The sequence below is a fragment of the Hibiscus syriacus genome, unplaced genomic scaffold (assembly GCF_006381635.1).
Source record: "Hibiscus syriacus cultivar Baekdansim isolate YM2019G1 unplaced genomic scaffold, ASM638163v2 tig00112289_pilon, whole genome shotgun sequence".
NCBI classification, from domain to species: Eukaryota; Viridiplantae; Streptophyta; class Magnoliopsida; order Malvales; family Malvaceae; genus Hibiscus; species Hibiscus syriacus.
The window spans coordinates 37497-109585 of record NW_024063295.1 but is presented as its reverse complement, the minus strand read 5'-3'; the positions used below and the strand labels follow the sequence as shown (position 1 = coordinate 109585).

The 72089-nt window shown below is 33.4% G+C and overlaps 4 protein-coding genes and 2 pseudogenes across 4 annotated transcripts; 4 read left to right on the top strand and 2 right to left on the bottom strand.

Moving 5' to 3' along the window:
* Nucleotides 1-1593, top strand: part of LOC120177518 — a 4714-nt pseudogene extending 3121 nt beyond the window's left edge.
* A 7333-nt stretch (nt 1594-8926) lies between these two features.
* On the top strand, nt 8927-9758 carry LOC120177411 (secreted RxLR effector protein 161-like). Its single transcript, XM_039183571.1, has 2 exons — nt 8927-8941; nt 9108-9758. Exons 1-2 carry the CDS (start codon nt 8927-8929, stop codon nt 9756-9758), a joined length of 666 nt encoding a protein of 221 aa, XP_039039502.1.
* Nucleotides 9759-28083: 18325 nt separating this feature from the next.
* LOC120177516 (protein NRT1/ PTR FAMILY 5.9-like) lies at nt 28084-31294 on the top strand. Its single transcript, XM_039183643.1, is given in 5 exon segments — nt 28084-28430; nt 28503-28720; nt 29786-30218; nt 30221-30299; nt 30388-31294. Coding segments are annotated over 5 exon segments (1629 nt in total). The 5' UTR covers nt 28084-28375; the 3' UTR covers nt 31232-31294.
* A 732-nt stretch (nt 31295-32026) lies between these two features.
* On the top strand, nt 32027-35926 carry LOC120177491 (ferredoxin-thioredoxin reductase catalytic chain, chloroplastic-like). The gene is made up of 6 exons (XM_039183620.1): nt 32027-32287; nt 32585-32697; nt 33599-33648; nt 33777-33848; nt 34897-34957; nt 35851-35926. The coding sequence occupies exons 1-6, from the start codon at nt 32191-32193 to the stop codon at nt 35893-35895; spliced, it is 438 nt and encodes a 145-aa protein (XP_039039551.1). The 5' UTR covers nt 32027-32190; the 3' UTR covers nt 35896-35926.
* Nucleotides 35927-36898: 972 nt separating this feature from the next.
* On the bottom strand, nt 36899-37659 carry LOC120177409 (gibberellin-regulated protein 14-like). The gene is made up of 4 exons (XM_039183570.1): nt 37603-37659; nt 37497-37529; nt 37227-37419; nt 36899-37122 (listed from the first exon to the last, which is right to left on the bottom strand). The coding sequence occupies exons 1-4, from the start codon at nt 37657-37659 to the stop codon at nt 36938-36940; spliced, it is 468 nt and encodes a 155-aa protein (XP_039039501.1). The 3' UTR covers nt 36899-36937.
* Nucleotides 37660-42887: 5228 nt separating this feature from the next.
* Nucleotides 42888-45407, bottom strand: LOC120177450 (annotated as a pseudogene).
* Nucleotides 45408-72089: the final 26682 nt, after the last annotated feature.

The window sequence follows — 72089 nt, the reverse complement described above, 5'->3', positions numbered from 1 at the left end:
TTTGTTGGATGTGAAAAAGCTAAACCAGCAAAACTCAAGCTCTTCTCGAACTCGAGTTCAATACAGTGCCCTACACCATATACTTGCTCAGAAGTAGAAGGAGATGTGGTCGAAATTGAGAATCCGCATCAAACTCTCACCTTTGAGGTCAACCGTGGTTTGTTGCAAAAGGTAATCCAAAATAGTGGTCCCCAAAATGCGGTGGCTGAAGAGATAAGCGTTTACTCGAGTACTGGAGGTGCATACTTATTTCTACCCGAAGGTGAAGCTGTGCCTATAATTCGGTCTGGTGGGCATATGGTCATCTCTGAGGGTCCCTTGATGCAGGAGGTGTATTCTTATCCAATGACTGAACGGGAGAAAACTCCGATCTCCCATAGTACTCGTATTTATAATGGAGGCAATACGATACAAGAGTTTCTGGTTGAGAAGGAATATCATGTTGAGCTTCTTGGCAAGGATTTTACGGACAAAGAGTTAATTGTTCGGTATAAGACGGATATCAATAACAAAAGAATTTTCTACTCTGACTTGAATGGCTTTCAGATGAGTCGAAGAGAAACATATGATAAGATCCCTTTGCAGGGGAATTACTACCCCATGCCCTCTCTCGCTTTCATGCAAGGGTCAAATGGCCGGCGGTTTTCTGTCCATTCTCGGCAGTCACTCGGTGCTGCAAGCCTTAAACAGGGTTGGCTAGAGATTATGCTTGATCGTCGTTTGGCAAAAGATGATGGGCGTGGCCTTGGGCAAGGAGTGATGGACAATCGTGTTATGAATGTTGTTTTCCATATCCTGCTTGAATCCAACATTTCTTCGACTTCAAATCCCGTTTCCAACCCGCAACCTCTGAGTCCATCTCTTCTCTCACATTGCGTTAGTGCTCAATTGAATCATCCCTTGCAGGCATTCATTGCCAAGAAGCCACAAGACATTTCTGTGCAGACACATTGGAGTCCCTTTTCTCCATTAACCACTTCCTTACCTTGCGACTTGCATATTGTGAGTTTGAAAGTCCCTCGACCGGCAAAATATTCTCAACAGCAGCTTGGAGATCCCAGGTTCGTTTTAATGTTGCATAGAAGAAATTGGGATCCTTCATACTGCCCGAAGGCCAGATCTCAGTGCACCAGCATGGCCGATGCACCTGTAAATCTTTTCAACCTGTTCAAGGATCTTGAAGTGCTGAAAGCTAAACCAACTTCCTTAAATCTTCTACACGACGACACTGAGATGCTAGGGTATGCAGAGCAGTTTAGTGACGTTGCTCACAAAGGTCATGTAATTATTCCTCCCATGGAAATACAAACATACAAGTTAGAATTGAGACCACTCCAGCAAACACCAATGGCTGGTTTAAATCGTATGCTGCTATCTCATGTGATATCCGACGAAGTCAAGAACATCAAAGATGCCGCGTAAAGTAAATAATTGTCCAAGGTATGTAACTTAGGAATGAGTGATGTAGTAAAAATGGAAAGAGATTACCGTCATCTAATTCCCATAGGAAATGCTAGGATATATTTTGTTTCATGTACAATTAGTATGTTGTAAGCTTAACACCGAGAAATCTATTTTACTATATTCTTCTTAGAAACTGGGATTTGTGGTCTATGATTTGACCATAAGCAACTTCAAATTTTGCTTGTATTATCTTCTGTTATGAAGATTGTTTCTCTGAGTGAGATTTTAGCATATAAAAGTTGCAGTAAAAGTTGCAGAGAAAGGCTTTTTTTCAAGCTTCTAAACATGTTTCCACTTGCGTATATACTATTCTTTTTTCACAACTGATACCTAAACTATTAAGCTATTTTATGTTTTGATGCCTCTTACTTCAAATGCTACTCAACAATGATGTGGTCTAGATATAAATTTTATATAAATTAAAAATTATATAAACTACAAAAAAATAAAAAATCAGATGTTTCTAAAAAACATTTAAAATTTCAATATTCGAAAACATATTTATATATGAATTTATGAAAATAAGAAATAACTACTTTTATATATTTAAAAAATCAAATTTACAATTAGGATATGAAAATAGGTATTCGTTTAGGTTTGAAGTTAGGTCATGTCATGTCAAATCGGATATGGGTTATGTTAGGTAAATTCAATGGTTCGACTCAAGTTAGGTTGGGTCCGGATTGACTTGGGTTCGAGTCATTGTCGGGTTGATTTTAAATCAGACTCAGTTCGGGTACAGGTCGGATTAATTTTAAGTTCAGTCAATATCAATTTAGATCAAAACGGTTTGGGCCTGAATCAATTAAATATTATGTTAGTTTAAGATCGGGTAAAATTTGAGTCGGATCTCATTAAAGTCGGGTCATATCATTGACAGATAAAATTTAAGTAGTAAAATATCAATTTGGGTGCAGTTCAAGTGGATATTACCAGGTACATATGGACTTTAGGTTGGGTCATTTTTAGATTAATTATTTTTCATCTTTCACGACTTCTAATTATAATTATATTGTATAGGCTTAAAAACACTATTGCCCCTTAAAGTATATTATTTGTACCGAGTTAACCCTTAAAGTATTTTTCGGGACTTTTTGCCCCCTGAAGTTTATATCGTTACATCGTTTACCCCAAATCGTTAACTCCGTTAAAAACATGGGTAAATTATACATTTAGTCAATACTATTCACACAGTTCCGTTTTGATCACCCAACTAATGTTTTTTTCAAAATCATCATTGAATTGTCTTCTTCACTAGTTTCAGCGGTTCTTGCTCGATTCAGTGTTGATTGTGGAGTTGCAGAGCTTCGATCTTGTTCATGGTTGGCCTTGTTGAAAATCAAAGTCAAAATTCATGGCTAGTAAATTCAAGTTGGATGCAGATTTTGTTGAAATTGGCAAGGGAAAATTACCAAATTTAGTCATTGTACTTTAAGGTATTTATAAGATTAGTCCTTAAGCTTCAACTATAAATACCCTAATCCATTTAGCTTCAAAATCATCCCAAAATCATTCTAGCTTTCTCCCAACACTAGAGAATTTAGAGAGTTTTCTTTAGAGTTGTTTTCTCCTTTTTATTAAGAGAGAATTGTCATTGTTTCTCCTTGTTAGATCGAGAGAAGTTGTAATTCATATTTTCTCATAGTGAATTTTTTCTACATTTGCCCGTGGTTTTTTACCCGATATTATTTAGGGGTTTTCCACGTAAAATTTGTGTCTTCTTTATCTTCATTTTTATTTTTCCAAAATATCAGTTGCGATTTTGCTCTATCCGATAGTCGTATTCCGCAACAATTGGTGTCTCCTTTTTATTAAGAGAGAATCGTCATTGTTTCTCCTTGTAAGATCGAGAGAAGTTGTAATTCATATTTTCTCATAGTGAATTTTTTCTACATTTACCCGTGGTTTTTTACCTTATATTATTTAGGGGTTTTCCACGTAAAATTTGTGTCTTCTTTATCTTCATTTTTATTTTCTCAAATTATCAGTTGCGATTTTGCTCTATCCGATAGTCGTATTCCGCAACAATTGGTATCAGAGCCAGATTTGAGTCTGTAATATCTACTTATTGTCTTTGTGGTTGCTACCAAAAGGTGAATCCTCCAACATAAGAAAGTAAGAATGTATTACTCATTCTTTGAAGGTTCCAGAAAACTATTTACGATAGTGAAATAGTGGGAGCTATCCGTAATAGAAGCTATGAAAACAAAATTTGATATTGAAAAGTTCAATGAGAGAAATTTCTCATTGTGAAAATTGAAGATGAATGCCATCCTAAGGAAAGACGGTTGTCTAGCGGCTATCAATGAAAGGTCGGTAGATTTCACATATGACAACAAATAAAACGAGATAGACAAGAATGATATGACAAACTTTCATATAGCATTAGCAGATGAAGTATTGTCAAGCATTGAGGAGGAGAAGACAACTAAGGAGATATGTGATCATCTCACCAAACTGTACGAGGCCACATAGTTGCACAATAAAATTTTCCTTAAAAGGAAATTGTACACTCTCCGGATGTCAGAATCTACTTCAGTGATGGAGCACTTAAACACACTGAACACTTTATTTTCTCAGCTTACATCCTTAAGCTGTACAATATGAGAACAAGAACGTGTTGAACTTCTACTTCAAAGTCTACCATATTCGTATGATCAACTTATCATCAACTTGACAAACAATAATATCACTAGTCTAGTTTTCGATGACGTTGCAGCTGCTGTTCTACAAGAAGAAAATCGACCCAATAGCAAGAAAGACAGACAAGTCACAAACATGGTAGATCAAAGTCGAGAAACAAAAAGAATTTAAAGTTCTACAACTGTGGAAAAAAGGGTCACTTGAAGAAGGATTGTTGGAGTCTAGGTAAAAACTCCAATCCACAAGTCAATACTGCAAACACTTCAGATGATGGAGATGTTCTATGTTGTGAAGCGTCAACCACCGTGGAAGGTAGAAAAAGATTTGCAGATATATGGCTCATTGATTCGGGAGCAACATATCACAAGACCTCAAGAAGAGAATGGTTTCATCATTATGAACCTGTCTCAGGAGGATCTGTGTATAGTTGCAATGATCATACCTTAGAGATTGTTGGCGTTGGAACCATCAAATTGAATATGTATGATGGAATAATTAAAATTGTTCGAGATGTGCGATACGTGAAAGACCTGAAGAAAAATTTATTATTCTATGGATTGTTGGATAATAATACGAGAAAGATTGAAACACAGAAAGTAATTATGAAGGTGTTCCATGGAGCGCTTGTGGTGATGAAAGGCGAAAATATAGCAACAAACTTGTATATGCTGAAGGGAGAGACTTTGCTAGAAGCAGAAGCCTCTGTTGCCTCATGTAGTTCATATTCTGCAATGCTATGTCATTAGAAACTTAGACACATGTCAGAACAAGGAATGAAAGTCCTTGTGGAGCAAAAGTTACTTCTAGGCTTAACAAATGTATCACTTACTTTGTGTGAGCATTGTATAACAAGTAAGCAACACCGGTTAAAATTTAACACGTCAAATTCTAGAGGCAAAAGTGTTCTAGAATTGGTTCATTCTAACGTATGGCAAGCAACAGTTACATCCCAAGGTATCACTTACTTTGTCTCATTTATTGATGACTACTCCAGAAGATGTTGGGTGTACCCTATTAAGAAGAAGTCATATTTGTTTTCAACTTTAAAAAAAAACTTGTGAAACTTGATTCTAGAAATAAGATCAAGTGTTTCAGAACAGATAATGGAGAAGAATACCCAAGATTTGATGACTTTTGCATGAAAGAAGGCATCAAAAGACAGTTTACAGTGGCGAACACTCCTCAACAAAATAGAGTGGCAGAGCGGATGGACAAAACCTTGTTTGAAAGAACAAGAGCAATATTGAGGGTTGTAGGCCTAGAAAAATCATTTTGGACAGAAGCAGTTAATACCACTTGTTATTTGGTGAATCAGGCTCCATTAACTGTAATACAGCTAAACACACCAATGGAGATGTGGACTGGTAAACCAGCTGATTATTCAAACCTCCATGTATTTGGAAGTATTGTGTACGTGATGTACAACTCCCAAGAAATTTCAAAGTTTGATCCAAAATCCAAGAAATGCAAATTCTTGGGGTATGCTGATGGTGTAAAGGGGTATCGCTTGTGGGATCACATTACCCGTAAAGTGATCATTAGCAGGGATGTTATCTTTGTAGAAGATAAACTACAAAGAAAAGAAGACGATGATAGAGCTGAAAAGTCAGAGACTACACAGATACATGTGAAAAATGAGTTTGAACAAGGAGATTCTTCTGAAGCAGAACCAGCACATGATGAACAAGAACCATAGAGTTCTAAAGCTCCAACAACTCGTCAATCAGATCGTGTGAAAAGACGTCCCAATTGGCACTCAGATTGTGTTATAGAAGGAAATATTGCATACGTGAGCCATCAACATTCCAGGAGGCAATAAACAACTCAGATACTTCACTATGGATGATGGCGATGCAAGAAGAAATTAAAGTACATGGGACCTTGTTCCACTACCACAAGGAAGGAAGCCAATTAGTAACAAATGGGTCTTTAAAATCAAGCGAAATGGTAAAGATTAAGTGGAGAGGTATCGTGCAAGATTGGTGGTAAAAGGATATGCTAAAAAAGAAGGTATTGATTTCAATGAAATCTTTTCTCCTGTGGTTCGACTAACAACAGTTCGAGTAGTCTTGGCAATGTGTGCTACATTGAACTTACATCTAGAGCAGTTAGATGTTAAAACAACTTTCTTCATGGAAATCTTGAAGAATAGATTTATATGCTCCAGCCTGAAGGTTTTGAAGAAGAAGAAAAGAAGAACTTGGTTTGCAGGTTGAACAAATCTCTGTACGGTCTAAAGCAGGCGCCGAGATGTTGGTATAAGAGATTTGATTCATTCATTATGTGCCTTGGATACAACAGACTTAATACAGACCCTTGTGCTTATTTCAAGAGGTTTGGTGATAACGATTTTGTTATATTGATGTTGTATGTGGATGACATGTTGGTTGCAGGACCCAAAAAAGATCATATTTAAGAATTGAAGGCACAACTGGCTAGGGAATTTGAAATGAATAACTTGGGATCAGCAAATTCTCCGAGACAGAAGTAATAGGAATATTTGGCTTTCACAAAAAAATTATTTGAAGAAGATCTTGTCAATATTCAGCATGCAAGATTGTAAGCCAGTTTCTACCCATCTTCCTATTAACTTCAAATTATCCTCTAGTATGAGTCCTAGCAGTGAAGAAGAGAGGATGAAGATGTCTCGAGTGCCGTATGCATCGGCAGTGGGAAGTTTAATGTTCGCTATGATATGCACAAGACCAGACATTGCACAAGCAGTGGGAGTTGTTAGTTGATACATGGCGAATCCAGGCAAAGAGCATTGGGATACAGTAAAGAGGATCCTGAGAAACATCAATGGGACCTCAAATGTTACATTATGTTACGGATGATCAAACTTACTAATAAATGGGTATGTAGATTCTGATTATGTAGGGGATTTGGATAAAAGAAAATCTACTACAGAATATGTGTTCAAAGTTGATGGTGGAGCTGTAAGTTGGGTTTCAAAATTGTAGTCAGTTGTGGCTACATCCACAACAGAGGCAGAATATGTAGCAGCTACACAACCCAGTAAAGAAGCAATTTGGTTGAAGATGTTATTGGAGGAGCTTGGGCACAATCAAGAGTATGTCTCTCTATTTTGTGACAGTCAAAGCGCCTTGCATCTAGCAAGGAATCCAACATTTCATTCAAGGACAAAGCATATAAGATTTCAATACCATTTCATTCGTGAAAAGGTGGAAGAGTGGACGATAGATATGCAAAAAATCCATACCAAAGACAACATAGCAGATTTCATGATGAAGGCGGTCAATACTGATAAATTTACTTGGTGTCGATCCTCTTTTGGCCTATTAGAAACGTAAGCAATATGAAGGTACAAGGTAGAAAGAATGGTGTGAATATATAATTATTCCAATCAAATCTTCAAGTGAAGATTGTTGAAAATCAAAGTCAAAATTCACGGCTAGTAAATTCAAGTTGGTTGTAGATTTTGTTGAAATTGGCTAGTGAATTCGGTGGTCTAAGTTGGTTAAGATTTTGTTGAAATTGGCAAGGTAAAATTACCAAATTTAGTCCATGTATTTTAGGGTATTTACAAAATTAGTCCTTAAGCTTCAACTATAAATACCCTAACCCATTTAGCTTCAAAATCATCCCAAAATCATTATAGCTTTCTTCTAATACTAGAGAATTTAGAGAGTTTTATTGAGAGTTGTTTTCTCCTTTTTATCAAGAGAGAATTGTCATTCTTTCTCCTTGTTAGATCGAGAGAAGTTGTAATTCATATTTTCTCATAGTGAAATTATTCTACCTAGGGCTGTAAATAAGACGAGACAAATCGCGAGCTATTCAAGATCGACTCGATCAAGGCTCGATAAATACTCGGATCTAATGGACTCAACTCGAGCTCGACTCGAGTTCTTAACGAGCTGAAACGAGCTACTCGATATTCGACTCGAAAAGGTCGTGAGCAGCTTGAAAATATAATATATTAAGATTTTATTTAAAAAAAATAAATTAATAATAATATTAATATTTATGTATTGATTTTTTTTATAAAAAAACAATAAGATTTCATGTATTTAAGGTTCATGTTCGAGTTTGAGTTTGAGGCTTCAATCGAGTTAAATTTAAGAATTTTTTTTTTCATTTCGAGCCTTTTCGAGCTGCTCACGAGCTTCAGTTCAGGATTTCTAGTTCGATTTGAGCTTAAAAATTTTAAGCTTGCGAGTTTTTCGAGTCGAGTCGAGCTCCATTTCAGAGTTTTCGAGTCGAGTCGAGTCGAGCTCAGCAATACTCGAGCTCGACTCGGCTCGTTTACACCCCTACTTCTACCTTTGCCCGTGGTTTTTACCCTATATTATTTAGGGGTTTTCCACGTAAAAGTTGTGTCTTCTTTATCTTCATTTTTTATTTTATCAAATTATCAGTTACGATTTTGCTCTATCCGATAGTCGTATTCCGTAATAGGCCTAAGCTGGTCTACGATAGTAAAAGTTAGACCATTTTGAATTGAATATGAAAAGTTTGCATGCGGCGGAGTTGTTATCCACCTTCCCAACTCGTAATGACAAAGCGCTGAGACATTGTGCAAAAATCAATATTATGTTATCAGGTTCTTTTGTAAATTAACTTTTCATTTTCTGAAGTACACAGCCACATAGCTATAGTGACTTTGAAACTCGATTTCAGTCCAATGAGAAAGAGTTATACCTTAAAACCAAGTGTGTTCTTGAGGAAACTTGTGCTTAATTCAGAATTACTATATTCATATCTCTTTTTATTGCAAACGACACTGATGCACCTCCAATGGTGCCAATAAAGCATATCAAAGCCGTAAGAGAGAGCTCTACTAGGTATAACTTCAATGACTGAAACCAAAGTATATTCTTGATCTGTTACAAAAGAGTGGTTTTGCAGTAGTTAAGGAACTTCCTACTCCCATGATAACACATTGTAAGCTTTCTACTACTAATGGATCGCCCATTGATGAGGTGGCTCACTATAGAAGTATTGTTGGTGCTCTCTAATATGTGGTTATTAATCAGCCAGATATTGCATATGCAGTTAATCGCGTCTGTCAATTTATGCAAAGCCCTAAAGATAAACATTTTCAGCCAGTTAAGAGGATTCTGATGTATTTGCAGGGCATTTCGGATTATGGTTTACAGTTCTCGTCTTTTTTTGAACTGTCCTTGGTTGGCTTTACTGATGCAATTTGGGGTGTTGATATTGATGACAGACGATCCACGTCAGAGTATTGCATTTACTTTGGTGGCAATCTTGTTTCGTGGAGTTCTCGTAAACAACAGGTGATTGCTCGTTCTACTGTTGAAGCAGAATATCGCAGTGTTGCTTCGGCTGCCTCAGAAGTCATATGGCTTGCATTTTTACGCAAAGAGTTACAGTGTTCATTTCATGGAAAACCTACTCTTTGGTGTGACAATACGAACACTGTTGTTGTGTGTTCCAATCCAGTTATTCATTCGAAGTTCAAATATGTTGAATTGGATTTATTTTTTGTTCGAGAAATGGTAGCAGCTGGTCGGTTGCAAGTTCATGAGGTTCCAGCGTACGAGCAAGTTGTTGATGTTTTTACTAAGCCGTTGTCTGCTCCGATGTTCATTCGTCACCGGAAGAAGCTGTTATTTTCTCGGATTCGTAAGGAAGGATTAGCTTTGTTGACTAGCTTTTCCTAGACAAATACAGCTGAGGAACAATATATGAATGATGGTGAAGTTGAAGATGTGGATTGCATGGAGAATGTTAAGAGGTGAAGCTGTAGATATGGAAAGTTTGATTACATGAGGAATGTTAGCGTATTATAAATATGAATAGCATGGAGAATGTTAGTGTAAAGAATGGGATTGGTTTCAGCTGAATAGTTATGAGTTGGTTAGAGGTTGTTATGAGTTAGTTGAGAGTAGAGTTTGTTAGTCAGTTGTTGCTATGTTGCTATAAATAAGCTAGTTTGTTTTCACTCATGTACACATGGATTTCTCATAATAAGATGCAAAGTATTCTTTTATTTTCTCTCTTGTTTCTACTATACTTAGTAGTAGAGCTTATATCTTAACAACTTTGAGAGTCTTGGCAGTTTTGGAGTTTTAACCGCGTGAAAAATGGGGAAGATGCATTATATTCCCGACGTCTTCCTACGAGAACTATAACAATTACACTAGACCAAAAAATAATTCCAGTGAAATCCTATACGAGCCAATATTTTTTTCACAACCCCACACAAGAATTTCAGCACAACAATTTTATAGGTTATTGAAGAAATGGAATGTAAATTATTATTGATCTGTGAAATGTAGAAAACCGTACGATATAATATCTTAAAATTTTTAAATATAAAAATGAAATATGAACTATTTATTTATATAAATGAGACTATCCATAACTATTTATACACAATAAATAATTTTTTTAAGCAATTAGATATAATAATTAGTAATTAAAACGGAACAAAAATTTAAGTTCAGTGATGATTTAAAAAAAGTAGTTGAATGAACAAAACAACACCGCAAGAATAATTAAGTGATTAATATGTAATTTACCATTAGTTTTTTAAAAGAGTCTATGGTTTGAGACAATAAGGTAACGATTTAAATTTCAGGGGATAAATGTCCCGAAAAATATTTTAGGGGACAACTCAATATAATAACATACTTTAAGAGACAACAAAGTATTTAAGCTTATTGTATAATACATGTGTATATATATATAGTATAATATTTGTTATAGTCTTACAGTCGTATATTATATGCATATGGTTATTGTTTTATAAACCTAGTCAACAGGTTATAGCTATAGCTATGTAATTGAGAATATATAAAAAGAGACATTATAATAATTATCTCTAAAATATATAGAAAACATATTAAAAATTATTAATTAAGATTAAATTGAACAATCATAAAATTATAAATTTAAATTTAAATAAATTAAATAACACACATAAATCAAACTAAAATAGTTATAAAATATAAAATACAAATTAATATCAAATTAGACTAAATTTCATTCATTTGGAAAACTAAAAGGGACGAAAACGACTGCAGTTGAGAAGCAAAGAATACGAGAAGATTTGTTTGGATAGTTCATTTATTGGTCCTCCTACCGACGAATTTCATAAACTAGACTAGAGATTCTACAATCCAAATTAAAGAAGGAACCAAAGGGAAAAACCAACAAGATAACTATATAAAAATACAGAGAAAATGCTTTCTTTTATTGCTAAGAAGTAAAGAATGGATTTCATTATTTTTCCTCTGTCCAACGAGATAGGATGTGCTTCTGTTTATAGACGAGTCTCCTAACATCAAATGGTCTAAATTATTTATATCGACGATCTATATTAAAAGCATATCTACCCAAACCTCCTATTAAAAGAAATTAAATCAATATAATCAATACATTCCATGGATAGGAGATTACATAGGATATAAAAGAAATCAAAAGGAAATACTTTGATTAACATTAAACTCATTATCTTCTTACCATTTGAATTAAATTGACCGAACAAAAATAGATGTCTACATATTAGTTCGAGATACTTTCACTAATGCTTAAAACAATTAATCTCGTTATTGTTCTTCTCGCATTTTAAATCCAAAAACATCTCTCTATTTTTTAAAAAGAATATTTTCGCATCAGTAAAGAATGTTCGTAATCCCATACTAAGAAGGAAAATACCTTTGGAAGGGTATTTAAAGGGCGTAACAGTCGTCTGTTACTGTTTTTAGGCGTGAATTATGCCTGAATTTAAGTTTACGAAGCCTTTGTAAATTATCATAACAAACGAATATTGCTTTATAAAATTTTCTGTATCATCTAAATTATTTGAAAGCTTTCCACTACCGCGGCACAGTTGCTTATTTCCTTGTTTATTCGATTTTATTATTATACATTTTATGCTAACATTTTCATTTTGCAGTATTTGTTTCACCAACATAATCAAACAAAATTCAGATCGTAAACTCTAACAAAGAAAATAAAAGAAGAAAACAACAAGGTTAGGGAAGAATAAGAGGGCAATACGAAATGAAGCAGAAAGTGGGGGGTTTTGATCCATATCTTTCACTTCCATTGACCATTTGCTTTATCTTTTGGTGGTATAGCCATAAAAGCAAAGTGATATCCCTCTCATTAAACCACTTAATATTTTCCAAGAAAACCCAAAAGAAAAAAGTGAGATTGTTCATCTTTTTATAGAGATATCTGCATGATTCTTTTAATGGTGGATTTGCTTCATTTTCCAGTGGAGAATCTCGTCAGCTACCACCCAATGTTTACGTTTTCTTTTAAGAGTGTCTGCTTCTGTTTACGTCCAGTGCTTCGAAAGATATTTGTACATAAACCTTAAGTACATCATATTAAGTAGAGAAGTTTTCTTTTTAAATTAAAAAAATCACGTATCTAAACAACGTGGGGTTTGAAAATCTTCGCAAATTATTATTTTTTATTAATTCATACATTATTTAGATACGTGAGTTTTTAAGTATTTAAATATAACTTTTTAAACATACATTTATTGAATGGTGGAATATAGGTTAATACATGTGTGTCGTTGCCGCCAACGTCGCCCAAATCTTACTCGTGCAATTACACGTTTTTGATATACACCGCACGTGTTTGTTCCTTTTAGACAAAATACGTATAATTTTTTTTCAAAAGTTTAGCCTCTATTTTTATTTTTATTTTATTTCAACCGAACAAGTGTTTGTGTTGCTGCCACGTAGGCAGAAAACACATTCTACGCACTTTGAAAGATGCTTTCCACATAGCATGTCTTTCTCTTACATGACAGAAAAAGGAACTGATACGGGAAATGATATGAAATAAACATTATATAAAAAATTATTTATTATTATTTTATTAAACTAAATGTGATTACAAAGTAGTATTTGTTTCAAGTAATCCCAATCATTGGACAAGGAACGTTCAATAACCCTTGCAGTTGTTAGTGCTAGAACCCGTGACATCTAGGAATAACAACGATTCCTTTTAAAAATTTATTTTTAAGTGATGTATTTGTGGAAAAAAGCCAAGTAAAAGTGTCATGTGTTAATTTATAATCGTTAATTTAATTATGGTTTGATTCAAATTTATTAGTACTCCTCTCACTTTCCGTATGATTGGTTATGGGATTCAGACATTAGATGGTTGTGAGTGCATACCTTTGGATGTGTCTTGTAGTATTCTCAACGTAACGCATAGATTAGAAACTTAGAGACGCAAGCATGTTTTTGGTCAGTTTTAGGACAAAGCTGATGTTTTGTAAAGGTAACCCACAATCAACGAACAAGGACACAACAAACATACCATAAGCTTTCTTAGCGATTATAACAACAGAAACACACCCAATGAAATAAAACAAAACAAAGCATTCACTAATAATTGAACAAGAGGTTCATACGATTATATTTCTGATTTTGACAGGGAACGGGTTCAGCATCGAATGACGAGGGGCAAGTTTTTTCCTTACAGAAAAAAGTTTCACTAATTTTAAAATTGAAAGATCTTAAAGAGTAATTAAACCAAAAAATAAAAAGTCAAATTTTCAGTTTTAAAACTAAAAGGGTCCTAAAATATAATTAAACCAATAAATCTATGAGAGACAATGAGTTAACTTTAATGATTTTAAAAATTTTAGTGACCTAAAATCAATTAAACCGTCAAAGATTGAGGGGTTGAGGGCAATTGCCCCTCGCACCTGCCATGTAGTTCTGTCCTGGATTTTGGGTTTTAAGTGAATCCTTGATTCTCGAATCAAATCATTATCAAATTTAAAAACAAATAAAAGATTCGGGAATGTCTGAGGAAAGGCGGGTTAATATACGGCTAATATACAGCATTACCGGATACATTAAAATGTATTTAATAAATTCGGTTTAGCGGTACCTATTATGTTGACAACTAATAATGTTTTAGGTAGAAAATATGAAAAACTATTAAAAAATTTGGTAACCGGTAAACTTTGGTTATCGGTAAGTATCTATCCTTTTTATAAAAGTGTTCATACTTTTAACATATCAAGTAAATTTTACCGGTTTTGTCATAATGAATTTGGTTTTGTCATATTTTTACCTGTTATATTGTAAATTATCTATCCTTTTTATAAAAGTGTCCATACTTATTTCACTGTGAAAATATATTTATTATTATCTTTAGTTAATATTGTTAAATTTAAAATCTAAATAATATTTTATAAAATATCAAAACAATCAAATAATTTTTTGTATAAATGAAATTATTAAATTAATATTGTAGGTGGAAAACATGAAACACTATTAAAAAAATTGAAACATAAATTACATAACTTTCAAAAAATATATCTTTTTTATAAAAGTGTCCATACTTATTTCACTGTTGAAAACATATATTATTATTTTGGTTAATATTGTTAAATTTAAATTCTAAATAATATTTTATAAAATATCAAAACTATCAAATAATTTTTTGTGTAAATGAAATTATTAAATTAATATTGTAGGTGGAAAACATGAAACACTATTAAAAAAATTGAAACATAAATTACATAACTTTCAAAAAGTATATATCATTTTTATAAAAGTGTCCATACTTATTTCACTGTTGAAACATATTTATTATTATATTTGGTTAATATTGTTAAATTTAAATTCTAAATAATATTTTATAAAATATCAAAACAATCAAATAATATTTTGTGTAAATTAAATTATTAAATTAATATGTAGGTGGAAAACATGAAACACTATTAAATAAATTGAAACATAAATTACATAACTTTAAAAAAATATATCATTTTTATAAAAGTGTCCATACTTATAAAAGTAGGTCTAAGTCATGAAGAAATATTAAAAAAATGTGCTACCGGTTCGTGTCGATCCAAATTAAAAATATGTCGATCCAAAACGATATAACAGGTAAAACTATGACAAAACCGGTATAGAAATGATAAAACCGGTCAAGCGCTACCGGATACATTTAAAGTGTCGGTACTTTAATATAAGGATCGACACTTCGTGAATTTAAAAGAGAAGCAGTTTTAAATCCTATAAAGTGTCGATACTTTTAAAAAATGTATCGATCCAAAACGATATACCAAGTAAAAATATGATAAAACCGGTAACAAAATGATAAAACCGGTAAAACGTTACCGGATATATTAAAAGTGTCGATACTTTATATAAGGATCGACACTTTGTGAATTTAAAAGAGAAGCAGTTATAGCGCCTATAATGTGTCGATACTTTAAAAAAAATATCGATCCACAACGATACAGGTAAAAATATGATAAAACCGGTATCAAAATGATAAAACCGGTAAAATGATACCGGATATATTTAAAGTGTCGATACTTTCGTAAGTACGTGTAATAAATTATCGACACTTTCAAAGAAATAGGTAATTATCCTTTCGAAAGTATCGACACCTGACATAAAAGTATCAACACTTTTGTATTTGTATCGATTAAATATAAATAACATATCCGATGAAAATATAAAGGCCATAGCTAAATATCCTCTGAAAAAAGATAGAACGGACGAGTTTTTGAAATCGAAGCGTAATTGTTGCTGCATTTCAGAAGGCGTTTCTAAAGCGAAGTTTGTTTGTTGCTGCAGTCGAATCGAAAAGTATGTTGTCGAAACCCTAATTTTTTATTATTACAGTAATCGCGATAGGGTTTTTTATGTGTTGTTTGGGGTTTTGGAGTAAGGAAGCATTTGGGACCGATTGCAGGTAGAAATAGATATTCAAGGAAAAATATAAATGTCGATACTTTTATTAAATATTATAGGTAGAAAATGATATTATAGGTTGTATAAATGTGCCGACACATTTTGGTGTGGCCATTCAAATTCTTTTGAAGAAACCGTTTTACCACAAGAGTAGTTATCTATATTGTATATTGAATAAAGTGTATGTAACAAATAATTTGATTTGCGTAAACTGATATATGAAGGAAAAATGGAGTCAATGGGTTGGAAAATTGTTGGTGGAGCAAATGACTTTGAAATTGAGGCCGAGACTCGAAAGCAACCAAATGGTGGATATATGTACTTCTAGTAAGTATCAATGTCCTTTTGTTATTATTGTTGAAATGGTAATTGGATTAAAGTATCGATAAACTTTAAATTGATTACAAATTTTAAATGTTAACAGTATGGCCGAATGCAAAAGGATGAAGGGAGATGGCACACAGAGCGGTTCGGTATGTAAAATGAAATTGACATTGAGTAGTATTAGTATTTAGTGTTAATGTATTGATTAAGAAACGTTTATGTTTAATATTAGGTGAAAAAAGATGTGAGGTCCAAATGGAATTCAATGAGTGATGCTGAAAAGGAACCTTACATCACACAGTCAAGGAATGATAGTAAAGAATACAAAGAACGGAGGAAAGCACATGAAAATAAGGTATACATTAAACTTGTAAATACGTTGATACAAAATATATAAGAACTATAACATTATATATTGTTAAAAAATGTAGGAAGTGTTGACAAGATGCAACATTAAAAGGGTGAATTTATAAATTAAACACCTTAAGGAGAAGGGTCAGTTGAATGTGCTGGGAGAAATAGGTTTTGGATCGTTGATCGGAGTAAGGGATCGACCTATTCGGAGGGAATTGTGTCGATCCTTGATGGCACAATTTGACGTCAGTCAATGTATGGCTAAGTATGGTGATTATTCATTCCCTCTGGGGGTATCGACTGCTGCAGCCGTCTTGGGGGTACAAAACAAAGGCAAAAGTGTTATAGAAGTCTGTAGGAGTAAGAACTGGAAAGCACTTGCCTCCAAATATGGTTTGAATCATAAGGTGACATATGCTGAAGTTGAAGAGGATATCAAAAGTGGATCTTACTGGGGGGATGAGCTGAAGGCCCGAGTTCTATTGTACCTTGTCGGGATATTTCTTTGTCCAACGGGTGATACGTCAACGAACAAGGAATATATGAAGCTCATTTGCGATGAAGGCTTGAAGGGTGAATTCAATTGGGCTGAATATATCCATTCGAGATTGATTGAATCAATAATCACCTTTAAAAAGGGCAGCCAGAGATACCTCAAAGGGTGCATAACAATCTTAGAGGTAAATGAGTTGAATCACTTTTTTGTGTTTTTATATAAAAATATAAATTTTATTATAAATGCAGGTTGCACTGTTCGATTTTTGGTCGGGCTGTGAGGCAGTGCCGGCTTATGAAAGAACCGGAGTGGCACGCATCTGTGCATGGGGGAAGGAAGAGGTGGTTAGAGTGATGGTGAAGTTGAAGTTGGATAGAGGGAAGAAGCAAGAAATGGTAATAAATGTAATTAAATAATATTAAGAATATAATCAATGTCTTAATATTGTAATTTAATTTTGAAGGTTATTGGCAAGGATGTAGAGGAGGCAGTGGAGGCAGAGGAGAAGAAATGAGGGATGGTTGTATTAGGGGATGACGGTGAGTGGGACGACGGTGAGGGAAAACATAGTAACTTCGACATTTTGATGTCTGAATTGGCTGATATCAAAAAAAACCAATTTGAAATCATGCAAAGACAATCAAGAGTCGAAGAGAAACTTGATCGAGTCGTAGAGAAACTCGAGAGAGTCGAAGATACACTTGAGAGGCATAAGGGGGTAGTGGAAGGAAAAATAGATGGAGTGGTGAAAGAAGTAGAGGTGTTGAGGGGTGAAGTGGTGAAAGAAGTTGGGGTGTTAAGGGGTGATATTAAGATGGTGACGGGAGAAAAAATAGAGGGAGTGGTGAAGGAGGTTGTGGATTTGAGGAGTGAACTTACGGGGGTGAAGGGGGTGGTTGATAAATACTCGGATGAAGGAGCTCAATTGAAGGGTGAAATAAAAAGATGAAGAGCTATGTAGAAAAAAAGTACGATGAACTGAAAAAATATGAAGAAGAAAAGAGGGAGGAGGAAGAAGAAGAGATGGAAGAAATGAGGCGGAAGGAAGTCGATGTCATTTATACACCGGAGAGTGTTATAGTAGCAGTTTTGGATTCGGAATGTCCTGCACCCCAGAAGAAGAAGCAGAAGGTAAGTTTAATAAAAGAATACTTAATTTGATTTTTATTATGTTGTTGTGACAAAAATTTGTATGCAAATTGTAGGTTGAAAAAGCGGATATTCCAAGCGGAATTGATGACATCGAAGCTGCAATTTGTGATTATTTATGGAATAGCGAGTTAGAATCGGGGTAAGTGAAATATATTGTTTTGTGAGTGATATTTAAATATTTCATGACAACATATTAATCCTAATGATTCATACAGATATTCTGTAATCTCAATGGGAAATCAATTCGCTACTGTATACGACGTTGCAACGTTGAAGCCTACGGAATGGGTTGGCGGTATGGTAAGTAGAAAGTAGAAAATGTTAAAACTTATTGAATATGTTCTGATTGTGTAATTAATTTTGTTAGGTTATCGATTTGCTCGCCTGGACCATATGCTACGATTCTCAAAAGTCACTCCGGAGGATTGGCTACCTTCCATACCTCTTAGTGGTGAGTTAATTAAATATTGAAAAGTAGTGTTATAGACGATAAATTAATAATGTTTGTTGCGTAATTACAGCAACAAGCGTTGGATGCCAACAACAAAGAAAGTGTTGAGAGTATTTCTACCTTCTGGGGTGTCATATTGGATAACTATGTGAAATTCACCGACTGTGAGAAGGTAAGACACCATACCAATTGCAAATGATGTTTTCGGATATAGAATGTTGAATTTTGTCAAATTGGGTGTGAAATTTTTTGCAGATCATGATCACAATAAACTACCATAATTCACATTGGTATCTGTTGTTGGATATGGTAGATCTGTTGTAATAATAATGATAGTATGTTTACAACTGAAGCAGCTAAACAGAGAGTGAAGGATGCTAAGAGTTGGTATGTATGTATGTATGAAAGGACATTATGTAAATTATAATGCATAATTTTTTTGGTGCATAACTTCTTCTATTTTAATGCAGATTAAAATATTAGATTCTTATAATAAGAAACGCATTTGGGTTGAGTCCTGTGGATCTCTAGGAAAGTATCCCTTGAAAAATTTCAAATTTGTAGAGCATAAGAAGAATAAGCAATTGAATGGGTATGAGATGTTATCACAAATAGAAAGCTTAATTTATGCAGTATTCATCATAATTGACATGTGTGGTTTTCAAATTTTGTAACAGATATGATTGCAGCATGTATGTGATGATGTGGATGGAATCGATCGATTCTACAGGGGCAACTGGTGATTTTGTAAGTGGATAGAAAAAATCGTTTGTGGTAAAATTGTTAAAAGTCGTAGATTGAATGCTGTAGTTGACAATACTTAACGTTCTGACAATTTGAAAACAGGTTGTTGGAGACTGGGATCGATCGCGAATATTAAACGATCTCGTAAGCCACAATCAAAATGAACGAAGACAGGAGATAACAAAATGCAATATTACATAAGAATAACAAAGGATGCAATGATGTAAATGTAGGGTTAATTTGTATAAGATTTATAATTTTGTATACGATTTATATTTTTGTATGTGAATATAATTATGATGAGAAAAAGTTAGCAGTATGTTGTTGTACATGTTTCTTATACACATTAAGGGTCATGTTGATACTTTGAAGTAAAAGGCAAATTTACAATATGGCCAACAGGGTGCACCCATAAAGTGTCGATCCATATAAAAAGTGTCAATCCCAAAAACATCGAAAACCAAAAGTATAATGTAATATGTAATTTTTCAATCTAACCGGTACAAGTCTACCGGTTTTATGAAAAAATATGTCTAAATAATGTGTCGACACTAATATAGTTTGTATCGATGTTTCTTTTCTAGAATGAATGGAAAACAGGGTGCACCCATAAAGTGTCGATCCATATATAAAAAGTGTCGATCCCAAAATCATCGAACCCAAAGTATAATGTAATATGTAATTTTCAATCTAACCGGTACAATTATACCGGTTTTATGAGATAATATGTATAAATAATGTGTCGACACTAATATAGTTTGTGTCGATATTTTTTTCCAGAATGAATGGAAAACAGGGTGCACCCATAAAGTGTCGATCCATATATAAAAAGTGTCGATCCCAAAATCATCGAACCCAAAAGTATAATGTAATATGTAATTTTTCAATCTAACCGGTACAATTATACATGTTTTATGAGATAATATGTATAAATAATGTGTCGACACTAATATAGTTTGTGTCGATATTTTTTCCAGAATGAATGGAAAACAGACCCATAAAGTGTCGATCCATATATAAAAAGTGTCGATCCCAAAATCATCGAACCCAAAAGTATAATGTAATATGTAATTTTTCAATCTAACCGGTACAATTACACCGGTTTTATGAGATAATATGTATAAATAATGTGTCGACACTAAGTTTGTGTCGATATTTTTTTCCAGAATGAATGGAAAACAGGGTGCACCCATAAAGTGTCGATCCATATATAAAAAGTGTCGATCCCAAAATCATCGAACCCAAAAGTATAATGTAATATGTAATTTTTCAATCTAACCGGTACAATTATACCGGTTTTATGAGATAATATGTATAAATAATGTGTCGACACTAATATAGTTTGTGTCGATACTAATTTAAATATCAAGTGTTTTTCCACCGTTTACGATATAGTACTCTTAATCGAGAAACCCTAAACATAAAGGCAAGCAGTCAGATCTTCCTCTTTCTTTTACCGTTATCATAAGTGACGATCAGATATTCAGGTAAATTTATCGATATTTTATGGGTTTGATTGATTTCTATATTGGAGTTTTTATCCTGAATGTGTTTGTGTTCCATTGTAATAGGGGTAGCATCCAACCAAAATGGCTCCAAAACGTCAGCGTCAGAAGCGAGGTCTTTCTCAAGCTCTTCTCAACCCAGTTCTTCTCAACCACCTCCTTCTGTAACAAACGATTCTTCTGAGGAAATCAGGTCCTTCGAAACTCTGAACTTTAGATCCGACATGGAGAAACAAAGATGGCAGACGAGTTTTAAAGTAAGAAGATTCGTCCCGAACGTGTCATTGACTTGGGTTTCTTGTTTGATGATAAATATGCATTAGTTTTAAATCCACATTTACATCTTGGGTTGGCTTGAATTCCTTGGTGTAGAACCAAGATATTATCCCAACCTAGTTAGAGTCTTCTACAACAATGCTTCCTTACAGCACGAGCCTAATAAGACTAATATAATAGGAATTAATACAGTCATGGGGAAGGATATATATATACAGAAACTATTGCGGAGGGTTTAGGTATAGTGAATACAGGGGATTCAGATGAAAATGGTGTAGATTGGTCTACAATTAAACGGGTTACTAGAAATAGCCCAATTCACCTCGATGTAGAGTCGAGAGTGTTTCACAAAATGCTCACATGGTATATCCGGCCTAGTGGGGGAAACATTCAACGCTTCGAGACAGCGATTATTGGTGGATAGCAAAGTATAAATCCAAAACGGCTCCAAACATTGCAAAACTCATATTTAATACAATTGTATATATGGTCACAAAGGGAGCAACAATTTCAACTACACTACCATATGGATGTGTCATCACCCATCTGTTGAAGAAGAAGGAAGTTGATTTTTCGCATGACGCCCCTGTTCGATTAACCCGCAAGATTGACATGGTATTTATTAAAAAGCGGATATGATTTTGTTGAAAAACTCGGTTAGAAGCGTGTCAAGGAGGTCGGATTAGATCAAGAGAGGGAGGAAATGGACCCCGTTGGCCATGAAGAAGAGCAACCAAGTGGAGACGCAATGATGAAAGAAGCTCCAGTTGCAGAGGATGTCACAATTAAGACCGTGATGGAATACATGGTCAATTTTCGGGAGCATATTGATTCCCTTGTGAGTGGAATGTGATCCGATATTTCATCATTGCAACGTGAAGTCTCCATGTTGCGTAACGAATTACGTCAACGACATCAAACGAGTTAGGTAATTCATTATCTATGTTTCTTAACATTTACACATTCTGAACTTTATTTTATTTTCTTTTAACAGATGTGGACAACCAAGCGGTCGCAGAAGATGAAGCTGACGATGAAGATGACGATGATGATGACGATGAAGTTGGCGATGAAGATGATGATGATGATGATGATGATGATGAAGATGATGATCCAAACAAGTATATCGTGTCTGCAACGCCGCCTTCAAGAAAACTTTTAATTTTTGATCTCAATGGTGTCCTTGCTTACATCCCAAGACTGCCGGCAGGTTTTAATTCCATTCCATTCCGTCTTCGAAAAAATCAGTTGATGTAGGCTGTGTGCTTGTACTCAAACTGAGCTTGACTTGAGGACATGTTAGTTTGTTATGCCCCTCACCGTTGCAGTACCCACATCGCCTAATTTTCTTCTCGACCTTGTTCTTCGGCACTTCTTTTCGCTTGCGTTGTTTTCGTTGAGGGTCACGAACATTGTTTACTACAATGCTCTGGTTGACTGTATGATTCAAACCAAACGAGTTTTCTAATTCTTCTATTAGTTTTTTCATCTCATCTCTTGCGGTTTTGAAAGACTCGTCTGTCTTTGATGCAATGTAGCATAACCTACTTGACGTTGAACGTAGAGCAGCGAACCTTGCCATTTGCATCACTTCTGGAGACACATTCAAATCAACATAGCTGGGTGCAGAAGCCTTCGCATCATTATTCCACCTACTTTGAATCAAAGTCCCGGGAAAATATGTGTAGTCCAATTGCTTCAAAATGTGAAGTTGATGGCGACACGGAAGTCCAACGGTCTCGAATTTTTTGCAGGAGCAAATTAGAGTTTTCGTACGAGAATCAAAACTAATTTCAAATTTCCTATTTTTTTCTGCGTACTTTGACAAAATATAATGTTGACATTCATCTGATAAGGACTTAATCTCTGCCTCAATCCGGTACAATGTCTCCCGTATAAGTTCATCTTGGAACACACGAAAAGATTCGCGGGTAAAAATCGCAGCGGCATGGCTTTCAAGGTCGACCAGTTTTGTGATCTGGAAGGGCTTCGTATGGGAACTTAAGTAATCCGCTTTCAACTCGTTCATACGCATTCTACTAATTCCATCTTCAATTGCACGAACAACATCTAAATATGTCTTCTTGTGTTTCAGTGCAATAGCTAGTGAAGCATTCATAGACTCGCACCTTTGTGTTGAGCGAATATTGGCAAAGAAATGACCGGTTAGATATGCTTGTGCCCATAAGTGTCGTGTATTTCCCTTCTCAATCACCCATGGATGCTTTTGGACGTTGAATTCTGAAACAATCGAACGCCATTGAATATCAAATTCCTTGGTTGTCCACCAGGAAGCCATGCATTTTGAGAATGCTACTGTAAACTTTGGGTCACCAATGTTAGCTTGTGCATTGCGAGAAAGATGCCAAGAACATAATCTGTGCTTAGCATAAGGGATAACAGATTTGATAGCCCTCTGCATTGCCCTATCCCCATCGGTTACAACAGAAATAGGTGATTTATTCATCATGGCTTCTAAAAAATTTTGTAGCACCCACTCGAAAGATTGAGACGTCTCGTCAGCGATTATGGCAGTGGAAAACACAATTGTGTTATGGTGATGATTGACACCAACAATAGGCATAATTGGTCGACCATACAAATTATCTTTGTACGTTGTGTCGAACGCAATTACATCACCGAAACATGTGTAATCCGATCTCGATGTAGAATCCGACCAAATAAGATTATACAATGCCCCCGATTCGTCTACCGAGTATGTCATAAAAACCCGGGATCATCATGTTTCTTATAATCAAAGTAGGCAATAAGCGCATTCACATCCCATCGACGATTTCCTTTACTTTACCTCTTTGAAGTGCATTGTAGAGGTCTTTATGTGTAAATCCAACATTATGATAGCCCCCTGCCTGCTGCGTTAAATAGTTCATTACTTGTGACGTGCCAACACCGACCTCTTTCAATGTTGTTGCCTCATCGATATCAGCCTTACTTACAGCTCTATTAGAACGCATAAATGGTGTCATAGCAGATGTCACAATGCATGATTATGTTTCTGATCAGACTTACTTATAACCCACTGATCGTTTGTATTTGTTGCTGTAACTACGACTCTAGCCTTACATCATGTTCTTGTGACTGGCGTATGAGCACGTTGACGATCAAAAGTATTGACTTTTGATACTCGAAACCCTTCTTTGGAACAACAAAATTCATGTGTCTTCAAATTCCCTTCCACGTCAAGCCGTGTTGTTCCCTTACGTGCACTAAACCCATGTTCCCGGCGAATCCCTTGTAAAAGTGCCAAGCTTGATCACGTGAACAGAAGAGCTGACCAACCAATCTGTCAGATTCATCAACATTATGTACTTCATGGCATTCCTCAGTTGGCTTAACATTGTCTACATCAGTATTATCCATGGCAAAAATTTTGTTGTGCAAGTTCAGTGCTCCAGGAGTTGATGGAGATGTAAGCAAAGGTTCATTTTGAACATGTTTCAGTCGTGCTGCTTTCAATAGGATGTGGCATTGGTAGTGGTAGTTAAAGGGTGGGTACACCATTAAATTCGCAGTACATATTTAGGTATGTACAATAACTACAAGTATATATTATCATTAATTTAGGTATGTACAATAACTACATATTTAGGTATGTTTGTTAACTACATATTTAGGTATATACATCTTTTGAGTGAGTTTTAAGATATTAATTTAGTAATTATAGGCGTCTAATGATTTATTTTTTATGTTACGGTATATATTATTATTAAATTAAAAACAATAAACATATATTATATATTTTTATTATCTTTGGTTAATGTTGTTAATTTAAATTAAAATTATTTTTAAAATATCAAAACAATCAAATAATTTTTGTGTAAATGAAATTATTAAATTAATATTGTAGGTGGAAAATATGAAACGATGTTAAAAAAATTGAAACATAAATTACATAACTTTTAAAAAAAGTATCGATCCTTTTTATAAAAAGTATGGACACTTTTAATATAATAGGTAAACATATGATGTAATAGGTTGCGCTTATATAATGTAATAGTATCGTTATATAATGTAATAGGTAGTGGTTATATTGTAAAGTATCTATCCTTTTTATAAAAGTGTCCATACTTTTTTCACTGTGGAAAACATTAAGGTTATCTTTTGAGTGAGTTTTAAGATATTAATTTAGTAATTATAGGTGTCTAATGATTTATTTTTTTACGTTACGATATATATATTATTAAATTACAAATTCTAAATATTATTTTATAAATATCAAAACAATCAAATAATTTTTTGTGCAAATAAAATTATTAAATCAAATTACTTTATTCCAACCATGTGACAAGTGTGACAACTCCATCAACTCACAACTCAGCTTTGAACTCAATCAATATTGTCTTTTAGCTTGATGGTTCATAAAACATGTTACTTGAACAGTATGAATCAATTATGCAATTTTCATGTTCAATTTAACACTGCATTTCAAATTCATTTCATATGTAATTGGAGTTTGAATTTCAATTTCAATTTGAGTTTGAATTTCAATATATATTTCGGCTCCACTATAAATATTAGCCCAAGCCAATATGCATGTTATCATTGATTATTCCTAATTTCCATTGTTTTTTTTTCCAACGTTTAAACGCGAGGGAAATCCCGACCATTGTATTTTTGGTCAACTTTAAAGCGTCAGAAACGTTTCGGGCGTATGATCTGGGTGGTAAACAAATAGCAACTAAAATCATAAGTCCGAAATGTTTCTGAGTACCACCCAATCATAAGTCTGAAATACTTCCGATGCTCATCAAAATCCAAAGCTCATATGGTGCCAAGCAAAAGGAAATCAAAAATCTCATATGATGCCAAGCAAAAGGAAATCAAAATCTACAACTTGAGTTTGAACATTAATATGATATGTTCAATTGTTATCATGTTGGGATTTTCTCGTTTTTGATTGCTTGGATAGTTGTTCTCTTGCTTCTTCAAGTGTCCTTAGCTTGTAATTTATAGCTTAGAATGTGTTTGATGTTGTATATATTATTATTAAATTAAAAACAATAAACATATATTACATATTTATTATTATCTTTGGTTAATGTTGTTAAATTTAAATTATAAATATTATTTATAAAATATCAAAACAATCAAATAATTTTTTGTGTAAATGAAATTATTAAATTAATATTGTAGGTGGAAAATATGAAACACTGTTAAAAAAATTGAAACATAAATTACATAACTTTTAAAAAAAGTATCGATCCTTTTTATAAAAAGTATGGACACTTTCAATATAATAGGTAAACATATGATGTAATAGGTAGCGCTTATATAATGTAATAGGTATCGTTATATAATGTAATAGGTAGTGGTTATATTGTAAAGTGTCTATCCTTTTTATAAAAGTGTCCATACTTTTTTCACTGTGGAAAACATTAATTTAAGGTTATCTTTTGAGTGAGTTTTAAGATATTAATTTAGTAATTATAGGCGTCTAATGATTTATTTTTTACGTTACGATATATATTATTATTAAATTAAAAATTCTAAATAATATTTTATAAAATATCAAAAAATCAAATAATTTTTTGTGCAAATGAAATTATTAAATTAATATTGTAGGTGGAAAACATGAAACACTATTAAAAAAAATTGAAACATAAATTACATAACTTTAAAAGAAGTATCGATCCTTTTTATAAAAAGTATGGACACTTTCAATATAATATAATGTAATAGGTAAATTTGCAATACTATCGGTATAAATATACCGGATTACTTATAAAATAGGTAAATATAAGCGCTACCTATTACATTATATAAGGGCTACCTAGTATGTTATTGTACTTTATAATATTTCCGGTTAAATAATATAACATAACCGATATAAATTTTAACCGGTCAATTGTTTAACCGGTCACGCCGTATATTAGCCGTTTTTTAGGCGCCGCACCGCAGAACTACCCAAAGGATTCACTTCATCATTAAACATGAATGAAGAAGTTGAATTAGTTGTTGAAATATTGCGAGTTTAATCGAAAATCCAATGAGACTAGGTTTTAATACGTTTCTTTCAATTAATCGATTGATGTCACGTGTCTTTAAAAATGGATCTCTTAGTATTAAAATGAGTTATAAATATGAATCTCTAAACATGTGTCGTCTCCATTTTTAAAGACATACAACAATCATTGATTGTCTAGAGTCGATACATCAATAAAATTTTAATGGGACTAAATTTTTGGATTAATATATGTGAATTTTTATGTTCAAGTACTAATTAATTACCTAATATCAAGTTCAAGACCAAATGTGTTCAGAAATATTCAACAGCCAAAGTATTTAAAGTCAAGGGTCAAGCATGTCCAAAAAATTCAAGGGCTAATTAGATACTTAAGACCAAATATATGGGTCAAAATATGTGTTAACCCTTTACATTCCCATACAAATATTAATTTCTAGACAATTTTATCCTTCAAATTTATAACTTTGGTCAATTTAATTCTCTAAACCAAATAAAATACTAAATAAAAAATTGAAGTCACGAATTAAGGTATATATATATATATATATATACTTATCCATTTTGAAAAGTCTAGAATATTTAAAGTAATATTTGTTTAGATTTTCTTTGACAAATGTTCATAAGTTCTTTTTATTAATTTGGGGCGAGTACAATGTAGTATTTGTTCAAAGATAAACTCTCAATCATTTAATATTGAATGTTCACACCCTTAGTATTTATGGTGCTCGAACCCGGAACCTTAAGAAATAACAATTCTTTTATCACCGAAATCGCTTAGTTCGTGCATAGACCATATAAACATAACTATTCAAATCAAAGACAACTAGATAAAATAACATTTCATTTTATAAAATATTTTAATATAACATTTTACAAAATATTTGTATTTGATAAATATTTGAATATAATTTTTTGAAAGTATAAAGAAAAGTTGGATATATTTACAGATTCGAACCTATGATTGTCTTTAAAACCAGTAACAGAAATCAAATGGAAAAGAAAAGGAGAAATATTAATGTCAAATGCGATCCTCCCGCCATTATAAATCATCAGCTGTATTTTCTGTCGTGGGGAACTTGATGTGCTGGGAATATACTTGGCTTTGCCACTGATCACCAAGTGTCAATGAAGCAGACGTATCTGCCTCACTGAAGTAATCTGCTAAAAAACAGTGTTTTCTGCATTTTTCTAGGTAATCCAAAGCCAAAAGTGGCTTTTTCTCCATTGTTTGTTTATGGTAACACAACACAAGCTTTGCCTTCTTTAGTGACCATTCAGAAGATTGGTTTGTCTTTAAACATGGCTGAAGAAAGAAGAGCCGGAGGGCTTAGTAAATCATGTATTCTTCTTATAGGTAAACAATTCTCTCATCCCCTTTCTTCCCCAAATATGTGCGGAAAGTGAGCAAAGTCGTTTACTTTTGCAGTGATTGCTGGAATGGAGAGGTTTGCATTCAAAGGAGTGGCGTCGAATCTGGTGACATACCTCACGGATGTGATGAAGATGAGCAATTCTGAAGCGGCCAAGACTGTGAACAGTTGGTGTGGGTTCACTTCCATGTTGCCATTGTTGGTGGCACCTTTGGCTGACTCCTTCTGGGATAGGTACTCAACCATTTTGACTTCATCTTTCCTCTATGTTTTGGTGAGTCCTCTTCATACAATTTGTTCTTCATTCTCAGATTTTGCTCATTTGTTTTTTCATTCATGAAATTGCACTTCATTGGTGTTCTTTTTCTAATTATTATTTTTATTTAATTTTCTCAAATGCATGCTCGTTTACACCATTGAAAGGTAAATGGATTACACCAGCAGGCAATAGAAAAGTTGGACTCTGATTCATCACCACTTTTTATTTTTTATTCCTTCATGATTACATCTGTCTGATTGTATTTGATTTAAATATCTCAAAGTTTCTATATTATTCTAAAATATAAAATTTAATTTACAATTAATATTTTTATTAAACTAATTTTTTATTTAAAAATCTTAATAACACGTTTTTTTACATAATATCAAAAAATGATTTTAACGTTTGATTAAATAGTCATTTTGACTCATTCTTTTTTAATATTTTGACTCTCACGTTTCATTTTAGGCAAAAAGACCCCTCTATGCAATAGCGGAACTTGCTGATAGAGTTTGGGAGGTCAACTTAAAATTTTTAAAAATTCAAAGGTTTAAACTATTTTTTTAAATTAAAGGGTTTAGTTTACATTTTTCCTCAAAAAATTAGGGTCTAACTAAAATTTTTGAAATTTTGAGAGGCTTAATGAGAATTTTTAAAAAATATGGGAGGGGTTTATTAAGAACATTAAAAATTTTAAAGTTTAATATGAATTTCTAAAAATTTTGAGGAGTCAAATATTTTTTTTAAATGTTAAGGGTTTAAATTATAATTTTTTAAATTTTAGTGGGACCATGGCTTCCACTAATCCCTCTTGTGTTTCGCCATTGCGTGTATGGAGTTAATAAACGGTTAACCTTCCAAAATAGGAGTCTTTTAACACTAAAATGAAACATCGAGGGTAAAAATCTCAAAAAAAAAATAAGGACCAAAATATCTATTTAGTCAAACGTTAAGTATTTTTTCTTAAAATAAAACGATAGAACTAAGATATTCCAAAAAGAAGAATATGAATCAAAAATACAATTTTAATAACGTTAGGGTTAATTTTTGACATTATGCGGTTTCTTTTAACAATTTTAGGGCCTTGGAGCCGTGGCATCAACATCTTTGGTATGGACATATACACCTCCAAGCACCACAAGCTCCTCTGCCTTCCTCTTTGGTTCCCTTTGTTTGATTTCATTAGGGCAAGGTGCATATAACCCTTCTTTGCAAGCCTTTGGAGCCGACCAACTGGACCATGATGATGAATTCCCATGCACCAATGATGACAAAAAGAGCTCCAAAAAGAAGGGTCTATTTTTCCAATGGTGGTACTTCGGTGTTTGCACTGGCAGCCTCTTAGGTGTAATCCTAATGTCCTACATCCAAGATACCTTCGGCTGGGTGCTCGGATTCGCAATCCCCATGTTTGCCATGATTATATCCGTCGCGTTCTTCGTATGCGGTAGCCGGATTTACGCACATAAACAGGATCGAACCATATACAACAAGCCCTTTCTGTACCTGTTCGAACCATGAAAGAGACGGCGTCGAGATTAATCAATTGCGGCATCACCTTGCCAGACGAAAAGTCCGATTCAGTGGAGCTAGAGTGAGTATTTTCTTATTCGATTTCGAGGATGCTTTAAGTGATATGCATAAGTTTTGATGGTCACTCTAGGCTTCTAACTTGTTTATAGGCTTCAACAGAGACCTCTTTGTGATAAAAAACATCACCACGGCAATGAGGGCTCGGATTTGAATCTTGAACCAAATACTTACCTGATTGAAAATGTGAAAATAGTACTCCGTCTATTGCCTATATGGACGATGCTTTTGATGTTCGCCGTGATTTTCCAACAGCCTGCAACTTTTTTCACGAAACAAGGGATGACAATGAGACGGAACGTCGGTAAGAACTTCAAGATCCCACCGGCAACGCTACAAAGTGCAATTACATTGTCTATAATCCTCTTGATGCCTTTTTATGACAAAGTTTTGATCCCGATCACGAAGTTGGTCACTCGTAATGAGAAAGGTATCACCGTAATGCAAAGAATGGGAGTCGGTATGTTTCTTTCGGTCATTGCTATGATCATCGCTGCGGTCGTCGAAAGGACGAGGCTCGAGATCAGCAGGAAAATAGGCAACCGGGAATCCGAAACAGTCCCATTAAGCATCTTCTGGTTGCTTCCGCAGTATGTTCTTTTAGGCATTTCGGACATTTTCACCGTTGTTGGGATGCAAGAATTCTTCTACAATGAAGTCCCGGTCCGGATGCGGACGATGGGATTCGCTCTATACACCAGCGTTTTCGGGGTCGGAAGTTTCCTTAGCGCGTTGATGATCTCGGTCATCGAAGCTCTTACAAGTTCGGACGGAAGACGAAGCTGGTTCTCGGATGACATGAGGGAAGATGGACTGGACAAACTATACTGGCTTCTAGCCATTGCCAGTGCTTTGAGCGTACTGTTTTATGCAATGTTTTGCAAATGCTACAAAAGTCGGATTGAACTCGAAAATGCTACTATAAATAAGCTATGAAATTCTCCGTTTTCATCGGTTTGATTCAGTTCTTTCTTGCAATAATGTGTGTTAGAAACTTGGATGTAAATGTTTCATGGCAATTTGTGCAGGCTTTGTTGCCTCGTATATTATCAAAGAACTGAAGCTACCACTCTTTCACCTTAACCATGTTGAGATTTGTTATTTTATATCCAGCTACCACATCGTCGTATTAAATTTAATTTTTAATCTAATTTAAACGATTAATTATTAAAATAGAATAGAAATCTAATGTTAATGACGAAAATATTAAAAAAATAATTTGATTATTAGAATAAAAATATGAATAATTGTGTGACCAAATATATAGTTTACCAAAAAAAGGCATAATACTAAAATTAACCCCGAGTGTTTACTAGAATTGTCATTTTAACCCATATTCTTTTTCTTAGAAAATTTTAGCCTCCAACTTCTTATTCTAAAGTAAAAAGTCTCCTAATGTTTGACTAAATTATCAATTTAACCCTTATATTCTTTTATTCTAGAGTATTTTGGCCTCCAACATCTTATTTTAAGATAAAAAACATTTATTTCGGAGCGTTAACCGTTTGTTATTAGTAGCTTCCATCCATAGAGTGTTTTTTTTTTTGCTCTAAAATAAAATGTTGGGGCTAAAATGTTATAAAAAAAGAGACTAAAATAACCATTTTGATAACAGTTGGGGTTAATTTTGATATTATGCCAAAGAAAAACTACTCTGATGGATGCCGATCAATGGCTAATCGCTGAAAGACAATCCGATGAGTGGCTTATGTAATTTGTTGGTTGATATTCTCAAAAACAAGTGGTAAAGGGAGAGCCTTTCAAATTTTTCATGAAAACTTGGAAAACCCAAAATCAAATGATGATATCATGACTCAATCAAATATCCGAAACTATAAAAGGGCACACTCCAAGAACAAGTTGATTAAACTCTAGCTTCTTTTGCAGTTGAAGCGATGACTCTGCAAGCAAGTTCCTTTAACATTGGAGGCTTTTCTTATCTTCCTTGCCCTCCAAAAACTTCCCGTCATCTCTTTGTAATCAGAGCTAAAGGTACTAACTTTGCTTGTTTTAGTGAATTCCCAAGTTTTGTATCATCATTTTTAGTTATAATTTAATGTGTTTGAGCTGCATTTTTTGGTTTTTTGACTTGGGGTTTCAGTCTTATGTGATTATATGAGTTGAAGTTTCTTCCATGTTTGTTTTTAGCTTGAATTTGATGAATTGGTGCTATACTATTGGTTATCTGTTTGATAAAATTCCTGGGGTTTCAATATCATGTGATTGTGTGAGTCAAATTTCTCTCTTTTTTGTTCATTTCGTTTGGGGTTCTTTGACTTTGTATTTCAGTGGAACCATCAGAGAAATCTGTAGAAATAATGAGGAAATTCTCGGAACAATATGCTCGCCGTTCGGGCACATATTTCTGTATGGATAAGGGAGTGACTTCTGTTGTTATCAAGGTATTCTTTAGACTCAGCTCTTCAACGATTGAACTGAATATCCTTATTTTGCATCCCAGTTTCGAAAAATCTTCACAAATGAGTCATTACCTGGTTTCAACCCTGCCTTAAGTGAAACATTCAAAGGGCTGAATTGCAGAGGATTCATCCTTTAGCCTTTCTACCAGTAAGGCAGCTCAAAAAGCTTCAAATATTAGTGAGAGTTAGATGTCAAGCATTGTTATATGGTTGACAATGGAAGTTATATGATATTTTTCAGTTGCAACTTGCAAGATCTTACTTTTAGCTAAGAAAATTTGTTAGAGCTATTGTTTAGTCTGTATCTAATATGCATTTCACCAAAAATTCAAGGGCTAGTATGGCATCAATAAGCTATGTCATGTCACATGTGAAGGATAATCCGGAAAAGTCTTATCGTTTAGTGTTTTATCCTAGACCATCACAAGCAGAACCATTAGTTACTCTTGGTGAACCTTTATTGTAACTGGAAGGAATAGAGTGCAGAAATTCTTTACTTACTCAATTCTGATTGAATTCTATCAGATAATATAGAACGCCGCATGTTCAGGTGTACCTATCGGAGAAGTTGAATTCAAAAATTGTTAATGCCTTGTCTTCAAACGATGGACAAAAGGACTGCATCTTGTCCATTCATAAACAACAAGACAAATTGAAGAATGATAAAATGCTATATTTTACTATTCCAACAAATCTGTGCCTTAGTTTGGATCTTCTTGAATGTGATGTATTTTCCTGAATGTTGGATTTTCTTTTAAAATCTAACTCCTACTTGAGCATAGCATAAACCTTGTCCTAGCTCTGTCACTTTATTAAATCCATCAAGTCCACTCATCTTTTCATTTCTTGATAAACAAAAACTTATTTTCGGATATTTGGACAGGGATTGGCTGAGCATAAAGATACGTTGGGTGCCCCTCTCTGCCCTTGCAGGTAAATATTTCCTCCATGATCTCTCTATCTTGTTCCATATTATTAGATCTCGTTACACTCAAGTATCTTGACATATATAGCTATATAAGATTCAATAACATTTTAAATGTAAATCCAAATTATTACAGGCATTATGACGATAAAGCTGCTGAGGCAGGGCAGGGGTTTTGGAACTGTCCATGCGTTCCTATGAGAGAAAGGTGAATGCATTGTCATGATACCTTTTAATGTATATTCCTCATGTAAATTGGTCTCACTGCCTGAGTTGTATGGGAAGTCCAAAAGTAGGTGTATCTTTCGTTTCATCCTAGAAATACGTAGTCGATAACGATCTTCCTATCAAGGTGACCAGTGCTAATGTTTTCGTATAGAACCTTTTGAGATCCACTATTTAACAATGGCTGCTTGTCACTTTTCTGATCATTGACTTTAGTGGAAGCTTCTGAACTGGAGCGCACTGTCCTGATGAACTAGTTACTTATTTCATGAAATTAAGAAAGGAACTTTAATGTCATGATCAAGATTGATTTCAAACCGCAGGTAGTTGTAGCAATGAAGGTATTATGTGGGGAAGGATTTCCATGATACTTTAGAGGTTCAAAATAATCCTATAACAAGTTGAAAAGAAATTTGGTGCTAAGTAAAGAGGATTTATGTCAAATGTTGATATTGTCTTTGGGACATGAGTTTGGTTTATCGTGGCAAAAGGTGTTAAGTATTTACTTGGGATTTGAGTTCTGATTCATGAACTTGTACTTCTGTTTCATGCATTTTGTGTTATACAATGAAAAATTCAAGCTATATTTCTCCTTTCCCGAAGCAAACAGTCTTCGGAAACAAAAAAAATAAAAAAAAATCAAAGAACTGCTTTGGTGTGTCCTAGTCTATATTCTTTCTGATAGCAAGGCAAGATATTGTATGGTTTGAAAGTTTGCAGTTCATATTAACAATGATAACAGTTAAAACATGTCTTTTCTGGAAACTGTTGCCCAAGCTATGTTTTTCCGACTCTTCATTTTTCTTGAAATACTCGCGTCAGATATGTTTTAAGACATGGATACGAGGATATGACCCTTCAAGGATCCTCCAAGTACATGGTAAAACTTGAGAGAAAGTTGAACATACCTGTGTTGAAAAACATACTTGTCCGGCACTAAATGCTCTTTCTCATTAGTTTCTACGGTTACTATGTAAATTTCATTTGTTTAATCTGAGTTCTCTTACTCAATGTATACAAATATTCGGCAGGAAAGAATGTCACTGCATGCTCTTTCTCACTCCAGATAATGATTTTGCTGGCCAAGAGCAGGTATTTATTTGGGTTCTTAGATCTTTTTCCTTGGTTATGTTGCTTTGGCTCTTCGTTTAACTTTAAGCACCCGTTGCCATCATATTTTCGGAGGATTATAATCCTCCAGTTGCTTTGGCTCTTCGTTTTTATTTAAGCACCCGTAGCCATCATATTTTCGGAGATGGGAATGGAGTTAGAATCCTCCAATTACATGAAAATCTTGAAAATAAATTAAACATACCCGTGTTGGGTATATACTCATATCTGAAACTTATACACAACAAATTAAACTACTTGGCGGGTCCTTGTACTATAACTTTAGGAGCAAATTAATCCTTCTACATTATAAGTGCCATTTTTTCTCCACGATAAATCAGCATTGTTAACGTTCAAAGTTATCTCTTTGCTTCAAAATTAAATATAAATATGTTGAGGTCCAACATATAGGATGGTGGTTCAATGGGTTATGGTTGAAGGAGATTGGTCAGCGGCTTGTGGTTCACCCCTTCTAGATTGGGCGGAGGGCCACCAGTTGTTGATGCTCTTGGTCCCCTCTGTCTGACATCACCAGGGTCTTCATGGAGCCGCCTCATTAGTCTAGTAGCCACTTAATAGGGGATTACTGCTTCTTCTGAGTTATCATATTGATGTGGTGATATAGCTGGTTCCGACAACTCAATGCTTCGTAATAGTGTCTTAAAGGCAGAGGGTATAACAAAAGGGACTAAATTGCTCACTTTTATGTGACTAATGTGTACTTAAGCCGATAGTATAGGGACTTGCAAGGTAGTTTAACTTGCCGGAGTTTGGGCAACATAGTTTCGTCGTATTTGGTATTTACTAGCATCAATTCATGTAAGTAGCAGATATTTTGTATACTTGGTCTGACTATATGTATACTTGGTGTGCAGTCCATCACAATGGAAGAAATCAAGGAAACAACGGCAAACATGTAGCTCTTGACATTCTGAGTTTCACTTTTCTAAACAATCATAACTTGTATTTGCCCCCAACCCGATAGGGTATTTGTATCTCTATTATCAATAGAGTAATTTTTCTTTTACCTCCCATGTGATCTGGAATTGCACTAGTTAAACCTCTTTGTTTTGTATCTATGTTTTTACTGCCCTTCATGCACACATTTGCTCAGGGATGGACCAAGGGGCGGGTGGGGCAGTTGCCTCTAAAAATTTAAAATTATCATATATTTTAGATTTTTCTATGTATTTTCTATTGAATATATGTTTTTGTCTCCTCTGAAATTTTATAAGTTCATTCTCCTAATATAAAATCTTGCTCGGTCCCTATATTTGCTTCTACTTAATAGGTTGCAATTGCAGCATTAGTACTTAAATTATATTTAATATGTGATTTGGCCCTTAAATTATACTTTATCTCCCAATGTGATACTTAAACGAAAGATTATTTAATCAAATCAAATTAAGCAAAAAAGTTAGCTTTTCCTCGAAAAAGTTACATTATCTTATAAAAAGAGGTAAGTTACATGTTTAGTACCTAAACTAATACTTTTGTTCCATTTTGATACCCAAACTTTATTTTGTTTCAAAACCATACTTAATGTTAGTTTAGGTTTTATTTTAATATATTGCCGTTAAAAACTCACCTGTGATACCGAAGTGTCATCATAAGGTAATGTCACATCATTATTGAAGAAAATAAAAAAATATCATGTCAATAGTTCTGTTAATTTTTTAACGACTGAGCATCAAAATGAAACCTAAACTAGACATTATGTATGATTTTGAAACAAAATAAAGTTTGGATATCAAAACGGAACAAAAATAATAGTTTAGGTGCTTAAACTCATAATTTACCCTAAAAAAATTAACTCAACAAAAGTAAAGTTCAGTTGAAAGAAATAGGAACACATTCAAGAAAAACCATCAAACTTCTCCACTCTCTTCTCCACTCTCTAAGCACTTCATACTACAAGCTGATTTAGCTTAAAACCAAATAGGAAACCCTAAGTGTGTGTTTTCAAGGGCACTTGGGCTTATTGTTGTGGGTTTTCATGTCAGTGTAACATTTCCCACACATCTCTCGGTTCCCATACGTCCCCGGTGGAACACATTTGCATCTATCGCAGCATGTGATGCAAGCTCTCATGCATAGGTTAGTCCTTGAGTGTAATTTGCACCTTTCTCCACATAAAGGGATGCAATCTGCATAAACAAATCATCCAAGTTTGATTTAATCATGTGTAAATTTTTAGACAAAAATCTGATACTTGTGTTTTAGATTGGGTCAAGCATGTATGATTTCTTACCCTTCCTTGTTTTAACCGGTGGAAGTGGTGGACTTGGTGGCTTGTAAGGGGGAGTTGTGGTTGGAGGTGCGGGTGCCGGAGTTGGAGGTTTATACGGTGGAGATGGTGACTTGACTGGTGGTGCAGGAGCTGGGTGTGGTGGTGCCTTCACTGGGATTGGAGTTGCTGGTTCAGGAACTTTAACATATTTCATCTGCAACCAAAGAAAGCTGAAGAAATTTGGGGCACAAGGAATAAGTTTTTAGATGAGCATTGCTTGAGAAAACTAACCTCAATCCTCTTTTCCTTTTCATTAGATGAAACCTATAGGAAACAGATCAACTTTTGAGTTAGATAACATTAACAACTCATTAGAGGAAGGTAGCCTAACCCATACCTCTGAAGCAAGTTGCAGAAGAGTAGCCAATAGAAATAGCAGAGCTTTGGAAGCCATTGATGAAAGCTTTGCTCACACTTTTGATGCATCACTCACAAACTCTCTCTTGCTTTAAATAGAGTTTCACGTGCTGGAACACTTGATGTTTGTTTACTTCCCAGACTCACTAAATCACTCATATTTAAGTGAGTTGATGTAATCATTGAACCAGCATAATGATTGATCATGGATGGGATTCTTGTACATGAATTAAAGCACGTGTTTTGCACTACAGTAAAAGTTAAGCAATTGTTTTCAAAATCTTTCACTAGTTCTTCTACTATTTATAAATTACGGATGTAATCCCTACATTCTAATATAATTCTGCTATCAGTTATTGTATTATTATTAAGTTGTAGATATATTTAACTACTATTCTTTAATTTGGTTGTTTTAAGTTCTTTTACTAACTATATTGTCCTGGAATTATTTGGATAACGATTGACATTCCAAAATTTAAAAGTATAATGAGTAAAATTGATTAAATTAAAATATAGAGACTAATTCTATGAGTTATATATACGTAATAAAATACGAGGTTTTTAAGACTGGTTCGAAAAGCTTGAAAAAGACTGCCATTACAACTGGACTATGAATCCCCCGAGGAGGTCCAATTTAAGAATTCATAAATGGAGGGCATGCAAGTGGGATTATTTATTCCTACTTAACATGTGATGCCACATGTAATGAAACAATGGTATCACTAATTTCACCTTTGATCAAAATATTCTTGGAACTTGAAGGGATTGATAATGTAAAACAGAAAATGGGTTTAAATCCTTCTAGAAATAGATATTCCCCGTTGGTATGGATTATTCCTTGAAGTCTCGAGTTCGAATATCAAAAATGTTAAGTGTATGAGCGTTAAATGTTAAATGGTTGAGAGTAATCTTTGAATATATATTATCTTGTGCTTACCCCAGATTGATAAAAAATATTTATTTATTTTTTATGTATCGAGAGGATTTATATTTTGTATTCATTTAAATAGGATATTGGTTCACATTGCATGTAATTTTTATGCTACACTCCGTAATTGATTAATGCCATTTGATTCTATTTGCATATGTGACCATTGATGAGTCTAGTCATGAATGATACGACGAAAACCGCTTTTATCCTATATGAATATAGTTGATGGATGAGAATGTTATAGAATACCTATTATAAGATAGCAAATTTTGAGCTCATAAGGTTTTACATTGTCAAGAAACATATGTTCACAGTGGGAGATTGTTTGATTAAAATCCATAATTGGTATATGTATAATGTAAAATGCTATCATAAAGTATGATACAAAATCAAGCGACCAATTATGTACATGTCATAGATATTAAAGTGTATAACATGAGTTGTATTTATAATTTGATGAGGAATAAAACTATAAATACTTAATAGATTGATATATATTCATCTATACAAACAGATAGTGGTTCTCAAGAAACAAGTTAACTTATTTTAGTCTTATCCCATCAAAGAATTTCTACGGCAAGAGAAAATCTATTTTTTAGAATATCACAACCAAATAAACTTAATAATTTCATTATATCAATTAATTTTGGCATGCTTTCACATTTATTTTATTATTTTAATAATTTAATATAAATCTCGAGTTCTTAATTTTATATCAATTAAATTTTAATTCTAACAAACATGGGACGAGATGATATATATTTTTTTGGGATTAAAGAAATATCAATAAAAATTGTTTGGTTATGAGACAGAAATCTATCAAATCTTCTTGGTTTAGGTCACTATTGTTCCCAACACATGGCATGTGGATACCAAGTTCATTACATGTTCAAAATGTCATGACAAAAAATTCTGAACCATTAAGTCCAATAATATTTGTATCACTAAAACCCATATATATAGAACTTGAATTATTGAACTCCTACCTACAATGAAAAAAATATTATCTGTTCTTTTTTTTATCCCCAGTTGAACAACTTCAAAAAAAAATATTTAAAATGTGGGTCGGATTTAATTTTAATATTTAAGGCTCAAGTCTTGTTCAAGTTATAGATTTTTTAAACAGAAAGCTCAAATCCTTAAATTAAAAAAAATATATTATATACTTAAACTTATTTTTTAGATGTTAACAATAATAATGTCAATCGAATTAAGACTTAATAATATGTTAATTTTCATATTTTTTACAAAGATTTTCTTTTTGATATATTTAGTAACTTATATTTCAATGAAGTGACTTAACCTTTTCAAGAAATGACTTAATCTTTTCATGTATAGAATTGTTGAATAAATATGATTAAATGGATACAACTTTAAACCAGAAATTAAGTCTATTCACTAAGTGACATGACTTATTATTAATAGTTATAAATAACAACACTCATTCAATAACTTTTCCAGCAAAGCCTTCTTATTCACCTGCATGGTGACTTATATAGTACTTTGTGTTGAGATCAGACCTAAGGTCACTTTGAGGGTGTGACCTTTTATCATAGAATATAAAGTTGGGATCCCCTATGATTACATTAACAATCCCTCCAAATGGCTTGGGAGAACACTTAGACGGTTTGAGACAAATATTTTAAGTTAAATTGATTATAATGTTCGAAGGTTCATCTTATCGATTCTCTAAATATGAAAGTATGTCCACGTTCATCATATAATTGTTGGTACTAATAATATGTTATGTCAATTGCAACGATTTATCTTTTTAATTTAGAGGGTTGCAACCGTTTGCTTTTTAAACATATTGAAGACTAATGAATAATGTTCGAGGGAGCACTGAGAGAAGAGTGGAGAAAAGAAGAAGAATATTCCCTCTTTAGCTATGTCTTAAGGCTTATATATTGATTTATAGTGTGCGCAAGTGTCATTTTGAGGATAATGATTGCCATTCATAAATCAATAAAATGAATTGATTTGGTTATCATGTGATATAGTTTGCCAGTGACAGAATAGACTGTGTCAAATCAAAAAACTGCAACTTTGTAGAGAGATGTTAAAACTGGATGGTTAATTGTACCGTTTGTCCTAATCGATTAGTTAATCATTATAGTTATAAGTTTTTTAACTAATATAATTATTAAAATATAGTTAATCGTTAATGGTTAATCATTATTAACATCGGTTATAGGTTAACCTATTAAAGTTATTTGTCAAAAAAAATTATAATTCACTACAAAAATATATAAGTTAACACATACTTAAACCGATGTAATGATAAAATAAAAAGTCACTTAACACATACTATATCGATGTAATTATATACATCTCAAAATATCTTATTACCTAACAATAAATGTGTAAGAATATTTTTATTTTTCAAAAATAAAATTAAAAATGATAAATATATATATATATTAAATTATTTGTATATAAATTTATTAATATATATATGTGAATAGTAAAAAATTATATTAAGTTATTTGTGTAAAAATTTAATAAATTAGAAATATATAATTATAAATTTAATTTCTTAATGGTTAACTGTTGGTTAACCGTTTTCAAAATTAACGTAACTTAACTATCATTTTTAACGTTCGATTAATTAATCTATTAAATATAACGATTATACAGATTAACGATTCAATATTTTTTAACACCCCTAACTCCAATAGTTTGAGCATCGGAATAGAGATAATATAAATAATTTTTTTTTTTATTAGATGAAATAAACATAAATAATTAATTAAAATAATCAAACGTGTAAATACACGTGCAACGCACTGACAAAGGAACTCGTTTGCATAAGTCTTGGAGTTAATTACATTAGACTTCTCTAAATTATGATTCATATTCTAAATTGATTTTCAAACTTTAAAAACATGCTTTATTATGTGCTTAAATTTATATGTTAAATGTCAACTTAAATCTGACGCCAAGTATATTAAAAATGTAGATAAATTTTAAACTTGTGTACTTGTTACATGGATAACTTGAATCTGATACAGTAGAAAAATAATAATCTTAAAATATCTTAATAACACCGTCTTTTTTACATGATAAATTTAAATTATCTATATAACATATGTACACTTGCTTAAAATAAGTTGATGATGAAAGATTACATAGTTAATTGCATCATATGTTCCCAAACTATAACTTTCATTTTTAAATTGGTACTTAAATTTTTGGATATTTCAATTTATCCTTAAACTATGAATCTCATTCTAAATTAGTGCTTAACTTTGAACATTCTAATTTCATCCCTAAATTATGCCATTTTTCTAAATTGGTCGCCTAACTTTTGAATATTCCAATTCCATCCCTAAATTCATCCAAATATGTAATCAATTTCAACCATAGTTTGCCTAAAGTTTTTTTTCTTCAAGCATATATAATATAACTTGCCTAACGATTTTATTAACAAGGATGTGATAAGTATATGTTTATAGTTTGGGATGGAATTGGAATGTTCAAAAAGTGTAGGGACTAATTTGAATGAAGGTCCTAGTTAGGGATGAAATTGAAATATTCAAAAGTTTGAAGACAAATCTAGAATGATAGTCTAGGGATGAAATTAAAATATTTAAAATTTAGGATTAATTTAAAATGAGGGTCAACTTTGAGGACACGCAATACGATTAACTAAAGATTCCAAACTCGTCTTTTCTCATTAAAAATTGGCGGTTATCTGATATGGACGTTAACCTATTGATTGGATATGATAAAATATGATTCAAATCATTTAATTGTATTTTATAGATTAATTTCCGTTAATTTCTGTCATCATGAAACATTATGTTGGCGGGCCAGTACTTGAAGTAACGATGGTATCAGTAGACATCATTAAAATATAATTTTTATCATATCTCAATCAACATGTTAAGTTCCGGCTCAGACAAGTGTCAATTTTTTCAACAAAAAAGAACGATTTTGGAATATATGTATAGTCAATGATCATTTTGTAACTTTCAATAGTCAGAAACTTAACAAAACGTCATATAATTGAGGGATCATTTTGTAGCTTTTAATAATTAAGTAACTAACAAAGTAATACCTTATCATCGAGGGACTATTATGTATTTTACTCTTATGATTTTTACTCCAAAATGATTTCTTTTAATCCTATCTTGACCACCCCAAATTTTTTTATTCTAATCTGATCTTGATATTCTTTTATAAAAAATCAACTTGTCTCATCGTCATCGTTTTCGTCCATCCCGATGATGGATCGACATCGGCAACTACAATCCATGGAAACTCAACTTCATACTGAATAATAATTATTAATACACGTTTACTTGTAGACGTATACAATAACTCAACTTTTAAATCTCTTAAAACTCTAATGATTCAGACAGCAGTGCTTTTGTAGCTGTTTGATGTCCATGGAAATCAATCCAAACTCTGTATACGCACTAAAAAAACATTATAAGTTGAACATAAAAAAGAAATAAAACTAGGTTGTCTTTTGTTTTCTTTTTTAACTTATTTGTTCACCAATCAAATCCAAGCCAACTGCTAGGAAAGTCGAGCCTTGAAACAACAAGAAATAGAAGTGAACTCCATGCGCAGACAACAAGCTTCTTGCAGCAGCTGTGAGTAGGAGAAGAGCCAACGCAAGCTCTTTCCTGTACAGCTTATTCTCTTCTTTAAAGGGCTGGTTTCCTCCAGTTGTTTGAGTTATTCAACGTCTCCAACCCGGATTCCGAGTGTCTCCTCGTGATATTCTCTTCGTTAGAAGATTTCGATTCCCTTTCAGCTAAGGCCACTAAGTCGGACTCCGATGATCGACCTGTTTTCTTTGTTACTACCCATTCGTAGGCGCTTCCGAGCTGAAACAGTCCCGAGATCATGGCGTTGAATTTTGTGACCGACATTGTGTTTTCGAAGAGAAGGTAGGGGACCAAGAAAGGGAAGGATTTCGGGGCTGGGAGGATGTTTAGGAGTGACATGAAGATCGGGACATAACAGATAACCCAAAGGGGGAGTTCAGCTTCAGGAATGAACATTGTCAATGGAAGTATGACAGACAATGTGAAGGAGTAAAATGGAAGTATAAGTTTCCTCAGTAGGAAAAACAGAAAAATCAAGTTGGCCTTCTTCGATATCGGAATCTGCATCGATGAATGTAAATCGTTAAGTTCGTTTAGTGGATTAGATCGTTATATGATGCTAGGAAAAGGGAAGTAGTCGAACCTTGGATCTCACAATGGCAGGAAGACATAATCTAAACAACTGCATCGGACCCGAATGCCAACGGTGCTGCTGTTTTTGTAGGCTTCATGAGACTCGGGCAATTCACAAAGCACTTTAACATCGTTGAGGAAGATGAACTTCCATCCGTTTAAGTGTGCTCGAACCGCGATATCCATGTCCTCGACAGTTGTTCTCTCAAGCCAGCCACCGGAATCCTCCAAGGCCTTGATCCTCCACACGCCGGCAGTCCCGTTGAATCCGAAGAAGTTTAAGGAAGCACCGTTCACTTGCTGCTCAACTTCGAAATGGAAGCAAAGATTGATGTTTTGAAGCCTTGTGAGCAAATTCTCATCTTTATTCACAAATGACCAACGCGCCTGAACTAAACCAAGCTCAGGATCACTCTGCAATGCAGATCAACATTTTTTTAAATCATTACAGAAAGTAAAACGAACCCGAAATCCGAATCTTCCAATCGGATTTTTGTGGAATACCTTGAAGTGAGGCACAGTTTGCTTAAGGAAATCAGAGTTAGGCTGGAAATCTGCATCGAATATTGCCACAAATTCGTAGTCCTTGACATAGTCACAGGCCATTGCCGATTTAAGGTTGCCGGCTTTGTATCCAGTCCGGATTAACCGATGTCGGTAGATTATGTTTACCCCTTTCTCACGCCATAATGAAACTTCATCCTTGATCAAAAGCTGTAAATTGCCATCATCTGAATCATCTAGCACTTGAATTAGAATCCGGTCTTTAGGCCAATCAAGTTGACAAACAGCAGCAATTGATGGGCAAATACCTGACCAAGAATTACTTCAAAAACAGATGAAGAAACAATGAAGATGATTGAATTTGAAAGGCTAAATCCTCACCTCTCTTTCATTGCACATTGGAATCTGGACTAGAACCATAGGGAAACTCGAGGCATCTTCGATGTCAAAGCATCTCCATTGATTCTAGGTTTCAAGTTGTTATATTAATCCAGAAACAACCCAGACAAAGAATAAGCCGATCGAGAGACTGAATCAAGAAGAGAACGATGCAGAATTTGGACATGGTTAGCACCAATGGAGCAATATAATCAACTCTAAATGCAACCATGTCATATAACACCATTGAAGGAGACCTTGAACCTCCCATGGCTGAATGATGCTCAAATTCCATTTCTTCAAATGGGCAACGATTTCCAAAACCAAGCCAATATCGAGATAAGAAGGAACGCTTTGATGAATCTATACAATTTTCTGTTCTTGGTCTCTTCTTCGCTCACATCGGATAAAGCGATGCGTTTCGTGACTGATGAAGCCATGGTTTTGAACGCCATTGGAAGCCATGAAAGACGGGCGAAAACTCTTTGAGCTTTGAGGAAAAGGAACCAAGTGAACTGCTTGGGACTCACTGCCTTTTGTTTTTCCAGAAGTAGAGTTGAGCCTGAGCCATTGATTTCCACTAAGGAGAACTTGTTTGGCTTCTCAATGGAGACCACAACTGAACTCGGAGCCATCTCGAAACAGATGAGAGAATCAAAATTCAACAAAACCCAGATCAAAATTCAGCAAAAGAACCAAAAACAAAATCTGGGTTTTCAGTTCTGAGATTTGGGAAAGAAAAGAACACAAAAAGATGCCAACTTTTATATGTTCACCATTGAGGAAAAACTGGAAAGATGATATCTTTCAAGTCAAAACATGATGGAAGAGAAGGGATTAGGAAGGGGAAGTTTGAACACTGATAATACTTTTCAGTGAAGTACTAATAATGGAAAACAGGAAAGCTTCTGTTTACTTGCAACTGTGGCTAGAATTTGAGATCTAAAAAGAAAATCCAAAATTAAATTAAAGATGGAAACATGTTTGAAAAAGATTTATTGGACCAAATCCAGCTTTGACATGTGACCAATGTTCACAGGGATCCGCTCATGACCTCAAAATCTCATGAAATGATTAAGTGAAAAGCCAACGAAAAACCAAAATTGTGAATTCATGACAACTAGGTACAGCCAAAGTGCAGATCACCTTGCTATACTGTTTTGGGATTTTTCAGATTTACCTTATTTGGTTTATGTATCCAATTAATTCAAATCTAATTTTGGGTTATTACCTATTTATTTGCTACCCTTTTGGTAGTGTTTATAGAAATACTTTTGGCTTGAAAATGCGTTTTGAATGCAAAATCAAAATCTCAAATTAAGAGCAAAAGTGATTTTAAAACTGGAGTTTTAATCCAAAACCAAAAAACTACTTTTCTTAGCTTTTGCGATAGAGAATTCCGTTTGGAATAAAAAGACATGAACAACCTCATGTAAAAAATTGTTTGCATGTTTATTGCAGAGGGGGAAATGTTTATTTGGTGTACACATATCACTGAGATTGGAAGATATTTTATTAATAAATATTTAAAGATTAAATTTATTAAATTAAATTAAAATTATGATGAAATTGATAGAATTTATAAATATGGAGAATCAAATATGTAATTATATCAATTTATTAACTATCACGTCAGCACTCCTATTAAATGTTAATGACAAGTGACTTTATTGATATATTTAAATAGTTGGATGACCTGATTGATAAAATTTTAAAATTGGTGGTCAAAATGAAAAAGCGAAATAGTTAGGTGATCAGTGGTGCTCAACAATTTATAATTATGAAAAATAATGTAATTAATATTTTATTTTAAATAATTTACAATTAGATTTGTAATTAATTTATAATTTTACGTTGAGTCTTTTAAAATTTAAGTTTTTATAAATTAATTAGTGTTCATCGTTAGTAGTGCTCAGCAGTGATCGTCGAGCATGTCAGGCTCATCCAATACTCTAATCGAGTTTGAGTATGTAAATTTCTACTCAATCCATATATATATACACACACAAATCAATGGATGTTCATTATCCAAATTCAAGTGGTAGATTTAGATATCTAAATCTGAATTCGAATTATAAAATAAAAATATATTTTATTATAAGGGAATTCAAACTTTATCTATCTAAACTTTTAGCAAATTCATTTTTTATAAATTTGAATATTTGACATACAATTAAAATTTTGGATTCAAAACTTTACAAATTCATATGTATGATATGTAATGTGTTATATTTTGATTCAAATTATAATTGATAATTAAATTGGAATTTATTTTAATTCTAGTGGTTGAATATTATTTGGTAATTGAGTTTATTTAATAAGTCGGAACCGTATTTCGGTTTGGCCCAGAATTGGGCTTCGACTTGAATAATGGGTTAGAGTCGCCACCGACCATTTTAAAACGAATTTAGGTGGGTCGGACACCATCTTATCTGATCTGCGTTGTACCAGAAACATGTCGAGTTCGGGAGTCGGTTACGGTAAATGAATGATTAGCACCCTTGAACCACCTTTCAGTACCAATTAATTTATCAGTTGTCTTTAATTGCGAAAATTAGAATTTAAATTAAAATTAAATTTCTATCCGAATTACTCTTTGATCAGTTGGAATTACGACTGAAATAAAATATGTTAGATAAAAAAATACGAAAAAATGTTAATATGAATAATAAATTAAAGAAAATAGATAAATAAGACATATATAAAAAAGAGAGATAATAAAAAATGAAATAAAAAAATATTAAAAATAATACAAAAAAAACGAAGTAAAGTAAAAAAAATAATAACAAAGGTTAAGTTTTTTTTTAAAAAGAAAAATATTTAAAAGTAAAATGAAAATAAAAAAAATAAAAAATAAGAATAAAACTTAGGATCAAATTGGAACAAATTAGACTCGATGCATTAGAAAAAATGGACTGTAAAAGAACAAGTAAAAAGTCAAGAGGCCAATTCACAAATATATTAAAATATAAGTGGGGATTAAATTGACTAAATTGGAAATTCAGAGGTAAAATTGAAGTAGGTGACCGAATTGAATTGCGATTCAAACTTACAGGGATGACAGAAAGGATTTAACTATCCTTTAATTACACGATAGTCCTTGGTATAAATACCCAAAGACTATTTCTCATTCATTCTCACCATTTCCTTAAACAAGCTCTCCCCTAAATGAGAGAAAAACTCTCTCAAACAGCTCCCCAGCCGAAGACAAACCCAAAACACCCCAAAATGCTCACCTTACTCCCGAGATCCCATACCTAAACCTCAAAACATCAAAACCAAACCCCCTTGGCGTAGATCTAGGTTTAAGCCTTCGGTTTTTTACCTTTCCCCGGCGAACCTTTCGTTTCCCTCCCGACGATCTCCTCTCGACTCCGATAAAAAATGCTTTCTTTTTCAGTTCTGTTTTTTTGGTTTAATGCCGACGATCCCTCTCGACTCCGATAAAAATGCTTTCTTTTTCATTCTGTTTTTTTGGTTTAATGCTTGTTGCATATCTTGCTTTTTGGTGTCGTGGTTGCTTCTTGTGTTGTGGTTTTTTCGTTCTGCTCGATGACTGCTGTTAGGTTCGATGAGGAATTTTGTATTGAGGTATCGGTTCGATCTTTTCTGTTTTCCGGTGATGGTCGATTTTGTACTATGTTTTGTGGCTCTTTGATGATGGGGTTTCGATTATGATGGCTCGATATTTGGCCATTGGTCTCTCGTGGTTTGATCCTCTGTGGGTTCTCTCGGTGCATTGTTTTGTTTGTGATTCTGTCCATCCCCTTTGGCAGTGGCTTGGTGGCGTCTTGACTGAACGTGGAACCCTAATATACTCTGGGCTGGGTCAGGAACACTCTTCAAACTCTTGCTGGATCGTTTGGACCATAATCTGGACCGAAAAAAAAAAAAAAAAAAAAAAAATAATTAATAAACGAATAACTTAAATAATAATAATAATAGTATACTAATAAACTATATATATATTTCAAAACATCTTTAAACCATATATATTTTAAAACAAGTTTTCCAAACTATATATTATAGTTTTTAAAAAAATGATTTAAAAACATTATATCAGTTTTTAAAAAATGATTTAAATTATATTATTAATTTTTCAAAAATGTTTTTTTAAAACTTTTATATAAGTTTTTTCAAAAGGTTTTAAAGAACTATATATATATTTTTTTCAAAATGATTTCAAAACCATATATATAAGTTTTCAAATGTTTAAAAATCATATATTATATTTTCAATTTTTTTTAAAATTATATACTATATATATTTCAAAAAACCGTTTTCAAAACTATATATCATATGTATGTTAAAAGCATTTGCAAATTATAATATATAAAATTAAAAAATCGGACGAAATGGGTGTCTACAGCTGCCCTCTTTGTCCTTTCATGGAACGAAAATAGGACAAAGAAAAAAAGACACAAATTTCGTTCGGCGGAGTTGAATAATAACTCCCTGTCGAATTGGATGGCCCTCCGTCGCGAGGTCGAGTCCACTTGAAATGATATAGAAGTCATAGTTCAGAATTTGAATTGGGTTGTGGTTCTCGTTACCAAATTGTAGTCAAATTCTGTATTCTTCTCGCTTTAAAGACCTTGGTTTAAAAATTCGACTGGAAAGCAGTTCCTTGACTCCCCCATGCGGTTAACCCAAGTCTTCTTCTTAACATGAAAACCTCGATTACAATCGGACAATAGTATGATTGATGTGTCATTGAGCTGAATATAGTCAAACTTGACAAATTTATTGACAGATAGCCCTTATTGCCTTGAGCTATGATATTGGTTTGCCCTGAGCTGAATGTAATCGAACTCGAAGGTTTTCGGTTGGCAGATAGCCCTCCTCGACTTAAGCTTTGCTGCAAATGATGTGCCTTGGAGCTGAGCGTAATTGAACTCGAAGGTCTTGGTGACAGATAACCTTCTAGCCTTGAGTTATGCTGTAAATGATGTGCCCTCAAAGCTGAGTGTAATCGAACTCGAGGGTCCTTGGCAGATAGCCCTTTAGACTTAAGCTATGTGCAAATGATGTACCTTGGAGCTGAGCGTCAAACTCCCAGGTCTTTGTTTACAGATAACCCTTCTAGCCTTGAGTTATGCTGTAAATGATGTGCCCTCGAAGCTGAGTGTAATCGAACTCGAAGGTCTTTGGTCACATATAATCTTTCTAGCCTTGAGTTATGCTGTAAATGATGTGCCCTCGAAGCTGAGTGTAATCGAACTCGAGGGTCTTCGGTTGGCAGATAACCCTTCTTGACTTAAGTTATGCTGCAAATGATGTGCCTTGGAGCTGAGCGAGCGTAGTCGAACTCGAAGGCCTTGGTGGGAACGATTCCCTTCGTCGTGAAGTTAAAACCGTGGATGGCCCCTTCGTTGTGAAGTTGAGCCTCGAATTGGATATCCTTCGTCGTGAAGTTGAAATCCAATATTTTTGCTGTTTTGAGGCTAATATCCTTCGCTGTGAAGTTGAAATTGACTCTGAATGAAATTGAAAAGTTATTTGTTGACAGTCAATCGCCTCTTCGCTGTGAAGTTGAGCTTGTGTTGTCTCGAGTCCAATATCCTTCGCTGTGAAGTTGAAATTGACTCTGTATGAAATTGAAAAGTGTTTGTTGACAGTCAGTCGCCCCTTCGCTGTGAAGTTGAGCTGTGTGTCTGAGTCCAATATCTTTTGATGTGAAATTGAAATTGACTCTGAATGAAACTGAAAAGTTATTTGTTGACAGTCAGTCGCCCCTTCGCTGTGAAGTTGAGCTTGTGTTGTCTCGAGTCCAATATCCTTCGTGTGAAGTTGAAATTGACTCTGAATGAAACTAAAAAGTTCGCTGTGAAGTTGAAATTGACTCTGAATGAAACTGAAAAGTTGTTTGTTGACCGTCAGTCGCCCTTTCGCTGTAAAGTTGAGCAACCACCATCATTTCGAATGTACATTTTGAATCGATTATCTTCATCTTGAAGTTGAAATTTGACTCTAAAGCTGTAAAAAAAATATGTGTGCTAAAAATGATAAATGTGATGCTCTTAAGTGTGTCTAAGATGCATGCAACATGAATTAATTCTATTTTATCTCTTGGATGGAGCCTCATTTTTGTCTGCTGGTCTTGTCGTTGGAATCGACCATGCCCCATTTCAAGCTTTGGCTTTACAGAAACTTTCATATTTGAGACTGTCCTGTTTGAAAATGTTTTCTCCCTTTTCTGTTTTAAGAGGGAAAATGATAAAAATTCTGTAAAATATTGTTCGCAATTGAATCAAATTATAACATGAGTTCAAAGTATATCAAATAAATCAATAGCTCTTTTAATGCTTTCAGAGTTACAGCTCTTTGAAAAATGTTCAAATGGATGAGTTGGCTTTAGGTTGACCTAAGGTTTCAACCATAAAAAGGTCATTTTTTTTATTGCAATGTGCTTTTTTTGTTTGGCATTTTAATTGGGTGCGGACAAAATGACGCAACTAGCATAATCAATTACTAGACTTTATTTCGATCATATGAAATCTTCCATTTGTTCAAGCCTCGTAAGCTCCTCTAACAAAGGTAGTACATAAATATTGGTCGAAAAATGAAATTCCTGAGTGCTCATGTGAAGTTGACTATAACAGGTGTTCCTTAACTCACTTAGTCCTCATTACCGAAAATTTCTTGCTTAGATAAATTTGATTTAATTTGCCGTTATTGGCTAGCTGAATCCATAAAGCCGGGGCGTTTAACAATATTTTAGAGGGACAACTTAACATTATAATCAGTTATCAAGTTAACTGAAGGGTTCATCTCATCACAAAGTCTTCGAGCGGACAATAACAGTGGAGCAAACACCGAATTGTCAAGTGTTTGAACAATGTCATGGTTTGAACGTAATCTACTCATAAGGCCAGGGCTTTCAAGTTTCCTCTATAACAATTGCCTTAGTGGAATAGCTCAGCTTACGGATTTAATTTCTTAAGTTTGTCAAGAAGAACCGTTATAGTCTAGGTGTTGTTGAAAATCAAGGAATCTCATTTTTAGAGTTCAATTTCCAAGCAACTGACCTAAACTAGATTACCTACTCGACTATTCCATCTGTAAAGATAATGATCATCATTGAACGTCTTAAAAAAAAGCATAGTAATGTCATATGCAAAAGGATGCCCATGTTGTCCGCACCTTATGAAAGGAAAAATATTATATTGGTTAATTGCAAGAGCAGGGTATAATGTTTGAGGGTATATTCTAGGTAAGGCCAAAGTCCTTGTTACTTTGTCAAAGATATGTAACTTTGAACCATTTACAGAGTTTCTTAACTCAGTTGATATTCAAAGAATTGCAAGTTTGCAAATGTGATTGCTCGTCATCATTAAAGTAATATAAATTTATTCAAATGTTCTTACAAAAACTTGAGAAAAAATGAAAAAAAAACTCAAACAGAATGCCTCAAATGATGAAATGATTTTCCTCACTTGGATGCCCCCAAGTTGTTGAAGTCAATCCAGTTCTGGTTACGCATCTTCTGTACGACTCTCTTGAATGCGTAATAGTTCTCAATAGTGTGCCCGGGACACTGCCGTGATATTCACAATGAGCATTCTCATCATACCACTTGGGGTTTGGGGGCTTCATGGGTTCCACCGGATATGGTGACACTACGTGGGTATCACAAGTTGTTTGTAAAGTTCCTTGTAAGTCCTGGGAATAGAATCAAAATGTTCCTATTTTGATGAGATATGTGAATTTAATAAAAAGAGAAAATAATGCGAAATATGCAGGAATGCATGATGCATGCAATGTTCGAGGCATTGATCCAAAAATATTTCTGTTATTATAAATAATCCTCATTGGGGACAAAAGTGTTTTATCTTTTAAAAGACAAAAATATTCTGACAACTTCTAACATGTTGACTAGTCTTCTACTTTCGTCTGTCACCGGTTGAATAACCTGTCGAACCGCTCTAGCTTCTCTGGATGAACCATGCAAATGTTGAGTCGCTTTTTGTACTAGCCCAAGAAGTCTTGAATGACTGCATCTCTGGTATTTATCTTTTGTTGAACCTATTCCCAGCGCATACGTCATGGATCCCTCAATTGATAGGAACTATGTGAAGTTAATTTGTCTGTTTCTTGAATTCGTCAACAATGGTCTCCAATTTCAGCTATCGTTTTGCCATTGTTGTCTTTGAAGGGACTCCCAAGATCAGTAACCTTCATCTTGCCCTGCAACCTCTGCTAGTCAGTTCTTCAAAGATAGACTTTCATTATGCTTGATGTAGACCCGGTTCATTCTGAGTCCTTATAATGTCGCAGAGTGGTATATTCTTCATTGTGGGTAACACGTCTTCTGGATTAAATATGATACATATTTGTATTGTACAATGTCCTCTATATTTTCATCTTTTGTATTACAACCCCTTTGTCCATTAATGAAAATTATTCAGGTTTAACAAACACGTTTTTGGTGGATCAACACCTCTTTTATGGATCAACACCTCTTTTAAATGATGCGAATGATAAAAAATGTAAAAGAACAAAAATTAAAGGAAAAGTTAGTGAGATAAGGATAATAAAAAATGATGAAAATGAAAAGTCTTACCCCACATGATATTTACCCTACATGCTTATTATTCCTACCTGGACATGATCTATCCGCATGTTAATTTTGAACTAGTCCTAACCGCATACATTTCTAGTTCACATGCTTTGAACATAAATAAATCAAGAAATAACAAAGCAGCCTAGGGTTTGTAATGGGGTTATGGGATGAACTCTAGTTTCCTGTAGTCTCCCGGTTTAGGTTCTAAAAGGGTACCCGAGTTCTCCTTGCTGGTGCCCCTTTGGGCTTGCCAGACCCTTAATCCTAAGCCTATTACAAGCTTATGTGGACTAAGTTAAACTCGAGAGGATACATCAAAAATCTGAAATCATTGAAAAAATGTTAGTATAACTATTTATTTGTAAAATAATCAAAGGTAAATAATTAGAATCGAATAAATAAATTAGAATTTAAATTTATAGTTTTCGCTCAAAAAGACAATCGAAAATTAATTATGGCCTGACTCACTTACTTGCCCCAGTAGAGTCGCCAAGCTGTCGGAACCGTCTTTCGATTTGGCCCAAAATTGGGCTTCGACTTGAATAATTAGGTTAGATTCACCACCGACCATTTTAAAACGAATTTAGGTGGATCAGACACCATCTTACCTTATCTGGTTGTACCATAAACATGTCGAGTTCGGGAGTCGGTTACGATCAAGGAATGATTAGCACCCTTGAACCACCTTTCGATACCAATAATTTATCAGTTGTCTTTAATTGCAAAATTAGAATTTAAATTAAATTTAAATTATTCTATTCGAATTACTTACCCTTTGATCAGTTGGAATTACGACTGAAATAAAATATGTTAGATAAAAAACAAAATAAACACAAAAAATGTTAATATGATAATAATAAAAATAAAGAAAATAGATAAATAACGACATATAAAAAAAAGAAAGATAATAAAAAATAAAATAAAAAATATTAAAAATAATACAAAACAAAAAAAATGAAGTAAAGTAAAAAAATTTAACAAAAGGTTAAGTTTAAAAAAAGAAAAATATTTAAAAGTAATATGAAAATAAAAAAAATAAGAATAAAACTTAGGATCAAATTGGAACAAATTAGACTCAATGGTTTAGAAAAAACGGACTGTAAAAGAACAAGTAAAACGTTAAGAGGTAAATTCACAAAGATATGAAAATAAGCGGGGATTAATTAACTAAATTGGAAATTCAGAGGTAAAATTGAAGTAGGTGACCGAATTGAATTGCGATTCAAGCTTACAGGGATGATGGAAAGGATTTATCTATCCTTTAATTACACGGTAGTCTCTGGTATATAAATACCCAAAGACATATTTCTCATTCATTCTCACCATTTCCTTAAACAAGCTCTCCCCTAAATGAGAGAAAAACTCTCTCAAACAGCTCCCCGGTCGAAGACAAACCCAAAACACCCCAAAATGCTCACCTTACCCCCGAGATCCCAAATCTGAACCTCAAAATGTCAAAACCAAACCACCTTGGCGTAGATCTAGTTTAAGCCTTCGATTTTTACCTTTCTCCGACGAACCTTTCGCTTTCCCGACGATATCTCTTCTCGGCTCCGACGAAAAATGCTTTATTTTTCAATTATGTTTTTTTGGTTTAATGCTTGTTGTATATCTTGCTTTTTGGTGTTGTGGTTTGCTTCTTTTGTGTTGTGGTTTTTTCGTTCTGCTCGATGACTGCTGTTTGGGTTCGATGAGGAGTTTTTGTGTTGAGGTATCGGTTTGATCTTTTCTGTTTTTCGGTGATGGTCGATTTTGTACTCTGTTTTGTGGCTCTTCGATGATGGTGGTTTTCGGTTTCGATGGCTCGGTATTTGGCCGTTGGTCTCTCGTGGTTTGAATCATCTGTGGGTTCTCTCGGTGCACTGTTTTGTTTGTGATTTCTGTCCATCCCCTTTGGCAGTGGCTTGGTGGGGTATTTATACCCCCACCAGAGGCATGTTGGTTCCGAAATAGGGGCGCTCGTGGCTATTGTGACTGGCCACCCCGGGATGAGTCAGTCCCGGGGATCTCGGTCGAAAATCTCGCGCCGTTTGTGACTGTTGGCGTGACTTGGTTTTCCTGACTTGTGGCGCCTTGATTGAACATGAAAACCCTAATATGTACTCTGGGTTGGGTCAGACCCACTCTTCAGACTCTTGTTGGACCGTTTGGACCATAACCTAGACCGAGAAAAAAAGAAAATAAAAAGAATTAATAAAACGAATAACTAAAATAATAATAATAATAATAATAATAATATACTAATAAACTATATAATATATATTTCAAAAACATCTTTAAACCATATATTATATTTTTTAAAACAAGATTTCCAAACTATATATTATAGTTTTTTAAAAAAATGATTTAAAAACATTATATCAGTTTAAAAAAAATGATTTTAAACTATATATTATATAATTTTTCTAAAATGTGTTTTTTAAAACTATATTTTATATAAGTGTTTTCAAAAGGTTTTAAAGAAACTATATATTATATATTTTTTCAAAATGATTTCAAAACTATATATTATATAAGTTTTCAAAATGTTTTAATATTATATATTTTCAAAAATGTTTTTTTTAAAAATTATATACTATATATATTTAAAAAACCCGTTTTCAAAACTACATATATCATATGTATGTTAAAAACATTTGCAAATTATAATATATAAAATTAAAAAAATCGGACGAAAATAGGTGTCTACAATAAGTAAATATTTATTTTAGGCAAAAAAATCTTATCCGATAAGAATTTTTTTTGACAAAATATTTGAATCTATAAATAGAGAATATGTCTTAGATTTTAGAATAACGTGAGAGAAAATTATTTTAGAGAGATCTAATCTTTTTTTGGATCTCTGTAACTTTTAGGATTTATATTGCAGAGATAAATTTTGTATGTATATTGAATTAGTGATTTGAGATACTTCGGATTTTGAAATAGATATTAGATTTTAGGATACATGCAATGTTATGTATTTGTACCCTTCGTGATCTTTACATTTATAGTAGATTATTGTTCTTCTCACCCATAAAAGGTAGATAATGCAGAACCATGTTAAATCTTGTCTTATGTGCATGTCTTATTTTATGTTGATATCACTTTGATTATTTTTTACTTCTAAATTCTAACAAGTGGTATTAGAGTAATGGTTCCGAATGTGAAGTTTTGAAGGAATTTGTTGATGCGAACTTTGTTAACGATTTTTGAGACATGCAAAAGGAAATAATTCTCTTGCTTCAACGGAGATTACGTAAAAATTAAAGTTATTGAATATTTGATGATGATGCTTTAACGGATATGTAGCTTACGTAAAGATTGAAGTTGTTGAAGACTTAAAGACCAATTTTTTTATACAATTTGGGTCAAGGGGAGATTTATTCTATCTTGACTCAAATTATAATTAGTAATTAAGTTAGTGTAATTCTAGAGATTGAAGATTACTTGATAATTGAGTTTATTTAATAAATAAATAGTTATTCTACGCAATAATTTTTATTCTTGGTGACCCAATATTTGAATATAAAAATAAAGAATATGTATTAACCTTTAGAATAATGTGAGAGAGAATTATTTTGGGATCTCTTGCAACTTTTTGGGTTTATGTTGCGTAGATAAATTTTTAGGGATATTGAGAGAGTGACTTGAGATACTTCGGGTTTTGAAATAGATACCAGATTTTATGATACATGAAATATTATATATTTCTATCATTCGTGATATCTACATCTATAGTAGATTATTGTTCTTCTCACCCGTACACAATGTCGAATCACGTTAAATTTATTAATATATTTTTATATTCATATATATGTCTTATTTTATGTTGATATCACTTTGACTATTTTTTCGCTTCTAAATTCTAGCAATAATGATATTTAATTTAAATTAATAATAATACTCAAATAACTTAAAATAAAATTTGTATTCGATTTTTTAAATAAATTTATAAATTCAAATTTAAATAATTAAAAATATACATAAATATTCGCCCCACTACCTTCCTATACAAATTATAATATATATGAATAAATAAATAGCTAGCAAAGTAAAAACCTTTCCTGCCAGTTAACCAATGATTAAGAACTTTCCTTTTAATCCAGTTTTAAAGAAATGTATAATATATATGATTAAATTGTTTACATATTTAATCAAAGTTCTAGGCAATATCATTGAGATCTACATCCCAACTTTTATAATTAAAATCCAAACGTACCTAGCTAGCTGTAACTTCTAATTAAAGTTGCCCTAGCTCACTTTTAAAGAAAAAAATATTCGATTTATTAATATATTATATCAGATCGAATATTACAAAAATCTATTATAAAAACAATCTTTTAATTTAATTTATTTCATTTAAACTATCAATATTCAAATTCTTAAACTTACTTAAATATTTACTACATTATCGTATTATACTAACTAATAGTAATGGGTGATTTGTCGATCAGAGACAAACTCATATTTTATTTTAAGAGTGCAAAATTTTAAATAGTTATATTAAGAATTTAGGGAGCGTAAAATTAGATCATCAATAAAATAAACATAAAAATATCTAAAAAAATTGAAATTTCGAGAAATATGATTGCCCATTATTGAAATAGTTAAACAATTAGCAAGATTAGTTAAGGAGTTGAATTTGTTAGCAGTTTATTCAGAGTTAGTTGAGTTGTTAGACTTGCTACTAAGCTACTGTAAGCTGCTATAAAACAATGTAATCGGTGTACTGAAGAAAATAAGAATAGATTCAATATTCATTCATTTCTAAAGCTTTACATAGCTTGCTGCTCATCTCTTATTCATGCTCACCTTGCCATTGATGGCCCCTTTCTCACGTGGTATCATTCGTTGAACGGTTCTGGAGCCACAGTAACTTCTTTCGCTGACGTTAATGACTGTATCTCAGAGCTTTTGATGGTCTTGCTATCGGTCATCTTTCCGACTCAGTTGTGTGTTGTTTGAGCCAAAGATTTGCAGATTCAATTTGGTAACTTCATACTTGAATTCTTGGTTTTTTTTCCTGTTATTGGTTAGGGATTGAGATTCGTTCTTGAGTTTTGGTTTCATACGTTTGTTTGTTGCTGGAATTTCGCTTAGTTTGCTTGGATGGGGTTTGAAATTTGTTGAAATTTACGTCATTCTTCTTCTCAATTGTCGATTTCCTTTTTCTCTATCAACATCAGATATCTTTGATTTGGAAATCATCTCTTGAAACCCTAGCTGTTAGCACCTCTTTTTCCTCCTACTTTTTTCGTTCTTTTTCATATTCTTTTAGTCGACACAACAAAAGAAAAAGAAGTAATAGCCGGTAAAGGAGAAGGTCCAGCTATTGGAATCGATCTCGGAACCGATCTCGGAACCACTTATTCTTGCGTTGGTGTTTGGCAACACGATCGTGTTGAGATCATCGCCAATGATCAAGGTAACAAGACGACGCCTTCTTATGTTGGTTTTACCGACACCGAACGTTTGATAGGTAATTTAGCGAAAAACCATGTCGCCATGAATCCCGTCAATACTCTTCGATGAAAAAAGATTGATTGGACGTAGATTCAGTGGTTACTCTGGTCAGAGAGATATGAAACTATGGCCATTCAAGGTCATTGTTGGACCTGGTGACAAACCAATGATTTTTGTTACTTACATGGGTGGAGAGAAGCAATTTGCTACTGAGGAGATCTCTTCAATGGTACTCATAAAGATGCATGAAATTGCTGAGGTTTACTTTAGGTCTAAAGTTAATAATGTTGTGGTTACCGTCCCTGCATACTTCACTGACTCTCAACGTCATACAACAAAGGATGATGGTGTCATTGTTGGTCTTAATGTCATGTGTATCATCAATGAACCCACAGTTGCGTCTATTGCTTATAGTCTTGACAAAAAGGCTACCAGTGTCGGCAAAAAGAATGTATTGATCTTTGATCTTGTTGGTGGTATTTTTTATGTCTCTCTTCTAACCATTGAAGAGGGTATCTTTGAAGTGAAAGCCACTGCTGGAGACACTCACCTTGGAGGTGAAGATTTTGATAACATAATGGTGATTCACTTTGTTCAGGAGTTTAAGAGAAAGAACAAGAAGGATTTACCATTGCTCGGGGTGAGTGGAAACAAATTTTGTACAGGTTGCCATTGGAAACAAATTTTGTTCAAACTAGTTTCTTGTGGATGTGTTGCACGATGTTACATTAATGTTTATTTTGGATTGTGCAACATCATGATTTGTTGCTTCTATCTCAAAGTGTCATGGGACTTGAAAGCTTCACAACCATATGTCCATGGGAAAAATGTCAAGAAACCTTGTATGAAAGAAATAAAGGTGAATAAGAAGAACAAAAGAAAACATCGCACTTCCGATTCAAGTCGAACGGAAGGAAGCATCGGCGCTTCCGATTCAAGTCGAACGGAATGAAGCATCGACGCTTTCGATTCAAGTCGAACGGAAGGAAGCATCGGCGCTTCCGATTCAAGTCGAACGAAAGGAAGCATCACCGCTTCCGATTCAAGTCGAACGGAAGGAAGTATCGGCACTTCCGATTCAAGTCGAACGGAAGGAAGAACCGTCACTTCATATTCAAGTCGAACGGAAGGAAGCATCGGCACTTCCTATTCAAGTCGAACGGAAGGAAGCATCAACACTTCCGATTCAAGTCGAATGGAATGATGTATCGCACTTTCGTTTCAAGTGTTCGTCTTTTCATCAAGAAGCACATCAAGTGGTTGATGGTTTTACTAAACCCTTGGCTAAAGCAGCATTTGAAGTTTTACGATAGAAGATTGGAGTTCAAGGATGTTCAAGGTCAGAAGAGCAAAAGAAGAAAAAGTAGAGGGAATATTGAAATAGTTAAACAATTAGCAAGATTAGTTAAGGAGTTGAAGTTGTTAGCAGTGTAGTTAGAGTTAGTTGAGTTGTTAGACTTGCTACTAAGCTACTGTAAGTTGCTATAAAACCATGTAATCGGTGTACTGAAGAAAATAAGAATAGATTCAATATTCGTTCATTTCTAAAGCTTTACATAGTTTGCTGCTCATCTCTTATTCATGCTCACCTTACCATTGATGGCCCCTTTCTCAGACCCATAACACTCTTTTGATCTATTTCTATTATTTATTTTTTTTGATTGCCTCTCCGATCCCCAAGGACTCTAACTTGAGATCTATTTAAGCGATATCAATCTGCTTATCACTTGAATCAACCCCGTTTATGATCGATCTCTATTATTGAGTATTCATTTATTATCTTTTTCAAGTTTATTTGACGCCATAATCCTTAAATACTCACCATTAATTGAAATATATATTAAACTTGAGCAGCTATACAAGAACCGACATACACCTGAACATTTTGTTATTAAAATTCAAAGCCTGCTTCCTATACATTAAATGTTCAAAAGTCAAATCTCCTGGTGTATGTTTCTCCTACTCTAAAGCCGCAACTTATTGCTTGCTTTCGCTCAACTAGAATATGAAACACAACTAGAATTATCTTTATTGAATACTTTTTTTTATTTTATAATACGATCCAATTCGTCAAATCGAAATATAATACATAAATTAAAACTATCTTTTTGCTAATGTCTTTTTGGGCTCACTAATACTCTAGTAACATTTATGGATTTGATGAACGAAAATTTTCAATTCTTTTAAGATTAGCTTGGGGTGATTTTTATCGATAATATTCTAGTGTATTCGTGCTAAGGGGATGAGTATAATTACCATCATTGAGTTGTGTTATAGACACTTAAAGAAAATGACTGACTCTCAAGTTCAATATATGTGAATTTTGGTTGTTAGTCACTTTTTTTGGTCATGTAGTTTCATTAGAGAGTATTTGAGTTGATCCATAAAATATTCAAGTGGTGGTTGAGTGAAAATCCTTAAAGAATGTTTCGAGGTTCATAGTTTTCTTGAACTTACCGACTATTATAGACACTATATCAAGGGGTTCTCGATGATCATAGCCCTCATGACAAAGTTGTTAAAAAAAGAGCTTCATTTGAGAGGAACAACTAAAGGTATAATTATATATATTATATCCTGAAACATAAATAGAATTATTCTGATTAGATATATTTTTTATTATATGATATGATTCGAATCTTTGAATTAAAATATAATATATAAATTAAAATTTATTTATTTATTCTAGATACTCATTTACTCCTCCAAACTTTTTAAAATGTAGGTGTCTGTGTATCTCAACATCCTTGTAGCAATTATGCAGAAGTATAAATATATATGTCTTAAGTTACAAGTTGGAATTTGTTAAGATGCATCTTAAGATGACGAAACTTTGAACGTGTATATGATAGAGTAGTGGTCCATGATAATGTTGATCGCCTACTTTACTCGTACATGCGTGAACACCATGATTGCATGCTCATCGTAAGCATGCAACGTGCATGACATGCATTTCTACCTTAAAATAACCTAAGGATAGAAGGAAAAAAATCTACAGATTTCAATTGAATTCGCCCCTATAAGATAGGATTTTTTAAATTTTTAGATGGTTATATCATAATGATATCATCATTTCTACTAGTTATCTTAAAATGTTACATGTCTTTAACTTAAAAATGTTACTGCTAGCTACCAGAATAGTTGACAAAAATGGAAGTTTAAGGTATCAAGTTAGGAGAATAGATGAGTTTAGATGCTATATTTTTAACTTTTTAAACATGTTAAAACGAGACATGTAATATGTAAAAAATTAAGGGTAAACTACATAAGATATCACCGAACTTTAGACGTTATATTGTTTACACCACTAAACTTTCAATTTTAGCAATTATAGCGCTGAACTTTGATTTTTGTTTCAATTATACCACTGGACCGTCAAATCGTTAACGGTCGAATCAAAACAATTCGTTTTGGTGAGGTGTCTACGTCGACAGCCGTCAGCCACATCATCGTGTCGTTAACGATTTAACGGTTTAGTAGTATAATTGAAACGAAAATCAAAATTCAGTGTCATAATTGGCAAAATTAAAGTTCAGTGGTATAAATGATACAACACCTAAATTTTAGAGGTACCTGATGTAGTTTACCCAAAAATTAAATGACATAATAATCTAAATTATGATTCAAAAGTTTTTAAAAAGATAAATATACTATTAAATAGGTATAAAATAAAATAAAAAATAAAATCTAGGTTATGATTTATATGTGGACAAAATTACTGAAATAATACAGTGAGAAAACGAATTTGTTAATAATAAGGTGTTGGAGAAATTATTTTTCAAATAGGATAGATGTTGCAGTGTTAATCGAAAGACGTCGGAATCACCTAACGTCTTTTGGAAGAAGCCCAGAAGGCACGATGTCTTCCCACATTAGCTCCCGTGCTTATCTTCTTCATCTTCTCAAGCTTTATCAACGACACCCACATTAGCTCCTGGGCCTTCTGCTCCAACAAACGCCACCAAAATCCTTGAAAATTTTGGTCAATTCATCATCTTTTACCAACTCCTCCGCTAGCTCAAAGACGCCAACAATGACATCACCATTTTCGCGCCAGAGCCGTGCTCAAAGGTTGAGAAGACAAAGTTCTTCCATGTGTCTTCATAAAGATATCAGGTGGTTCATGCATCTTCCCCAATTCACTATAAAAAGCCATACTTTAAAAAATAAAGTCTGGTAATCCTTATTCGAGAATATTTTTTTCACCTCATAATTTGGGTGATAAATTGATTTTTCATCACCATTCATGCATTTGTTCTTAATATAAACAAAAGTTGACTCACAACCAAAAGTTGAGTGACCAAAATGTAAGCATACCCGTAATTGATAACAAAAATGCAAATAAAAAGTTAACATCAGTTGAGATTTAACAACACAATGACCTAATTACAATAATTGATTAATTGAATGACTCAATTATAACTTTTTAAAATATATTTATTCAGTTATAAACGTGCTAATAATAGAGAGACTTGTTGTATCACCTACCCTAAATTAAACCACACTTAAAATATAAACTTATCCAAGGATTGAGTAAGTAGGTTGGACCCATGCGAACCAACCCAACTTGAATGACAATAAGGGAAAATTACACCACAAATAATTATATTATGAATAAGTTATAATTGAGTCATGATATTATTGATTGCTAATGGTTACGTCACTTTATCGAGGAATGCGTAACGAGTGTAAATTTTTTTGGACTACATCCTTATTTGGTCATTCAACTATGAATAAGTTCAATACTCCGTTGATTTATTGTTTTTAAACAAGAATCCTTATATACTTTTCTATCGTACTTTATGAATCTACAAAGGAAAATATGAACATTTTTCTACATAAATTATTGGATAAACTTCTTTTGTTTATTTTAGTTTAAAAAATGTTTTGGAAGACCGATGAACATACAATTTTACCATAACAATAAAAAAATAAAGTCTGGGAATTTAAAAAAAAAATACACAAAAGAAGACAGTTTCATAAAAGGGGCAGCATTTAGTGGCCGTGGGGTCAAAAGAAGTTAAAACTTTAGGTTTCCCCATGTGAGCCTAACTATGACAGCCCTTTAGTTATGATTTTAGAAAAGGCATGCAATAAAATAACGTTAACTTTTTATAGTAGTGTCAAACTTGCAAGTATAATTTTTTTGGAACATTTGACCCCTAAACGTTTAATTTTGGGTCAAAAATCACTTTTGATGTATGGAAATCGTCAGTCAACTGACGGTCAACGTTAGATGCTGACGGAGTAAGCACACATAGATGTGGAAGCTAATGTGGCATGTCCATGTCGGAGATCATGATGATGTGGCTCTGCCATATCAGAATTTTTAAAAATAAAATAAATAATTTTATTTTTAAGATTATTTATATTTAATTATTTATGACCAATTAGAGAATGACACGTGTGACTCTCGGTGACGAAAAGTATGGAGGTGAAGATTCCACCGACACTGAATCTGACGGTAACATCGAAAAACCCAGCTTCTGATCAACGATGGCAGTTATTGAATCTATGATGAAGCAGTCAACGACATTATCAAAAATCCATAATCAAAAACCAAAAAAAAAACTAAAAATCTCTTCTTTTTATGAAATCATACTACACTTCGTCTTCAATCTTGAGATGAAGAATAGTTTCATCCGCTGAGATAAAAAATAATAGTGATTTTAGATTGAAAACAACAAAACAATAATCAGCAAAATTAACATAAAATCAAAGAATTACCCTATTTGAAAAGAAGGTTCAACCAAATCCTTGTCTTCAAACCCATAAAAATGTTCAAAACTAAATCTATCTATTCTAGTATATTATGATTTTCTAAATGAAAATCCCTTGAAAATGAAAGTCGAAAAAACCCAGAAAAGACAAAGAACATAACCCAAAACTAAGAAAGGGAATAACAAGAACACCAAATTGATTCGAGATGATGTGTGCTTTATTTTCATTCGGTTAAGGAGAATAACAAGAATACAGGTGTTGATTTTTGGAACTAGAAAAGGAGAAAATAAAGGGAAGAACAAGAACATGTGTGTTGATTATTGGAACTAAAAAAAGGAAAAAGAAAGGAAGAAAGGAGGAGAAAATCACCCGTTTAATTTGATTATTGGAACTAAACAAGGGGAAAAAGAAAGGGAGAAAGGAGGAGAAGGTCACGCGTTTAATTTTTTTCCATTAAATTAAAATTTAAGTATATATTAAATAGGGTTTGTTTCATCATTTTACCAAGTAAATAGTTTGGCTTGGTAGTAAAAGCCATTCTATCTCACACTATTTACCCAAGTTTAAGTCCTCTTCATACAATCTATCTTTTGATAGTTCCTTCAAATATACATCAATCAAGAGTGACACGTGTCAATATTTAATTGGTAAAAATAATTAATTAAATCGTAATAATTTTATTTTTTATTTTAAAAATCTGATGTAGCATTACCACATCATCATCTATCATGACTTGGACATGCCACATCAACATTTCCATCTACATATTCTTGCTTAGTCAGCTCTAAGCGTTGACCGTCAGTTGACTAACGGTTTCCATCAAACAAGGGTGATTTTTGACCCAAAGTTAAACGTTCAGTGGTTAAATGTTCCAAAAAAAAACAATACGGGCAAGTTTGACACTACTGACAAACGTTAAGGGTGTTTTATTGCATTATGCCTTTAGAAAAATAATAATTGAGTGACCAAAATGAAATAAAAATAATAGTTAGAGTACTAACCGTGTAGTTTACCCAATATATTTTAGGGTAATCTATGTCAAATACCACTCATCTTTATGCTCGGGATCGAAAATGTCATGACGTTTCAATTTTGCCAATTTTAGCATGGGCGTTTATGTTTCACTTCAATTTTGTCACTCCACCGTTAATCTGTTAACGACACAATGACATGGCGTGCCAATGCCGTGACGGAGATGGCATGGACGACTTTTTAAAGTTATTTAGTCCACATAGCATCTGTATTACTTGAGAAAAGTTGGAGATTTGCCACCACAAAACTCCCATTTCTTCACCACCATAAAACTCTCATTTCTTCACCACCACAAAACTCTCCCTTAGTATGTCGTCCACCGTGCACGGTATCATCCGTTGCAAGAAGCTCGACAACCTTGCTGGCGATTCGCTCTCCGATGACGAAAATCTTATAGTGTACCTTCTTGTCTTCTTAATTTTCTTAGGTTTCTTCTTGTTTTGCCTCGTAGGCTTTGTTTCCAGTATAACTTTTAAGTTGGTATTGAACATCTTTGAGGGGGAATCAGTGAAGAAGCTCCTCGAAGATGAAACAAGGGTTTTCGTTTCTCTGTCGTTAATATCATAGTCTTCAAAGCTTCCGCTGGTAAAGAATCTGCTCTCAGCCGACGAGGTGCTCATCCGGTTTTTCAGCGTCATTTTCCTTTTTCTACATCGTCGTTTTTTCTTTACCGTGTTGGGAGGCACTAGAGGTGGAGTTAAATCGTCATCGTTTTCAAAGGTATTGTAGAATTTGCGACGGGGCATTTGTTACTGTCGTAAACTTTCGCTATAATGTGACATATGTCTTCTTTTCCCAGTAGAACTTCAATGTCGACGGCGGTGATGATTCAATACGGTCACTCCAGTGGAAAGTACCTAAGTAGCAATGGAGACCATCATATATGCCATGACCGAAGATATCGGCGATGAAAACAACGTAACCCCAAGTGGAAAAACTGATGCAAATCTTCTGAAAGAGCCGGCCGGTGTCGGAGCCATAGCCATGGGTCATGTAGATGGAGGCCTTCACTTTTTTATCCAAAGGGAGGAAGCTCTGAGTGAAGAGTTTGTCGTTGGGTGTCTCGAAGTAAGACTTGGTGTTACGAACGCCCTGCGACATGTAATACTCTTCCTCCGGCATATCTCCCTAGAAATTCGCAGCCATTTTTAAGATGCACCGTATAAGATGTTGTGACTGAGATCTAGAACTTGTAAAAACCTAATATTGTCGATGTTGTCTAGGATATTATTCCTCATCGAGAGCTCGACGAGAGATACTGGAAACGTTGATGGGACTTGGCCGATACGTTGTTATCGCTAGCGTCGAGAAAGTAAAGCTTTCTGAGTGAACCCATATTAGGAAACTCACCGAAAATGTAGTTTCATTGGATTTCGAGTCGTTTGAAGCGTGTTAGGTTGTTAAAGCTTGAAGGAATTGGTCCATGGAGATGGTTGTTGTCAAGGTAGAGTTCTTTAAGGTGAGGAAGTGAGCCAAGAACGTCGGGTATTTCAACGGTGACTGAGTTCCCGGAGAGACCTAGTCGACCCCAGCGTGTTAAATTGGAGAACGAGTCAGGAACTCGAAGCAAACCAAAGACGAGTGTATCACACCTGAGGCCGCAAGTGAAGTGATCAGTGAAGATGTTGTCGCATGGGTCAATGGAGAAATCCCAAGAGCTCTATCAAGATCCGGAGAAATGGAAGGAGGGTCCACACCATTTTTCAGATCTTTGAGAACTTGTACATCTGCTGGGTGTGTTCTTGAATTTACTAAAAGCAACAACTTTGAGAATATGGTGATGAAAACAGAAGAATGTAAACGGAGATAAAGGGTACTGGATATCGATTGCAGGGTTAAGCAATAATTTTATTTGGGGTTCAAACATTGTTAATTGAAGTTTTAAAATTTTAAAACTTTTTTAGAATACATACTAGAAAAATATAATGTAGTCAATGGTTAAGCATTAAATTTAATTTTAGGGGGTTTGGGGTTCAAATCCCTCTAGTTACATAATATTTTAATAAATTTTCAACAAAACGACATCGTTTTGTCTTTATTGAGCATCAAAATAGTTGTGTTGAAATGACATCGTTTTGGTAAGGCATCCACGTCATCACCGTCATGGCCCGTCCATGCCATGTCATCGTCCCGTTAACGGATTAACAGCGGAGTGACAAAATTGAAGTGAAACATAAACGTCCGTGCTAAAATTGACAAAATTGAAACATCAGTGACATTTTCGATCCCGAGCATAAAGATGAGTGATATTTGACATATATTATCCTATATTTTATTGATGGTCTAATTTTATATATTTTAATATTTTATAATTCAAAATTACTTAAATCTGTAATATAGCTTCCTAAAATTTAGCACTTCTAACGTAAACTCATGTATTCTCCTTTGACTATATATATAATCATTCTCTTTTAATTTTTCTTTTAACTTCTATGTTCATTTTATCGTTAATGTTTAAGATTTATAATTGTATACTTTAATAATATCTTGTTTAAAGTTTGAAATATATATTATTTTTAAGATTATAATATATTTTATCACTATATTTAAGAATAACATTAAAAGATTTAATCAATAAGTATTGGTTAATCATTTTGGGTAAACTATACAAATGATCACTAATATTTGAGTAAGTTTTTGTTTTCCCATACTGAAGTTTCAAAACTAATGATTTCATCACTGACGTTATCGATTTGTAACAAATCGATCGCTCAATATTAACAACCGTTGACGTGACTGACGGAAAGCTTATGTGGCCCGTTAACCGCTTACCTAGAAACGTCAATCGCCACACTAAAGAGCCTGTTTAACTCCCTGTTGACCGAGCACCCTTTTAACTTCAGTTTCAGCTTACCATGAGAAAGGAGGCCTGGCATTGTCAACTGCCAAGCTGTATTCTCAGTCTCATTCGTTCAACGGTAGCATGAAAGGCGGCTTGGCTTCACCGATATTCCCGCAAACGACAATAAATGAGGTTGTGCTTCTGAGAACCTCGAGCCATCTTCCCCTAAGGTTACTTGTATAGGTCGAGTCAAGGTCAAGACAAGAAATAAGGAAAAAAGTTTTGAGCCTGCGAATAATAGAGACGAGGGGAAGTTGGTTTCAGGAAAGTGGAGAATGTTAAGACTGGTCTTGTCGATACAAGTTACTGTAAGAAATGGGTGCATCTGCGATTGACTATCTGTGAAATGTGATGTTTTAACGGAGATCCTCAAGTGTGGTACGGAGGACTTCGTAAATGATATCATCAAGTTAGATCAGATTTGTAAGACGTTTCGGGAGGCATAAAACTCATTATATTTAAAACTAAGGGAAGATATGCCTCTTATTTATCAGACATAGTACATAAGGTAAAGATGTGTCCATTTATTTTTACTTTTAAAAGACGCAATTAATAGATATATTTTATCTTACATGATATGTGTAATAAAAATTATTATGTTAAAACTTAATCGAAAATAAATACCAATTAAAGAAATAATTATTCTAATAGTGATATCTGTATAGAAAGTCATTAGAGATATTTGAATTTCAAAAGTAATAAATAAATAAATAAGAGGAAAAAATGGAGGGTCTTTGGATAGGTATTTGACAATTGGGATGGTTTCGCATGTGAGAATGGCTGCCCTCCCATGTGACTCATCAGCTATTAGCTACCCTGTCTATTGCTGTACCCTGCAATTATAGTATAATATTGTCACCATGTCAGTAAGACCAGTTTCTTAAGATCTGGGTCTTTACAGAATGAATGAAACCAAGTGATTAATCAATTTATTCGAATAGTGAGTGTCAGACATTAGTATACGAATTGTGTTATTATTTTTATATCGGGAGTGACATAAAATCGAATAGATTTACAATATCACAGAAGCTTAAGATAATGCTAAAAAATAGATACTGTGTAACAGTAATTAACAAAGAAACTGCATATACTGAACCCCACAAGAACAAGGGAGCTGTGTGCTGTTCATGACCAGCTGCCGACAAAGAACATTTGCTGATTGTCTATCACTGAGATGAATTATGGAAGTAAACAAACCCCAGCATTTATATCTCTGCGTCCTTACCAAAACACAACGCCTTTATGTATGCACACATGAAAATCTACTTTCTTATCTTTGTTGTTCAATTGACAAGAATAAGTTTAGCCTGATGATGATTGAATGGTTAAACTTTCATTTTTAATCGTTGTACTTTTAAAATTTTAAAATTCCAATATTGACTTATATTATCTTTGTTAAATCTGTTAAGTCAAATTCTGTAACTAATCCGTGTATTATGCGTATGTTGTAGATTTCATTATTAATCTCCAAATTATCGTTTTAAATCCTTGTAATCCAGTCAATTTATCTATGTACGACTTGATTGTGGACTAAAATTTCAAAACTAAAAAATTTAAAGGCATTAAAATCAACCAAATTATAGTACAAGGACTAAATTCATGATTTATGTGTAAAATAGGGACTAATTTAAAAAATTTACCAAAATTATGTTACTATGTTAGACCTTTTGATGAAGAGTTAAAGATCCTTTAACGAAGAGATTTGTTAAAAAACTAACGGATATAATTGAATGAATGTAACATTAAATAAAAAATAAACTATTCACAAAGTGACACGACTTATTAAAATATCATCAATGTTATTCAATTATTTTATTATTTTATAACAATTATTGTATAGGTTTTTCATCCATATGCCCAAAAACGGGTACAGTCGAGATTCTAGCATGTTTGGTAAGATGTCCCCTTTCTTTGGATTGGGAGATTTGGATGCAAATGGCTCGTCATGATTGAAACAATGGCTTTCCTGCATTACTCCAAAAATGGCATCTGCAAATTGCAGAAATCTGCCCTTATTTTCAATAGTTTCAGTGTCCTAATTGTTTATCTTCCCAGTCACTTTTGATTTATTAAATTGTCACTGCTAAACGTGGCAATGTGAACAAGTAATATATTGCCTATAACAATTTAACATGCAAACCAATACAACGAATTGATAAAATGTTCGAACCATATATTTCTCTGGAAATTCATGACATGCTAGAACATATCCTCGTCAATGTTAGAACTAAGACAAGCATACAAGACATCGGATGCAACAATAGATACCAAGTAACTTCAGTGGTAAAAGATTTTTTTATTATTCTTTGAGATTTCGGATTCAAGCATCATGAATATCAATGATATAAAAATTCAATGTCGAATGATTGAGAATTATCTTTGAACATGTACTACCAAATTAAAAAAAAACAATAGAACCTAAAAGCTCATTTACTATAAGGGGATTCTACAATTACCATCATTCAAGTTTTCTAGACAAATAGACTAATTATAAAATCTAGGGAAAAGGGTATCTTTTGTCCATGTAGTAATCTCAATTTATCATTTTTGTTTCTATCGTTTTTGTATCAATTTAGTCGTCGAAGTTGCTCAATTACATTATTCTATATCACACCCCATGATAAAGTCCTAAATTGAGGGTTTTAAGTTAGGGGTTAAGGTTTAGGGTTTAAATGTTATGAGGTTATAGTTTAGAGTTTATTGTTATCAATTTAAGGTTTTAAGTTAGTGGTAGAGTATAGAATGATACAATTAAACAACTTTGATGGCTAAATTAATACGAAAACACGATAAGGTGAAAATAAAGCTAAAATCTATATCAAAAAAAGAGCAAATACTATCAATGTAATAATGGACCCTCCAAATGTCTGTCTCTATGATATTCCCTAGTTCATACGAGAAATGTTCACGAACAGGTGAAAACTCTACTAACCCAATATCCACTGCATATCAAAAAACATGCAATTTTAACTTTGTCAAGACACACAAAGCCTCAACAATCCTTGTTTAGTTACTTTCCTTTTAGTCTGAAATTTTCCTCTCATTTTGAATTATGCTTGATATTGGTTATAAATAGAGAAATTTAATTTATTCAATGTAATTAACTCTACTAAAATCAAATCAAATGTTTTATCATAGACCGATGGTAAAATGTCGAGATCTGCCCTTCATATTTGAGAGAATAGTTTGTTTGACTTCTATTTTTTTTTTTTGAAATATTTTAACCTCAACGTTTTATTTTTAGTTAAATTGATCATATGTGGATAAAAAATGTTAATTAACTAATAATTAACCTTTTTTACTGACATGATATTTTCACATGTGCTTGATTACTTATATGACACATGTACTTAGGTGCTAACGTGACATATACCATGTGTGCTAGTATTTATCGTTAGTTAACTAACGATTTTTGTCCAAAAAACAATCATTATAACTAAAAATTGAAACATTGAGTGATAAAATGCTTTAAAAATGAATAGGACAAAAGTGACTTTTTCAGAAAAACACTAAAAAAAAGAGTAGATTTTGACATTATGTTAATAATAAATAATACAAATACCTACTTAAAAATAACTTGTAGTAATGGTAAGCAGAGTTGAATCCACGAAGAGTGATAAAAGATTAGTTTTATTAATAAACAAAGAAAAAAATAAAAATAAAGGGGGGTCTTGTGTTTGATTAGTATTTAAAAAAGTAAAGAAAATAATTAAAGTAAAAAGAATTAAATATGAAGATGGATTCTAGTGAAGGCAGATCTTGATATACTAATTCAAGATTTGGATAACTGATATTCACAAAAGATGAATCTATATTAATTTCAAATAGGTTGGTTATAGGTTACCAGGGAAAAACACAT

What these genes read in the sequence shown, in the direction of transcription:
- LOC120177491 (XM_039183620.1), top strand. Translation starts at nt 32,191, where the DNA reads ATGACTCTGCAAGCAAGTTCCTTTAACATTGGAGGCTTTTCTTATCTT. An exon ending in TGACTTCTGTTGTTATCAAG is followed by an intron (nt 32,698 to 33,598) that starts GTATTCTTTAGA and finishes ATATTTGGACAG; the next exon opens with GGATTGGCTGAGCATAAAGA. An exon ending in ATTTTGCTGGCCAAGAGCAG is followed by an intron (nt 34,958 to 35,850) that starts GTATTTATTTGG and finishes CTTGGTGTGCAG; the next exon opens with TCCATCACAATGGAAGAAAT.
- LOC120177409 (XM_039183570.1), bottom strand. Translation starts at nt 37,659, where the DNA reads ATGGCTTCCAAAGCTCTGCTATTTCTATTGGCTACTCTTCTGCAACTT. An exon ending in AAAAGGAAAAGAGGATTGAG is followed by an intron (nt 37,420 to 37,496) that starts GTTAGTTTTCTC and finishes CTTTGGTTGCAG; the next exon opens with ATGAAATATGTTAAAGTTCC. An exon ending in ACCGGTTAAAACAAGGAAGG is followed by an intron (nt 37,123 to 37,226) that starts GTAAGAAATCAT and finishes TTGTTTATGCAG; the next exon opens with ATTGCATCCCTTTATGTGGA.